Source organism: Monodon monoceros, unplaced genomic scaffold (genome assembly GCF_005190385.1).
Source record: "Monodon monoceros isolate NGI ecotype Baffin Bay Population unplaced genomic scaffold, NGI_Narwhal_1 Super_Scaffold_15, whole genome shotgun sequence".
In the NCBI taxonomy this organism is placed as follows: domain Eukaryota; kingdom Metazoa; phylum Chordata; class Mammalia; order Artiodactyla; family Monodontidae; genus Monodon; species Monodon monoceros.
The window spans coordinates 5,930,803-6,002,891 of NW_021703771.1; positions in this window are offsets into that span (position 1 = coordinate 5,930,803).

Consider the following 72,089-nt stretch of genomic DNA (forward strand, 5'->3'; position numbering starts at 1 on the left):
CTTACTGCCTCTTATTTTTCTGTTATGCACACTAGTCTGAGTATTCGTTGGAGAAATGGCAGGAAATGAATTCAGTACCATTAATTGCCTTACCACCAAAAACACCAACACTTTTCTCCTTTGACTAACAAATTGAAAATCGTCTTCATTTTATAAGATTCTTTCAGGAGATGATATTTTAAACAACAACAACAAAAAATTGGAACATGGGCAGTTACAATTCTGCAGGAGAAACGGCTATAGCTCCTCCTTGTGAAAATAATTGCAGATTTAAGTTGAAATCACTTATTAGTGAAGATAATGGGAGGATATTGATCAATACAAGATGTGACCATTATTTCACATTATTTAGTCTAAAAAAATAGTCCTTTTGGTGATGCAGCTTTCTTGAGATGATGTTATTTTGGGCGGGGGGAGCAAAGAGCAGAGGGCTGGAAATAAAGAGGTTGAAACAAACCACCCAGCAGGGTGTCTGGCACATAGCAACTTAGTGAGTGTTCATTGAATCAAAATCAGAATTGGGGGGTCCCGACCTGTCAATCACCACTTGTGATCTTGGAAGTTTTGCTCTCTAACACACAGGTTTCTCATTCACAGTGATGTATGCCTCTCAGAATAACATGTTACAGTGTATACGAACATTTGAATCGCTTAAAGGGAACATACATTTTACAATCTGCTTCACTTAGAAATTACTCTTATTCTGAGATATCAGAGACGGTGTTGGAACAAGCCCAGTGATCAGCTATTTGCTTAAATTTACGTGCTTGTGTGGACAAAACATTAATGTAATGGATAGGAGGATTCCACCATCACGTAGATAGACCAAAAATAAACTGAATTCTGCCATTTTCTGTTTGTTTCAACAGGATTCTCAAGCTCCAGGCAACAAAGGGCTTCCATGTGTCAGTTCAGCCCTCCTAGCACCTGAACAGACTGTTAGAAGTAGGATAGGAGCCAGGGTTTCTGCTAGGATCTAGCTGTCCCTGGGATGGGGTCTGTGCATCCCGTACACACAAGGGGTTCTCCCCATTCCGTGTGCATCCTCACCGTTTGCCTTGATTTTCAGAGTGTTTCCCAGATCCTACCCCCTGCTGCAATCAGTACCTCTTCTGAGCCCCAAGTTTTCTTGAATTGGGCCCAGATGCCCTGCCCCACTTCCTGCCTAGTTTCCTCCTAACAAAGTTCAGACTCCATTCTCTTACTCACTTCCCCCTACTCTCCATCCAGCCATGCCAAGGCACTGGACAAAGATGTGATTAACCCTGAACTAACCTGAGAGTGATACATCACCACTCACCTGACTACTCATTAATTGACCCAATAATCATCTCGAACTCACGGGCAGCTGTTACCCTTGAGTCCTCTTTCACTGATAAAATCGAAGCAACTAGAAGAAAACTTCCAGACCCCTACCTGCATCTCCACCTACATGCTCTGCCTTCCTATCTGTAACTAAGAGTGAACTACCCCTGCATCTATCTGAAACCAGGCCATCCACATAAACATAGGACCCCATCTCTTCTTTCTTCCGTAAAGGCATCGTTCTAGCAATTCTCTTCTATCTCTCCCACATCAACACATTTATTTTCTCTGCTAGTCTTTTACCACGAAAATTCACTGTTATTTCTCCGGTACTATAAAAAAAAAAAAAAAAAAAAAAACTTTCCTTTGTCTCTCTGCTGCCAGGTAGCACTATATTGCTTTGCTTTCCTAGAGCAAAATTCCTCGAAAGCACTATCTACACTGTCTCCAACTGCCCTCCCATTCTCTCTTAATACATTCCAATGTGTCTTTTATGCCCAGCTTCACCAAAACCACTCTTGCCTCGGTCACCTATAACAACCACATTACCAGTTTTCACTTCTCAATCCTCTCTCTCCTGTCTATGGGCTGCATTTGATGTGGGTGAGTGCGCCCCCTCCTGGATACACTTGGCAACTCCACTCTCCAGTGGAAGAGTCATCTGTCATCTGGGATGAGAAAACCCAGGAAACCCCTAGGCATTCTTTCAGAATACAACCAGGATCTGACTGTTCTTCCCACCTCCACTGCTGACACCCAACTGGAGCCACCATCACCTCCCTCTTGGTTGTTTGTGATGACCTCCTAACTGGTCGTTCTGTTTCCACCCCTGCAGCGTTACAATCTCTTTTCAACATCAGCCAGAGCACTCCCTTTAAACCGAAGTCAGACGATGTCTCTCTGTTCAAACTCTTCCAGTTGTTTCCAATCTCGCTCAGTGTAAAACCAAAGGCTTTAAAATCTCTTACAAGGACCTGCAGGATGTGATCGCCAATTCTGTTCCCTGAGACACTCCCCTCAGCTGTTCTGTTCCAGCATATGAGCCTTAGAGTTTTTCTCAAACGTATTCCCGGAAGAACCCCTCTCTCTTTGTGGTGCCACCCCCTTCTGATCGCTCATTTCTGCCTCCAGTTTTCTGTGGATGTATCTGCTTGGAGGAACCCAAAGACGTGCAGAACCCCAGCTGCAAGGGAGTCCCCAGGTGTGATTTGTAGCCAGCTAGTTTCTGTAGTATAGCAGGGGATGGAATGGTACTGAGTGTGCCAATATGGTTACTATGCCACAGGAACGGAATTATAACTAGGGGTTAGTGGAGAGAAAAGGTAGTGGAAATTAGTCATAATTTAGGCTACATCAGTGCAAGAAAATAGAGAGGTTGCCTTTGAGCACAAAATCAATAAAGTAGCATACTTACATTAAAAACAATAACATTAATTACACATGATAATTTGAATAGTATCATAGATAAATCTTACATGAACTATGCAAGACTAGAATGATAGAATGCTAGAAGAATGCTAGACTTAACAGGTCCTTTATAAAATATATGTGCTGTCTCACCATTTACAGAAGTGATATATAAAATTTCCATTTCAAAATCTCACAGAATTTTAAGAACCTTTGCTGGTGAGATTTTTTAATGGGCTTACTTCCAGGTGTGAAACAAAGATTCATAATGACTGGCTCAATGTCATGTGCCCAGCCAGAGATAAATTCCAAGAACTTGGTGTCTCTATTCATAAGACTATATTTGACCGTGCTTTAAGTGAAGAGATTGTGATTGTTCAAAATAAAGCACAAGGAGAGCTTATTAAATGAAAGTGGGCAATATATATTAGTCATTTCTTCATGGCAAGCTTAATAGTTCAGTAATTCTAGGATCTAACAGTAACATCAAAGTACTGACTTGCTAATACTTTCTGCTATGGCTGCATTTCTTCCACACCACCACACAGGTCCTTTCAGATTCCACTCAGTCACTGATGGAACTGCCAACCCAGCTCAAAAATGTCTTACTACTGGATTATTTCCAGGATTCTCGTGGCACTTTCCTTGGAAGTAGGTTTGTGGCTCTGTTCAATATTTTCTACACATTCCAAACCATCATCAATCACAATGCTCTATCTCAAATTTATTTCATACATTCTATTTCCTGGGACCAGCAAAAATAATTTAACTAAAATTTCTCCATTGATTTCTATGGGATAGGATGGCAGCCACTTCTGCTGTACTTTCTTCCTAAAAAGCTATTTTATTTTTATAAGACTTATGATTTCTTCTGCATAGTTGAATGAATACATATTGGTGTTAATAATGGGGAAATTGAAGAAATTTGCTTTGATGGCTTCACTGAAGAAGATAGATGAAAGTGATAAGTTCTCAGCCTAACAAGTAATGCTTCAAGGAGCTTTTGCTACATTGTCACCTGTTGACAACAGCTGCTGCTGATTGTTTTAAAAAAGCAATTGATAAACATTTATTATGAATTTACTAAATAAGAAGAACATTTTGGATAAGGAAATGCAAATAACAGTAATATTTTAAATTTTAAATATAAAGAAGATAACATTGTACCTTAATATCTTAGTGCTAACTAACCACTAGGGGATAGGGATCAATCCTGGCTGGGGCAGTGATTTGGGATATAGGAAGCATTCCTGCCTTTGGAAGATCTGAAAAGTATAGATCTGGAAGAAGAGGATTCTAAGTCAGTGGAATGTGGTGACCAGAGACTTGTCTGGAAGTTAGGGTAAAAGTTGTTCGGGAGTTCATAAGCAGAGAGGCCATTTTTTTAATATAAATTTATTTAATTATTTATTTTATTTATTTATTTGGTTGCGTTGGGTCTTCGTTGCTGTGTGTGGGTTTTCTCTAGCTGCGGAGAGCAAGGACTTCTCTTCCTGGGAAACACAGGCTCTAGGCTCACGGGCTTCAGTAGTTGTGGCACAAGGGCTCAGTAGTTGTGGCTCGTGGGCTCTAGAGTGCAGGCTCAGTAGTTGTGGCACATGGGCTTAGTTGCTCCACGGCATGTGGGATCTTCCCGGACCAGGGCTCGAACCTGTGTCCCATGCATTGGCAGGTGGATTCTTTTTTTTTTTTAACATCTTTATTGGAGTATAATTGCTTTACAATGGTGTGTTAGTTTCTGCTTTAAAACAAAGTGAATCAGTTATACATATACATATGTCCCCATATCTCTTCCCTCTTGCATCTCTGTCCCTCCCGCCCTCCCTATCCAACCCCTCTAGGTGGTCACAAAGCACCGAGCTGATCTCCCTGTGCTATGCGGCTGCTTCGCACTAGTTATCTATTTTACATTTGGTAGTGTATATATGTCTATGCCACTCTCTCACTTCGTCCCATATTACCCTTCCCCCTCCCTGTGTCCTCAAGTCCATTCTCTACGTCTGCGTCTTTATTCCTATCTTGCCACTAGGTTCTTCATGACATTTTTTTTTCTGGATTATATATATATGTGTTGGCATACGGTATTTGTTTTTCTCTTTCTGACTTCCTTCACAATGTATGACAGACTCTAGGTCCATCCACCTCATTACAAATAACTCAATTTCGTTTCTCTATATGGCTGAGTAATATTCCATTGTATATATGTGCCACATCTTCTTTATCCATTCATCTGTTGATGGACACTTAGGTTGCTTCCATGTCCTGCCTATTGTAAATAGAGCTGCAATGAACATTTTGGTACATGACTCTTTTTGAATTATGGTTTTCTCAGGGTATATGCCCAGTAGTGAGATTGCTGGGTCATAAGGTAGTTCTATTTTTAGTTTTTTAAGGAACCTCCATACTGTTCTCCATAGTGGCTGTATCAATTTACATTCTCACCAACAGTGCAGGAGGGTTCCCTTTTCTCCACACCCTCTCCAGCATTTATGTCTGTAGATTTTTTGATGATGAACATTCTGACCAGTGTGAGATGATATCTCATTGTAGTGTTTTTGTTTGTTTGTTTTGGTTTTTTTGCGGTATGTGGGCCTCTCACTGCTGTGGCCTCTCCCATTGAGGAGCACAGGCTCGGGACGCACAGGCTCAGAGGCCACGGCTTACGGGCCCAGCTGCTCCACGGCATGTGAGATCTTCCCGGACCCGGGCACGAACCCGTGTCCCCTGCATCGGCAGGCAGACTCTAAACCACAGCGCCACCAGGGAAGCCCTCATTGTAGTTTTGATTTGCTTTTCTTTAATGATTAGTGATGTTGAGCATCCTTTCATGTGTTTGTTGGCAATCTATATACCTTCTTTGGTGAAATGTCTTTAGGTCTTCCACCCATTTTTTAATTCGGTTGTTTGTTGTTTTGATATTGAGCTGCATGAGCTGCTTGTAAATTTTAGAGATTAACCCTTTGTCAGTTGCTTCATTTGCAAATATTTTCTCCCATTCTAAGGGTTGTCTTTTCATCTTGTTTATGGTTTCCTTTGCTGTGCAAAAGCTTTGAAGTTTCATTAGGTCCCATTTGTTTATTTTTATTTCCATTGCTCTAGGAGGTGGGTCAAAAAGGATCTTGCTGTGATTTATGTCATAGAATGTTCTGCCTATGTTTTCCTCTAAGAGTTTGATAGTTTCTGGCCTTACATTTAGGTCTTTAATCCATTTTGAGCTTATTTTTGTGTATGTTGTTGGGGAGTGTTCTAATGTCATTCTTTTGCATGTAGCTGTCCAGTTTTCCCAGCACCACTATTGAAGAGGCTGTCTTTTCTCCACTGTATATTCATACCTCCTTTATCAAAGATAAGGTGACCATATGTGTGTGGGTTTATCTCTGGGCTTTCTATCCTGTTCCATTTATCTATATTTCTGTTTTTGTGCCAGTACCATACTGTCTTGCTTACTGGAGCTTTGTAGTATAGTCTGAGGTCAGGGAGCCTGGTTCCTCCAGCTCCGTTTTTCGTTCTCAAGATTGCTTTGACTATTCGGGGTCTTTTGTGTTTCCATACAAATTGTGAAATTCTTTATTCTAGTTCTGTGAAAAATGCCAGTGGTAGTTTGTTAGGGATTGCATTGAAACTGTAGACTGCTTTGGGTAGTATAGTCATTTTCACAATGTTGATTCTTCCAATCCAAGAACATGGTATATCTCTCCATCTATTTGTATAATCTTTCATTTCTTTCATCAGTGTCTTATAATTTTGTGCATACAGGTCTTTTTTCTCCTTAGGTAGGTTTATTCCTAGATATTTTATTCTTTTTGTTCCAATGGTAAGTGGGAGCGTTTTCTTAATTTCACTTTCATATTTTTCATCATTAGTGTATACAAATGCAAGAGATTTCTGTGCATTAATTTTGTATCCTGCTACTTTACCAAATTCATTGATTAGCTCTAGTAGTTTTCTGGTAGCATCTTTAGGATGCTCTATGTATGCTATCATGTCATCTGCAAACAGTGACAGCTTTACTTCTTCTTTTCCAATTTGGATTCCTATTATTTCTTTTTCTTCTCTGACTGCAGTGGCTAAAACTTCCAAAACTATGTTGAATAATAGTGGTGAGAGTGGGCCACATTGTCTTGTTCCTGATCTTAGTGGAAATGGTTTCAGTTTTCACCATTGAGAACAATGTTGGCTGTGGGTTTGTCATATATGGCCTTTATTACGTTGATTAAAGTTCCCTCTATGCCTACTTTCTGGAGGGTTTTTATCATAAATGTTGACTTTTGTCAAAAGCTTTCTCTGCATCTATTGAGATGATCATATGGTTTTTCTCCAATTTGTTAATATGGTTTATCACAGTGATTGATTTGCATATATTGAAGAATCCTTGCATTCCTGGAATAAACCCCACTTGATCATGGTGTATGATCCTTTTAATGTGCTGTTGGATTCTGTTTGCTAGTATTTTGTTGAGGATTTTTGCATCTATGTTCATCAGTGATATTGGCCTGTAGTTTTCTTTCTTTGTGACATCTTTTTCTGGTTTTGGAATCAGGGTGCTCGTGGCCTCATAGAATGAGTTTGGGAGTCTTCCTCCCTCTGCTATATTTTGGAAGAGTTTGAGAAGGATAGGTGTTGGCTCTTCTCTAAATGTTTGATATAATTTGCCTGTGAAACCATCTGGTCCCGGGCTTTTGTTTTTTGGAAGATTTTTAATCACAATTTCAATTTCAGTGCTTGTGATTGGTCTGTTCATATTTTCTATTTCTTCCTGGTTCAGTCTCGGAAGGTTGTGCATGTCTACGAATTTGTGCATTTCTTTCAGATTGTCCATTTTATTGGCATATAGTTGCTTGTAGTAATCTCTCATGATTCTTTGTATTTCTGCAATGTCTGTTGTTACTTCTCCTTTTTCTTTTCTAATTCTATTGATTTGAGTCTTCTCCCTTTTTTTCTTGATGAGTCTGACTAGTGGTTTATCAATTTTGTTTATCTTCTCAAAGAACCAGCTTTTAGTTTTATTGATATTTGCTATTGTTTCCTTCATTTCTTTTTCATTGAATTTCTGATCTTATTTTTATGATTTCTTTCCTTCTGCTAACTTTGGTGGGTTTTTTTATTCTTCTTTCTCTAATTGCTTTAGGTGTAAGGTTAGCTTGTTTATTTGAGATGTTTCTTGTTTCTTTAGGTGGGATTGTTTGCTATAAACTTCCCTCTTAGAACTGCTTTTGCTGCATCCTATAGGTTTTGGGTCATTGTGTTTTCATTGCCATTTGTTTCTAGGTATTTTTTGATTTCCTCTTTGATTTCTTCAGTGATCTCTTGGTTATTAAGTACCATATTGTTTAGTCTCCATGTGTTTGTGTTTTTTACGTTTCTTTCCCTGTAATTTATTTCTAATCTATAGCACTGTGGTTGGAAAAGATGCTTGATATGATTTCATTTTCCTTAAATTTACCAAGGCTTGATTTGTGACCCAAGATGTGACCTATCCTGGAGAATGTTCTATGAGCATGGGAGAAGAAAGTGTAATCTGCTCTTTTCAGATGGAATGTCCTGTAAATATCAATTAAATCTATATGGTCTATTTTGTCATTTAAAGCTTGTGTTTCCTTATTAATTTTCTCTCTGGATATCTGTCCGTTGGTGTAAATGCGGTGTTAAAGTCCCCCACTATTTTTGTGTTACTGCCGATTTCCTCTTTTATAGCTGTTAGCATTTGTTTTATGTATTGTGGTGCTCTGATGTTGGGTGCATATACATTTATAATGTTACATATTCTTCTGGATTGATTCCTTGATCATTATGTAGTGTCCTTCCTTGTCTCTTCTAACATTCTTTATTTTAATGTCTATTTTATCTGATATGAGTATTGCTACTCCAGTGTTCTTTTGATTTCCATTTGCATGGAATATCTTTGTCCATCCCCTCACTTTCAGTCTGTATGTGTCCCTAGGTCTGAAGTGGGTCTCTTGTAGACAGCATATATACGGGTCTTGTTTTTGTTTCCATTCAGCCGGTCTATGTCTTTTGGTTGGAGCATTTAATCTATTTACATTTAAGGTAGTTATCGATATGTATGTTCCTATTACCATTTTCTTAATTGTTTTGGGTTGTTATTGTAGGTCTTCTCCTTTTCTTGTGTATCCTGCCTACAGAAGTTCCTTTAGCATTTGTTGTAAAGCTGGTTTGGTGGTGCTGAATTCTCTTAGCTTTTGCTTGTCTGTAAAGGTTTTAATTTCTCCATCAAATCTGAATGAGATCCTTGCTGGGTAGAGTCATCTTGGTTGTAGGTTTTTCTCCTTCATCACTTTAAATATGTCCTGCCACTCCCTTCTGGCTTACAGAGTTTCTGCTGAAAGATTAGCTGTTAACTTTATGGGGCTTCCTTTTTGTGTTATTTGCTGCTTTTCCTTTGCTGATTTTAATATTTGTTCTTTGTATTTAATTTTTGATAGTTTGATTAATATTTGTCTTGGCATGTTTCTACTTGGATTTATCCTGTATGGGACTCTCTGTGCTTCCTGGACTTGATTAACTATTTCCTTTCCCATATTAGGGAATTTTTCAACTATAATCTCTTCAAATATTTTCTCAGTCCTTTTCTTTTTCTCTTCTTCTCCTGGAACCCCTATAATTTGAATCTTGTGGGTTTAATGTTGTCCCAGAGGTCTCTGAGACTGTCCTCAATTCTTTTCATTCTTTTTTCTTTATTCTTCTCTGCAGTAGTTATTTCCACTATTTTATCTTCCAGGTCACTTATCCATTCTTCTGCCTCAGTTATTTTGCTATTGATCCCTTCTAGAGAATTTTTAATTTCATTTATTTTGTTGTTCATCTCTGTTTGTTTGTTCTTTAGTTCTCCTAGGACCTTGTTAAACATTTCTTGTATTTTCTCCACTCTATTTCCAAGATTTTTGGTCATGTTTACTATCACTATTCTGAATTCTTTTTCAGGTAGACTGCCTATTTCCTCTTCATTTGTTAGGTCTGGTGGGTTTTTGCCTTGCTCCTTCATCTGCTGTGTGTTTCTCTGTCTTCACATTTTGCCTAACTTACTGTGTTTGAGGTCTCCTTTTTGGAGGCTGCAGGTTCGTGGTTCCCATTGTCTGTCCCCAGTGGCTAAGGTTGGTTCAGTGGGTTGTGTAGGCTTCCTCGTGGAGGGGACGAGTTCCTGTGTTCTGGTGAATGAGGCTGGATCTTGTCTTTCTGGTGGGCAGGTCCACGTCTGGTGGTGTGTTTTGGGGTGTCTGTGGCCTTTTTATGATTTTAGGCAGCCTCTCTGCTAATGGGTGGGGTTGTGTTCCTGTCTTTCTAGTTGTTTGGCATAGGGTGTCCAGCACTGTAGCTTGCTGGTCATTGAGTGAAGGTGGGACTTGGCTTTGAGCTGGAGATCTCCGGGAGATTTTCACCATTTGTTATTACATGGATCTGGGAGGTCTCTTGTGGACCAGTGTCCTGAACTTGGCTCACCCACCTCAGAGGCACAGCCCTGATGCCTGGGTGGAGCACCAAGAGCCTGTCATCCACATGGCTGGCACAAGGTGGCAATCCCTGGTTTCATATCAACATGGTCTCATGCACAATTCTCCTTGTTTTTCCATTTTGTCTTTAAGTTACTTGTTGAAACAACTGGCCCGTGGTCCCCAGGACTGTTGCAGCTTCAGCTGCTGGGGCCCCTCCAGAGCCAGCAGCCTCAGTGTGGCCACCCTCCCCTCGGGATCCGGGGCAGTTCAGTGACGTTGGACGGAAGAGACTGGAAGGTGGATTCTTAACCACTGCGCCACCAGGGAAGCCCAGAGAGGCCATTTTTGACTGAAACTGTGATTGATGTAACAGTAGAACAGATTAGAACTGGAAACTCAGGTTAAATCCAAATCTGAGTCCTGAGTACAAAGCTAAGGAATTTAGACATCATATTTAGATACTTATAAATCAGGGTCATATACTGGTGGTCCATGGGCTTTAACAGCAGCACATATTTTCCACTTGACCTCACCTGATGGCTTTTGGGTTTGACAATCCTGCTCTGAAGAGCGGAGCGTCATTTAAAGCATTTTCATAAAAGAGCAACATATGGGAATTAGTAGTTTCAAAAGAGGAGTCTGGCTGCGGTGTTCAATAAGAACTAGAACATAGATAAACTGGAATGAAGGAAATCTACTAGCAGGTGACAGTAGCAATTTAAGGATGGAATTATAAAGGCCTGAACCAGCATGGTAATGGTGATAAAGGACAGGGGAATTCCTGAGGGCAGTCAATTTAGTTACTTACAAATATTTTTGGAATATCTAATATGGTGGTCAAAAGTCTTTGCCCTAAGAGAGCTTATAATTTATTGTGGGAGACAGACTGTAATCAAATAATAACACGAATGATTACAAAATTATAAATACCAGAAGTACTTCAAAGGGTAGAACATGCTGAGAGCCTTGACAGAGTAAGACTAGTGAGAGAAATTTCAATTAAACCTTGAGCGTAGATCTGGAGGATCAGCTGGAATTAATCAGATAGACAGGGCTGGTAAGAGGGTTCTAGGTAGAAGATACAGGCAATGAAAAGTCCTGTGATGGGAAAAGCATAGCAAGCAGTAAACACTGAGGTGATGTCAGTGTGACTCAGTGCAGAGAGGGGGTGTGCACTTGGAGGAGCCAGACCACGCAAGCTCTTGTGAAGGAGATTGGGCTTAATCGTAAGAAAAACTGTAATATTATTTGACTTTTTGGATGCAGCTGGGTGATAGTTGCATTTTAAAAGAACATACTGGCTGTAGCAAGGGGAAATGAATTGCAGGAAGGCAGGGGGAAGGGTTTAAGCCCAAATACTGCTGGCAACGCTAAGCTTCAAACAGAAGGAACACGTGGGTGAAATAAGATATTTAAGCACTTCCTAAAATATATTTCATAAAACACCATGCAAAATGTCCTAAGGGGAAACTGTTCCATGATCCAGGAACTTTGGGAAGTGTTGCGTATTATATCCCCCCTTAGAAATCTGCAGTGAATGTATCATATTAAAGACTAGTACTGTGAAAGAATCCAGCTAGAAATAAAAACAAGGCATGTTTAACTTTGCAAAACCCAGAATATCACAATTGTATCTAACCTTGAAACTTATTGCACACAGAATACCTCTTGGGAAATAAAGATATGGGCTGATTTCTTGTAGACACAGAACTGGATTTTAGTTGATGGCTCTGACTAGTAGTTTAGTTGATGGCTCTGACATATTGCTGTTATAGAGAAATATGTTTCTACTTCAGTTTTTAAGAATAATATTGAAGAGAGAAAAAGAAGAAGAATATTTAGTCCATTAGGCTATTGCAATGACATAAAAATGAAATAATTGCAGAAGTATAAGAAAATTGAATAATAATGATGGGTTTGCTTCTAAGGAACAGTTGTTGGGTGGAAATAATAAAATCAATTATTACATATTTCTAAAAATAAGAAATGGAAGTTTGAGCAGCAGCAAGCCTCCAAGACCTCCTAAGGAGCCATGCCTTTTGCTATTTATGCTCCACTCAGCACCCTCCTATGATGAATCACACTACTGGTGACCAATAACACACAGTGGGAGTGGCTGTAAATTTCAAAGTGAGGTTATAACAAACACTGCAACTTCCACCTTGGGCGTTTGGGTTCTCAGATGGTTGCTTACTCTGGGGGAAGCCAGCGGCTGTGCGATGAGGACACTCAAGCTACCCACTGGAGAGACCTGGGTGCCAGGAGCCAGCATTCAACTGCCAGCTAAGTGAGCCACCTTACAGCAGGGGCCCCAGCCCCAGGCATACTTTGATGATACTGCAGCTTCTGCTGACATCTGACTGCAACTGCTTGAGACCCTCAAGAGAGGACCTGCCCCAGCAAGCCCTTCCCAAACCCCTGACCTACAAAAACAATGAAAGATAAACAATTACATAATAGGGAAGAATCTTTGTGTTCTATCACAAGTTAATCACTGAAGGAAAGTTGCCTATAACCTTAAAGTGTACACAATGGCCCATCTCTGAGAACCCTGCCTCACAGGTGATGAGCATTCAGCTAAAATACCTTTGTTTAGCCCACAGGAAACATCCTGACCAGGCCCACCTGTGAATGGCTGCAGGAAGGAAGATATTAACACGTCCCCTCTGGAGTATGATGGGAACCAAGAAATGTTTGACTTTACTCCCTCCCCTTTCAGTATAAAAGAAACCCGAATTCTAACTCAGGCAAGATGTTTCTTTGGGGCACGGGTCCACCATCTTCTCCGTTTGCTGGCTTTCTGAATAAAGTCTCTATTCCTTGTCCCAACAACTCGTCTCTTGATTTATTGGCCTGTCGTGAGGTGGGCAGTATGAACTTGGGCTTGGTAACAATTATCGTCATTTTATGTCACTACATTTTGGGGTGTTTTTGAAAGCAGCAATAAGAAACTAACATCTAAATACAAGTCATAGGGCTATACTTTGCCAATTAAGCGTTAATGCTTGTAGAAGCATTTTATTTGCCTTCCAACATAGTTTATACTATGCTCTTCAGAAATAAAGCTCCAAGGATGTCACCTGATCATCTGCAGTAAAAAATTTAAAGACCTCATGATATAACTCATAGGAACTGACAGATCACATTGCAAATGCTAATGTATAACCCTTCTTCTTTGGTGGAGGCATACTGTCACAGAAGTGGGTCTTTAGAATACTATCAAATCTTGAATAGGATAACCTTCTCTGATGATGAAAATGATTTAAAAGCTTTGAAAACTCTGCTAGCCACTGTGAACGGAGTGAAAAAATTTACAAGGTGAAGAGGATGGATCTCATACTTTGCAAGGTCTTCCCTTAATAACGTTCACCAAACTCTTTCCAATCCTATATTCTATATTATCTACTCAATTAAGTATAATAATGCAGGCCTGGGGTAGAGTCTAACTCATTTCCACGATCCTGACACTTCACTTTATCTATTAGTCTCAACCTCGTCCCTCACTTCTTACCCTGATGTTTCTAACAGAGAAAAAATGGTCTTGGATTTTGTCCTTCCTCTTTTTTCCCCACTCCCAACCACTTTAGGAAGTCTTATTTGAGTAAGAGCATTGCTCCAAATCAGAGACGCTTGGGTGAAATGTGAGAAGGCATAGCTACCGACAATCTATAAGTACAACCAGCCTTTGGATAACTGAGATTTGACTACTTAAATTTTAAGTATATTCAATTTTATTTATTTTAAAATTATCTTAACTGAGCTTCCCTGGTGGCGCAGTGGTTGAGAGTCTGCCTGCCAATGCAGGGGACACGGGTTCGTGCCCCGGTCTGGGAAGATCCCACATGCTGCGGAGTGGCTGGACCCGTAAGCCATGGCTGCTGAGCCTGCGCGTCTGGAGCCTGTGCTCCGCAACGGGAGAGGCCACAGCAGTGAGAGGCCCGCATACCAAAAAAAAAAAAAAAAACTTAAAATTATCTTAACTAAGAAACTGTGAAAATTTTATATTGGTCCTAAGGTTGAAAAAAATACAAAGTTTCATATATTTTTATTTATAAAAAAGATATTCAATTTCCAGTTTCAGCTCTGACATGTAAAGAGCTTGGAAGTTGTTGCTCTGATTCTTACAAGAAAAAAGTCAAACAAGCTGAAAATCTGACTTTTCTTGGACCCATTAGAGACTTGAGGTCACAGGGCAAACCACCACCTCAAGATCTGGAGAGATAAGGTGAATCCAGAGAATCACAGCTGAGACCAATTTACTTGGAGCAGAAGCAGCTGGAGCCATAAACTGGTAGAAGCAGTTAAACGGTAATTTTGATGAATTGCTGGAGGCTGAGTGTGGACTAACTTGAGAAGGAGAATACCTGACACATTCTCATGAATTTACTTCCAGGAACCCCACCAGGTTCTCACAGGGAAGATTCAAGGAAAAACCCCTTACATTTCTGGGAGGGGGAGGAGGGAAGTAACCATTCTGAAATACATTCTGAGTTTTTCCCTATAATGAAGGGCTACTCTCCAAGAAAAAGACTTTATAAGCTCCTTATCCTACTTGGGGGAAGGGCAACTACTCAATTCCAGCCTCCTCTACCCTTTGTCTAACTTAAGGGGAGAAAAAAAGGCTTAAGAACACTTGTGAAAGTCACAGTTCAGGGACGCGAGCCCAGTGAGAGACTGAGGTTTAATCACATTATAGACGCTCTCCCCTCCCCCACACCTACCACCACTGCAGAGCTCCAGCAAACAGTGGACCACAGCTGAAGGAGCTGCTAGCAACAGACTCTATTTAAGAGAATTTCTTAGGGAAACAGACAAAAGAGGGAGGGGGAGGGGAAAAACCAAGGACACTAGAGGAAACCGAATAATATTAAACAAAGCCCCAGGTAACATAAAACCTCACAGTAAATTACCTGATCCATCATGTTTGACTGTCAGCAAAAAATTACAAGGCATGCTAAAAGGCAAAAAAAAAAAAAAAAAAAAAAAAAAATCCACAGTCTGAAGAGACAAGATCAGAACCAAACTCAAACATGACAGATTTTGGGATATCAGATAAGGTATTTAAAGTCAGGATAATTACTATGTTAAGGGCTCTACTAGAAAAAAATAGAAAATATGCAAGAACACATAGGCAATATAAGCAGAGAGATGGAAACTCTAAGAAGTTATCAAAAGGAAATACCAAAAATCAGAAGCTCTGTAATAGAAATGAAGAATGCTTTTGGGGCTTCCCTGGTGGCGCAGTGGTTGGGGGTCTGCCTGCCAATGCAGGCAACGCGGGTTCGTGCCCCGGTCCTGGAGGATCCCACGTGCCGCGGAGCGGCTGGGCCCGTGGGCCATGGCCGCTGAGCCTGCGCGTCCGGAGCCTGTGCTTCGCGGCGGGAGAGGCCACAGCGGTGAGAGGCCCGCGTACCGCAAAAAAAAAAAAAAAAAAAGAATGCTTTTGATGGACTCATCAGTAGAGTGAATACGGCAGAGGAAAGAATCTGTGAGCTTGAAAGTATGTCAATAGAAACTTCCCAAACTGAAACGCAGAGATAAAAGAGAATGAAAAAAACAGAACAGAATGTTCAAGAACTGTGGGACAATTTCAAAAGGTGTAACATACACTAACTTGGGATACTAGAAGGAAAAGAAAGAAGCAGAGGAAATATTTAAGGTACTAATAGCTGAGAATTTTCCAAAATTAATAACAAACACCAAAGCACACATCCAGGAAGCTCAGAGAACATGAAACAAAGTAAAATGAAGAAACGTAGATTTATCATATTCAAACTGCCCAAAACCAAAGACAAAGAGAAAATCTTGAAACAAGTCAAAAGTCAGGATGTTGGGTGAAATACTTAAACATAGTGAAGCAAGGATATGAATTATATTGAACTTCTTATCAGAAAATATGCAAGCAAGAGGAAAGTAGAATGAAATATTTACAGGGTTGAAGGAAAAACACACTAACCTAGAATTGTGTACCAGTGAATTTATCCATAAAAAGTGAGAGAGAAATAAAGCCTTTCTGAAACAAATAAAAACCGCCTGTGAGAAATGTTAAAAGAAATTCTTCCTGGATGAAGAAAATGATATAGGTCAGAAATAGGGATCTACATAAAGAAAGGAAGAGCATCAAAGATGGTAAAAATCTTTTAGATTTTTTATTTTTCTTATTCTTAATTGATCTAATAGGTAACGGTTCAAAATAATAGTATGGGGTGATGATAGCATATGAGTAAGTGAAATGGACAACAATGCAATACGGGGTGGGAGCGAGAAGTTGGGAATATTCTGTTATAAGGTACCTGTGCTAATTGAGGTGATACAGTTTTATTTGAGAGTTGACTTAGATTAGTTGTATATGTATATTGCAAACTGTAAGGCAACCAATAATTTTTTTAAAAAAAGAAATGTAATTGATGTAGTGAGAGAGGAGAAAAATGGAATCATATAAAATGTTCAATCCAAACCAGATAAGGCAGAAAAGAAGGAAAGAAAGAAAGAAAGAAAGAAAACTAGTATAACAAATAGAAAACAGTTACAAATATGGTAAATATTGATTTAATTATACCAATAATCAAATTGTGATCTGTCTAAATATAAAATGTGAATAGTCTAAATATACCAATTAAAAGACAGAGACTGGCAGAGCAGACTTTTTAAAAATGACCCAACTACATGTTGTCTACAAGAAATCCACTTATATAAAGCAATAGGTTGAAAGTAAAGTAATAAAGATAAACCATGCTAACACTAGTCAAAAGAAAGCTTGAGTAGCTATATTAATTTCAGACTAAGCAAACCTCAGACAAGGAAAATTATCAGGAATATAGAGGGGCATAACATAATAATAAGGGGGTTAAGTTTTAAGAAGACCTAATGATCCTAAATGTGGATGAACTGAATAACAGAGCATCAAAATACATGAGAAAATACCTAATAGAATTTCAAGGTAAAATAGACAAATCAACTATTACAATTGGAGATTTCAACATCCTTCTTTCAGTAATCAATAGATCGAGCAGGCAAAAAATCAGTAAGGATATAGTTGAACTGAATAGCACTTTCTAGCTATAGATGTAATTGACATTTATAGAATACTCCATCCAACAAGAGAAGAATATACATTCTTCTCAAGCTGACATGAAATATGGCCCAAGACAGACAATGTTCTGGGCCATAAAAACACCTTAAGAAATTTAAAAGAATAGAAATCATACAGATATGGTCTCAGATCTCGAAGTAATTAAATTAGAAATCAATAATAGAAAGGTAGCTTAAAAATCCAAAAATGTTTGTAGATTAAATAATACACTTATAAATAACATATAGGTCAAAGAAAAGTCTCAAAAGAAATTTTAAAATATTTTGAAATTAAATGACAAAATACAACCTCAAAATTTGTGAAATGCAGCAAAAACAGTGTTTAGAGGAAAATTTATTGTATTAAATGTAAATATCAGAAAAGAAGAATGATCTAAAAATTTGTAATCTTAGGAAACTTGGGTGAGAGAGAGAGAGAAGAAGAAGAAGAATTTAAACCAAAAACATGCAGAAGAAAAGAAATAATTAGAGTAGAAATTGGTAAAACTGAAAGCAGAACAATTAGTTTTAAAAATCAAAATCAAAAGCTGGTTCTTTGGAAAGCTCAATAAAATTAATAAACCTCTAGCCAGGGTAGCCAAGAAGAGAAAGAGAAAAGACATAAATTACTAATAATATAAATAAAAAAGCCTCATCACTACTGATCTCATGGACATTAAAGTGATAATAAAATATTATGAACAACATCATGCCCCTAAATTTGATAATTCAGATGAAATAGACCAATTCCTTGAAAGATACAAATTAGCAGAACACATAAGGAGAAAGAGAGAAACCTCAATAGTTCCATATCTGTTAAAGAAGTTGAATCAAATACCAGGCCCAGATGGTTTCACCAATAAATTTTATAAACATTTAAGGAAGAAATAATTGTAATTCACCACAGTCTCTTCCAGAAAATAGAAGCAGAAGAAATGCTTCCTAAAAGGCCAGCATTACTCTAAAACCAAAACCAGATAGTCATTAAAAGAAAGGAAAACTGCAAACCAGTATCTTGCATGAACATAGATGCAAAAATCCTCAACAAAACGTTAGCAAATAACATCCAACAATGTATAAAAAGAAGTATACACTGTGGACCAAGTGAGATTTATTCCAGGCAGGCATGACTGGTTCAACATTCAAACATCAATCTATGTAATCTACCACATGAACAGGTTAAAGAAGAAAAAGCATAAGATCATATCAACTGAAGCAAAAATGCATATGACAAAATCCAACCCTCAGTCACAATAAAAACTCTCAGCAAACTAAGAATGGAGGGGAATTTCTTCAACTCAAATTAAAAACACCTACCAAAAAACCCTACAGGTAACATCATTACTTACAGCGAGAAACTGGATGCTGTCTCCCTAAACTGGGGAGAAGGAAAGGATGTCCTCTCTCACCATTCCTATTCAACACTGTGCTGAAAGTCCTAGCCAATGCCATAAGACAAGACAGGAAATACAATGTATACAGACCAGGAAGGGAGAAAAACACTGCCTTTTTTTCAAATGACATGAATTGTCTATGTAGAAAATACCAAAGAATTGAAAACAGAACCCTTGGAACTAATATATGTAATTATAGAAAGGTTGCTGGATACAAGGTTTATCAGTGAAAGTCGATTGCTTTCCTATATATCAGAAATGAACAATTGTAATTTGAAATTAAAAATATAATACTAGGGCTAAGTATTGATTAAGATGGGCTAATTTGGGCTTCCCTGCTGGCGCAGTGGTTGAGAGTCCGCCTGCCGATGCAGCGGACACGGGTTCATGCCCCGGTCCGGGTAGATCCCACATGCCGCGGAGCAGCTGGGCCCGTGAGCCATGGCGGCTGAGCCTGCGCATCCGGAACCTGTGCTCTGCAAAGGGAGAGGCCACAACAGTGAGAGGCCCGCGTACCGCAAAAAAAAAAAAAAAAAAAAATGAAATAATGCCATTTGCAGCAGTATGGTTGGACTCAGAGGTTTTCATACTAAGTGAAGTACGTCAAAGACAAATATCATATGATATCACTTATATTTGAAACCTAAAAAATGATACAAATAAACTTATGTACAAAACAGAAACAGACTCACAGACATAGAAAACTTATGATTACCAAAGAGGAAGGGGACAGGGGATAAATTTGGAATTTCAGATTAACAGATACATACTACTATATACAAAATAGATAGGGACTTCCCTGGTGGTCCAGTGGGTAAGGTTGCATGCTCCCAATGCAGGGGCCCGGGGTTTGATCCCTGGCTGGGGAACTTGATCCCACATGCATACCACAACTAAGAGTCCACATGCCACAGCTAAGAAGTCCGCATGCTGCAGCTAAAAATATCCCGCATGCGGCAATGAAGATATTGTGCGCTGCCACTAAGACCCAGCAAAACCAAAATAAATTTAAAAATTTAAAATAAAATAGACAAACCTACTGTACAGCAGAGGGAACTATATTCAATATCTTGTAATAACCTATAATGGAAAAGAATCTGAAAAAGAATATATATAACTTTTATATATAGATAGATATATAACTAAATTACTTTGCTATACACCTGAAACTAACACAACATTGTAAACCAACTATACTTCAATAAAAAAATAAAAAATAAATAAGAAAAATAAAAGGAATATCTAAATAAATGAAGAAGTATTTCATAGTCATTGATTGGACAGCTCAATATTGTTAAGTTGTTAGTTCTTCCCAACTTGACCTATAGATTCAAAGTAATCCTCATCAATATCCCAGCTAGCTATTTTATGTATAACTGATTTGATTCTAATGTTTATATGGAAATGCAAAAGACCTGGAGTAACCAATGCAGGGGACACGGGTTCATGCCCTGGTCCGGGAAGATCCCACATGCCGCGGAGCGGCTGGGCCCGTGAGCCATGGCCACTGAGCCTGTGCGTCCGGAGCCTGTGCTCTGCAACAGGAGAGGCCACAACAGTGAGAGGCCCGCGTACCGCAAAAAAAAAAAAAAAAAAAAGTGATATATCACTACTATTAGAATGGATAAAATCCAAAAACCTGACAATAGCAAATGCACAAAGTTACATATTTAGATTTAAGAAACTATAGACAAATTTCTTACAATTGCCCTGTTCAAATGAGTGAATCATTAAGAAGGGGCTGAAGAAAGTGCTTGGTGATAAAGTCCATTTTCCTCTGAAGGCTTTCGAAAATCCTTTGTATCTCGGGAACAAGAGCAGATATGGAATGTGCTTAGTTATAGTGTTGGGTAGAGAACACACATACACAGAGCTTCTGCATGTCTGAATGTCTGATGTGGAAAGTAGGGATTAGGTGATAATTTTTTGAGCCAAAAGTAGCAAATAGATACTGCTGAGCCACAAAGAAAGTCAAAATTCTCAGGCTTGCTGACACCAAAACTGTCAGACAGCAACAGCGCCAGCCATTCAGAGCATAAGATGTGACAACATGAATTACATGGTTGTGTGAAATGTACAAAATAGCAAAAATCATCTCCCCTGTTCCCTTCCCTCCTAAGGCATCATCTTTGTTCAGAATTCCCTGGTTCCTTTATTTCCCAAATTAGTACTAAGAGGCAGAGAAAATGGGAAGGTCATTAGCAGGTGGCTTTACATTTTAAAAAGACATAGAAAACTGGATAATAAAATTAAGACTTTCTGTTCATCAAAAAACACTAATAAGAGATTATAAAGGCAGCACATGGAGTGGAAAAAGATATTCATAACACGTATATCTGGATAAATCTATCCTGAATATACAAAGAACTCTTACAGGTCAATAGAGAAAGAACACACAAACCCAGTCGAAAATGGACAAAAATTCCCAAACAAATATTTTACAAAAGGGGATATCCAAAAAGCCAACGAGTGTATGAAAAGGTGTTCAACTTCTTCAGTCATCACAGAAACGCAAGTTAAAACCACAAATAGATTTCACCACACACCTACAATGATGGTGAAAAGGAAAATAAACAAGCAAACGATAATGGGAAATAAGCGTTGGTGGGGAACTAGAGAAACCGGAATGTTCAGACAATACTGTTGAGAGTGTAAATTTATATAACCACTTTGTCAATCTCGTTGGCATTCTCTATTAAAACTGCCCATGCTGAGAGGAGGGAGTTAAAGCAACTGGGTTTTGATCCATTCACTGCCCTTACCAAGGGGAGCTCTTGGGAGAAAGGCTCTTGGGGTCATCCAGTGTAATCTGCTCTATAACTAGACCTCCAGATAAATAGATGAATTATATTTGGGAGAAGGGACCTTCAATCTGAAATGCCCTTGGCAGGATGTCCTGGTTAAGGATTACCCATAGAAAAAGAACCCAGGATACGTGAGAAATGGTCCTCTGGAGAACCTCACCTAAACTACACAGCTCCATGGCTTCACAATTTAAATGCTCCTGACTTGTGAGGTGACCCCGCAAATGTAACATCTATTATTCTGGGGCAGCAGGACATGTTGGGCGAGGAAAGACAAGACTGGGGAAGCCACCCTTGATGCCCTGAACTCTCTCTCTTCTCTTTCTGAAATTGTCAATCGCCTTCAAATTGAAATTATTTAGTAAAGCTTGCTGAGGGATAAGATCTCTGTGGTGCATGTGAGTCTGATTTGATAATTCCTTCCTGTGTGTTAATTTATACAATCAGACATGATAATTACACTCATAGATGAATGCCAAACAGAAGTCATTCAGATGTTCAGCTAAGGCCCAGGAGTGTTATATTCATATTAGGACTATTCTTAATCCAAAATGCCTATAAAATATCCAAATGGGGGCTTCCCTGGTGACGCAGTGGTTGACGGTCCGCCTGCCGATGCAGGGAACGCGGGTTTGTGCCCCGGTCCGGGAAGATCCCACATGCCGCGGAGCGGCTGGGCCCGTGAGCCATGGCCGCTGAGCCTGCGCGTCTGGAGCCTGTGCTCCGCAACGGGAGAGGCCACAGCAGTGAGAGGCCCACATACCGCAAAAAAAAAAAAATAAAGTACCCAAATGCCTATACAGAAAAATGGACAAACTGTGGTATGTTCACACAATGAAATGCTATTCAGCAGCTAATAAATTCAACTACATGAGTTAGTATGGATGGATCTCAGGAAAGTGATGTTGACTGAATTAAACCAGGCTCAAAGAGTCCTGTGTGTTTCTAAAAGCACAACAGGCAAAATTAATCTAAGATGTTAAGGGTCAGGTCATGCTACCCTGTTGGAGGCTTGTAGTACCTAAGCAGAGCATGAGGGGATTTCCTGGTAAGGTTTTATGTCTTGACCCAGGTGCTGGTTAGTTCAGCTTGTAAGAATTTATTGAGCCGTATGCTTATGACATGTGAACCACACGAAGAAAGGATCGCTGGTAGGGAGCAACACCCGTAAATGGGTCTTGGAGGGTTAAGATGGTTAAGAAAAAATTTTAGGAAGTTTTACTGGATATCGGTCATAGAAGTCTCCCACTGCTGCCCCTTCGAGAAGCTTCTGTCCTCTTGGGACCAGTGAGTGAGTCCTGGTCTCAGGGCAACTTCCGGTTTTCCTAGATGGATTACTGTGTCTCAAAGGAACATGGAGCATCTAGTCTCCTCTTAGAAATACACAGTGTGAATTTCTAAGATAAATACACACTGTGCATTTATCTTAGACATAAATAATGGCTCACGATATTCAGATTAACTACTTTATCTGTAGCTATCTTATAAAAGAAGGTGGCAAAAAATGTATTGTGGAGTTTGAGTGATGAATTATATACTCAAAGTTTAGTGAACAAAGAGAAGGCTTCCTGTGGAGTAAAAATGGTTCTGGGAAAACAGTACATTCTCAGGCTGTGAGCTTTCAAGATAGGGATAAGTGCGTAGAGGAGTATGGCAAACTGTAAACCTCAGAGGGGAGAGTACACCTACTGATGAGGTGAGGTAGGAGTCTGTACCTCAGTGTTCTGATGATTTAATGCACATAAACCACGAAAAAATTGTAGTGTTGAACAAATACATCCCCCCCCAAAAAAAGAAACTTCTGAAGAGATTTATATGAATTTCAATGGTTTTTAAAGCCAAATTATTTATCTATTCAATGTGACAACATGTGGAAATGAGTGATGAGATGGGAAAAACATAGCATTATAGTGGAAAAGAAAGAAAATTTTTCCAACAGATATAAATGAAAAAAACTTTAGAGATAGCAAGGCACCTAATTATTGACATTTCTAAGCCTCTGAGTTTTGGTTTTAAGAAAATATCCAAATTGATGCTGTCATATTTCATTCCATATTGTTAGTGAATATTCAACTTTTAGTCTATTTTTAGTAACTCCTAAGAAGTTTCAAACATTATTGCTAAATTAATAATTCCAAATACATATTCCTGCCTTCTGAAATGATGACAATGGTGACAGTGATGATGGTGGTAGTAACTGTAACAACAACAAATATACCTTAAACCCCTAATCTATAAGATACTGTGCTAAAACCTTCTAATACAAGGGTTCTTGAGTAAAAATCCAGTAAAATCCAGGGATCTATAAATTTGAACAGGAAAAAATACATCTTAATTTTCCCTAGCTTTTAACATAAATTAGCACTTCTTTCAACAGAAATTTAGCATTTCTTTCAATAGAAATCACAAATATTTTCATCACACATTACACTTATGATACCTTGAAATACTTGTTTATGCTTATTACTACATTGAAATTATGAGTTATTTGACTTGTCCTCAGATCTTATTATTTCATGTGTAAAGAACCATGTATACTAGTGTGGCACACAATTTTTAATATTTTGATAACTGTATTTCAAAATGATTTGTTTTCTTTTAATTCTATGTATTTTATTTTATGAATTGAAAAATGTTATCTTCAATTACACCAAAGGGTTCCATGGCACCTAAAGGGTTAAGAACCCCTAAAATGTCTCATTTAATTCTTATAACCTTATGACATCGATAATATTATCATCTTCATTTTAGAACTAAGGAAAATGAAGCATGGAAAGTCGAATGACTTTCCCAAGTTCACAAGACTAATAAATCTCAGGGCTAAAATTAGAGCCTAAATTCATCTGTCTTCAGAACCTGTCCTCTTGACCACTGGTCTACGTAGGCTGTTAGAAATTTAAATCCTAGTACAGTGGCTTTCAAACCATGTCTACAGATCCCTAGGGTGAAGCGGTAGAGACCAAACTTCAGGCAGAACAGTGTTTTGCTGATAGCTTGAAGTTCCATTTAAATTTCTGCTTTTAAAACTTATGTCCTCTAATATTAAAAAAAAAGTTCTCAGCCATGGCCCTAAAAGTAACATAAAAATATACAAATATTAGTCACAAGTGAAGGTTTTAAAAAAATCCGTTTTTAGACAGGTATTTTTATTATCAACCAATTCGCTCAGCCAAGGCCCCAATTAAATCATTTTGCTGAATAAGTTGATCCCTCAAAATCTTAATCGGAGAACCAACTGTGTTTTTACAGTTCTGATGGAACATCTCCAGCCTTGACCCCTCAAAGCCAACAATAGAACAAGGGAAGAATCCTGTACTTCCCAGGATTGCACCCACTCCATCCAACCCCAAGCCCAAGACCCTAAGTTTATTGTATTTGTTTTGTTTTAAAAAACTTTCAGAGCTGGTAGACTTGGCCATGCTGAAAATATCTGATAATTGACAGCAGGCTAGACTTGGCTGTAGTATATGTTTAATATACAGTCACTCAACTGCATTTTTATTTTATTTTTGTTGTTAAATTAAGCTGTTTGGCTTGATTACTTCCTGTGAGATTTCTGAGAGTTCCATGGAACAATTTCAAGATTATAGATAAGGCAGAGTTAACTTTATGAAGACATGTTGTATATTTGGAAATGGTACCATGTTCAATTACGAGGGCTTACATTGAGGCAAGAAAGATACACATACATAAAAACATTGGATTTTTCCTTTTAGGATATTATTCAGGTTCAGAAGGAGTGGAGATTGATTAGGAAAAAAAAGAGAAGGCTTTTTGAGATTTATCCCTTTTTTGATGGGTCAGAAGGAAGTACAGGGGCTGACTAGGTCAGAATTGAGAAAAAATACTGACCCAGTATTATTGTCTCTGCCATTAAACATATCTGAGTGACCAACAGAGATGTCATTCAGCAGTATTAACTACCCCATTAAGTATTAAGTGTATCTTTCAACATTGTATCCCAGTGCTCTAGGGTATAAAGAAATGAATGAAAAATAACTTGGGAAACAGACGCTGCTGGATGAGGCAACGAATACGATGAGATCGGAGGATGATAGACCATAGTTTACCCAAAAATCTTGTGAGTAAAACAGAGCATCTCTGCACAGGCTTTTCGCTGATCCTGGGTTTCTTATAACTGCAACAAGAAGAAAAGTCCTCTTTAATCCTTGACTTGCCAGAAGCTTAAGTACATATCCGCTCTCAGATGAAGCTCTCATTACCTTGTAGTTTCTCCTTTCCACCCCCATTCCCTACAAAACAAAAGAATACAAATGATCTACATGTAGTCCTGGGCGTTTTACTGGGCACTTTATGCACAGATTAATCCTTATAAACTAGTCAGATGGCTATTATATAAACAAAAACAGCACAGAAAGTGGATTTGATTATCTTAGCCTCTCCTTTCTTTTATAGATTAATCAGTAATTACCAGCCTTAAGAATGGTGTCCTCTCTCTCTGTCCCACATGAAAATATCAGACAAATATCAGAGGAGAGACACAATTTAGCAAACATCTGAGTCAGTGAGAAGTCCAGCAAGTGCCATGTCATGAGAGAGGGACAGGGACCCAGGCAGGGGCTGGGGCGGAACTGTAGCAACAAGACAGGGAAGCAGAAACTGCACTGCAAAGGGAGCCTGGGGAGCAGTTATGACTCAGGAGGACGACCCTCAGGCATCCCTGCAACATCATCAACATCTCCACTTCCCATACGATCCATCTCAGCATCTTGTCACCAAACATTTTCCATCCGCCTCTTTCCACGTTCATATTTCACCAGCATGCTCTCAATCCCAAACTGCCACAGAGTGAGATACACAAAACCCCCTTCTTTGAAAGGGATCCCCTTTACGTGCTGTGGTAGCCCCAGAACCTGCAACAGTGCTAGCACGCAGTGGATTCCCAATATGTGTGTTAAAATAATGAATGATTTGCAAATCACTCAGAATAACTTGCTCTCCCTGAGCATTCATAGGGTATATGCACCCTGCAGTCAATCATATGCAAATATGGATTCAATGGAGGTATGTGTGGGTCAGTTTGTGTGCATGGCAATGTTAACATGAACCTTTTGGGTAGGGACTTACATCCTTGATGGGGGAAGGATAATCCAAAACAAGATAAGCCATGCAACTCAGCATGTGCTATTTGATGAAATGAATGAGATATATATTTATGTATGTGTGTGGATATGTGTATATATATGTATATATATATTTAATATATATTTTTAAAAGATATTTTTGATGTGGACCATTTTTAAAGTCTTTATTGAATTTGTTACAATATTGTTTCTGTTTTATGTTTTGGTTTTGTGGCCACGAGGCATGTGGGATCTTAGCTCCCCGACCAGGGATCGAAGCCACACCCCCTGCATTGGAAGGCAAAGTCCTAACCACTGGACTGCCAGGGAAGTCCCTATTTTCTATATTTACCTGAGGAAACCATCACAGGTAGGTAAATCCAAGAAGGAAAGCTTCATGACAAGAATGACAATAGCAATTCAGTTTTTAAGCAAGTGCTTTATGTATATTATTGATTCAAATAATTTCTCACTCCCTTATCAAGTATGTGCTCTTATTATCTCCATTATACAGGTGAGGAAGCTGAGGGTCAGGTGGCGGAGGAGCTTTCCTCTGAACACACAGCTAGCAAATGTGGACCCAGCTCTAGAGTCCGGACTCTTAACTACTGGGTTCATATAAAGGAGTGTAGACATAGATTTATTATTATTAATACTATTGTTGCTCACTAATGTAATAATTATTAATAATACTGTTGATGATAGATTCTAATATAGACTGAGTGTTTCCTGTGTGCCAGGTACTGCACTAAATACTTTACATATTTTATTTAGTCCATATGACAATTTTACCAGGTCGGTCAGTCATGAATCCCACTTGACAGAGGATAACACTGAGACCCAGCTTCAGCAATCTGCTCATGTTTCATGGGCAGTGATGATGTACAAGGCAGCTTCAGTGACTAAATCAAGCAGTGACAGAGAGAAGGGCACCATGTGAGCATTTCCATCCAACTGTATTTTCCACCCCTTCTAAAGCAATGTGAACTCTCTGAAGCTTCTATTTGAATGGAGACTGTCCCCTGCATTTGAGAAAAAGTGATTTGGGGCTGTTAAACAGAGCAGCTCTCTTCGATATGTAATTCATTGTTGTACAGAAATTTTTGCCGTCAAGGTCTGAAATCCGGGCCGGGTCAGTAACCAGAAATCCCTTCACAGAGCAGTATGGGTGGACTTGAAGCAGGTACTTGTCAGCTGAAGACACGGGTGTTCCTCTCATGACATGTACCTGTGCAGTCATGTCAAAAATAAGCTATTACAGTGAGGAGACTAAATGATGCTGTCCAGTCATCATGAAAAGATTTCTTTTCTTATGTTGTGTTTTGTGTCTTTTATTGTTGTTAAGATCACTAAATTTTTACAAAGTTTCTGTGTGCCTTGGTTGCTTCATCTGTCAAGGGAGATAATAGTACCCACTCCTCAGGGCTGATGTAAGGATTTAAATGAGATAATGAGATAACATTTCATAGGTGATTTGTACAGTGCCTCTCACAGAGTAAACACCTAGTAAATTGTATGTACATCTAGGTACACTTACTATAATCCAGCCCAATAATTAGTAATAATAATTACATCATCGATTATCATGTGCACCACAGAACCATGAGGACCTGCCAGTTGAGAGAAGGAAACCAGGAAGAAAATGATTTTGTGGGAGTGGAGGGAATCACAGGCAGTGTAAAGAAGTTAGAGAGTAAAAAGAATGGGATTCTGAAGAAAAACAATCACAAGTTAAAAACAAGTATGAATTTTGACCCATGGAGGGTAAATATCCTCCTTCTGAAAAATTATTAGCAAACAATGTTTAATGAAACACCTAGACACTAGCTGAAGTGTCTCATTGCCACTCCTGGAAGGAAGAGCAAAATCGAGGTAGTTAGAAGCTCTCTTGAGGGGTAACTATGAAGTGTGCCATCTTCCTGGGACATCATCTTGGAGGAAGCAAAGTGATTCCTGTTTACCTCAAATGGCTGTGTATGGACCAATGTCTTGACACCTTCTAGACTGTTATGGATGTGAATACTGGCAATATAAGAGGCTACTTGCAGTGAAAACTGTCCCCCTGATGCTCAACAACACCCATGGATGACAGTCTCCTTCACAGAATTGGGAAGATTCATTGGCTAATTGGAGACTCAAAGTTCAGTGGAAAACTTACCTGGCAGCGAGGGAGCACCCAGGGACCATCCATGAGGAACCTCACTGCTTAAGAGGGTGGCTGTCTTACTGTCCTTGGAGAGTGGCACATTTTTATATTTAAAAAAATATGAAATCAGGGAACTTCTGATGGGGGAGGCTGTGCATGTGTGGGGACAGGGGGCAATTTTGCTGTGAACTGAAAACTACTCAAAAAATAAATCTATTTTTTTTTAAAAAGGGCATGTGGAAATTATAATGAAGGTATTCAGATGTTATGCAAACTTTATTGGAGGATACACATAGATTTTTAAAAATCAAATGGTCAGGAGGTTCCATAAAATTCAAGGTGGAGAACAAAACATGAGTTAAAATCTTTCTGTTGTTCCTTTTCCTACCCACTATGTAGTCTAAAAATAATTTGTATCTTATTCTCTGTATTTTATGGAATTTTATGCCTTTCAGACTTTGCAAGTGTTCTTTTGAAGTCTATTCTTGTAGGTCTTCCCACCCACCTTGGTAACCTCACACACTGATGCTTCAACCTCTCAAAACAATAGGGACAAAGGATTGCTATGTTATACCACAGTAGCCTCAGCTCTCAGGGTCTCTCTCATTCCTTACATGGTTTTCTATGTAGGGTGGTCTGAGGTCCTAGAAAAGATTCTCCCAGATGCCTCTTCCCCCTATTAAAAGAATGATCCCAAACTGTCCTGGAGTTTGACAAAACTCATAAAGCTCATCTCTTGATTCATCAGCCTCATCTCTTTTCAGATTTCTGTATCAGCAAAGAATTTTTGGTTCCTTCAGACAATAAAATTGTACCTTCATGAATCAATAGAAATGGTTCATGATATGGGCTTCATGAGCCTTGTCAAACTCTCTGGGACAGCTTGGGTTCATTTCCATAATGAGGAAATGGGAAAATCTTGGAAGGGACATGGAACATAGTTCTCAAGACTTCAAAGACATGAGTGACAAACAACAATTGGGGGCACAAATAAGATTTTTCAAGTCTTCTTCCAGTTGATGGTGATGATAGTAAATGAGATGGTTAATTTTATGTGTCAACTTGTCTGGGCCATTGTGCCCAAATATTTGGCCAAATATTATACTGGATATTTCTGTGAGGATGTATTTTATGTAAGATTAACATTTAAATTGGTGGATGGACTTTGACTAAAAGAGATTGCCCTCCATAATGTAGGTGGAGTTTATCCAATCAGTTGAAGGCCTGAATACAACAAAAACTGACCTCCTCTGAGCAAAGAATTCTGCAAGCGTACAGCCTTTGGACTTGGACTGCAGCAATGGCTCTTCCTTGGGTCTCTAACCTGCCAGACTACTTTGCAGATTTTGGACTTACCAGGCTCCATAATCCTGTGAGTCAATTCCTTTAAAAAAAAAAATACCCTCTATATATTCAAATCCTATTCACTCTATTCCTCTGGGGAGAGCCCTGACTAATACAGTAAAAAAAAAAATTGTATTATAATGAAGTAAAAATAGAATACAGTTGACCCTCAAACAATGCAGGGGTTAGGGGTGCCAACCCTTCACATACAACTTTAGAGTCAGCCCTCTCTTTCCGTGGTTCCACATCCTTGGATTCAACCAACTGCAGATTATGTAGTACTGTGGCATGTAATTATTGAAAAAAATTCCATGGTTATGTGGACCTTGCACATTTCAAACCCCTGTTGTTCAAGGGTCAACTGTATGTGTGTCTTTGATAAAAATATATGACATCAGAATGATGGACTTTTGTCAAGGGATGGATTGTATCACATAAAGTACAGTTAATACATGATCCACAGGAAATTTATTGGCCTCAATTAGAGAACACTAAATGGATAAAATAGAAGAGGGAATATATATATATATATATATATAATATATATATATATATATATATATATACACACATTCACACAAATACATTTTTATTGGTTTTCTTAATTAGCACTTTATTGAATTTTCTAATGGCCCTGTCTGGTTTATGATTTTTATTAATAATCTGTAAGATACAGAAGGAAGGAAAGACAGGGTATTAATCCAGCTTTAACTGCTCATTTCATTCAAGCTCCTGATTTCAGCTTATAGATAGCTATTTTTCAATCCTCTCTACCCATATTCTTTTTCTTCTTTCTGTATTACCATTCTAGAGCTATCAATACCTTTTTTAATAAGCATATTGACACTGTGTGACACTTCAACTGTTCAATTTTTCATACATCATATCCCAAGTTCAGTGGCAGAATTACTGTGAAATTAATGATGCTTAACTTTCAGAGGCGCTCACTCCCATAGGTCACTTTCAAAGCCTTTGGAGGAGCCCTAGCACTGATTTTGTGAAATTTGGAAAACTAATGTATTTTAGCATTCTTTAAAAAGAATTCCTAGAATTATATTAAGGTTCAGGATCCCCAAACCAGGATGTGCTTCAGCCCCACATGCATGCTAGCTTAATAAATCCATAGATAAATTGAAACTGGGTAGGCTATTTAATTTACAGTATGATGGAATCAGGAATTTTTAAATCTTCAGTTTCTAAAAGAATGAGTCAACGTCCCAAGATTAATTTATCAGAATTAAGGTAATGTCCTGATATTAACTACAAATAATCAATTGCTTGGATGCAGAATGGAAAAGGAAAGAGATATGAAAACCTCTAAGATCGTGGCATAAACACAGTAGGAGTCCACAAGAATGACACAACTACTATAAACCTAATGCAAACTCATATTATAGAAATACTATGTCCTGATAAAAAAGGATTAAATAGCCTCACTCTTCTATGTGCTGGGCAGATACTAAAGGATCAGATTCAATTCTAGTTTCCTGACCTGAATAGCTTGGCTACCAAACAGGGATCCCAGGATAGTGGGCTGGACAACCCAAGGAAAATGCTGAGGAGAGGAGGTCTGTTTCTACTGGATGATACCCAGGAGAGGGAAAGACACAGACAGTGCATTTAACTCATTGAATTAAAGTTATACAGAATAGGGAGTAGGTGCATTCTTCATTGCAGAGGACAAGAGTAGAATCAACGGATGAAAACCAGATGAGTAGACACATTCAGCTGTTGAAATGGGCTGCCTCAAGAAATAGTAAGTCTCACTGGTTTTACATGGCTGCTTTAAGGACTGTAGACTGTCTTCTTTTTTCAAGTTTTTGCTTCCTGAAAGATTATTTGTCCCTGTCCACTGCCATGTGACCTGCAGTATCTTCCTGTGGGTGTGCACTTCCCTGATCCACGTTGAGGTTTTGTCAATGATTGTGAGGGGGTGTGATGTACTGCAGTATTTCTCACACTTTAATGTGTCTAAAAATAGGTGAAGATCCTGTCAAAATGAAGTTTCATATTCATTAAGTCTAGAGGGGGTCCGAGATACTGTATTTCTAACAAAATTCCCAAGTGATGTCACAGCTGCTGGTTGTCAGACCAAACTTTGAGTAGCAAGGCTTTATGCAGGACCTAAGCTTGAAGAGGCATTATGAGTTTCTTGTGTCTCTCTTGCTTTTTCCCCTTGGCCACAAAGCCAGCATGTCCTGAATTTGGGAACTTTTTCAGCCTCAGTCCTACAATGACAAGACATGTGCAGAGCTAGAGCCACCAGCATCAAAATGAATATGAAACAAATGTTTTGGGATTATCACTACAGAAACACTGACTAATGCAAGATTCATCTATGAAGGATCACACAGAGGGCATTCCTGAAAAGAGAGTGAGTCTGGACTTAATTCCATGTGTCTTTACAAATCTGTATTCTAATCATCCATAGACTACAGTTTGAACATGTTCATGTGCACCAGTAATCAGCAAATTAGTAAAATGCTAGGGTTGACTGACACTTCTTCTTCTCTCCTTGCTCCCATATCCAGGTGATGAATCTGACATTTGAAGGCCTCTAGGCCTTCAAGTCATAAAAGAGAAGTTCCCCGCCTGCACTGTTGGTGGAAATGTAAATTTGTGCAGCTACTATGGAGAATAGTATGAAGGTTCCTTAAAAAACTAAAAATAGAGCTACCATATGATCCAGCAATCCCACTCCTGGGCATATATCCAGAAAAGATGAAAACTCTAATTCAAAAAGATATATGTACCCCAATGTTCATAGCAGCACTATTTAAAATAGCCAAGACATGGAAGCAACCTAGGTGTCTATCAATGGATGAATGGATAAATAAGATGTGGTACATATATATATATATATATACATATATATGTAGTATATCTATGTTATTTGTTTATATATACACACACACACACACACACAACACAATGGAATACTAGTCAGCCATAAAAAAGAATGAAGTAATGTCATTTGCAGCAACATGAATGGACTTAGAGATTATCATACTAAGTGAAGTAAGTCAGACAGAGAATGACAAATATTATATGATATCACTTATATGAGGAATCTAAAAAATAATACAAATGAATCTATTTCTAAAACAGAAACAGACTCACAGTTATAGAAAACAAACATGGTTATCAAGGAGAAAGGGAAAGGAGGGGATAAATTAGGAGTTTGGGACTAACATATACACATTAGTATATATAAAATAGATAAACAACCAGGACCTGCTGTATAGCACAGGGAACTATATTCAATACCCTATAATGGAAAAGAATCTGAAAAAAAATTATATATATATACATATATATATAACTGAATCACAATTCTGTATACCTGAAACTAACACAATATTATAAATCAACTACATTTCCATTGTAAAAAATGAGAAGTTCTCCAACCTGTGGCAAAATCATGAAACGTTCATTGTCACATTGTCACGAGTCTAGATTTTAGATAAGCTTCATAGGTATGAGGTTGAGAGGGTGACTATGGGATTTTACTGGTCCCAAGAAGTTTAGAATTGCCTTGAGTAACCATGAAAATGTCCTGAAAAAGAGGAAAGTGCACTTTCCTCAAAGAGGTCTGAAAGGAAAACTCCCCACTTTCAGCTCTTCTGAACAAGCAGGCACACTCATGAGATTACAACATTGGCAGCACAGAGGAAAAGGTGTTGCCAACCTCATAGTCAAACCGTTGAATTAATGTTGGTTTATCTTAATTAAACTTATTATTATAACCCTGCACTAAGTGTTGCTGTCCTGTCTTTCCAGTATTCCCAGGAGTGCTGGGGGAACATGCCAGCCCAGCAATATTCCATGAAATCAATTATATAGGGAAATTTGCTAAAGTATGCTCTAATGTGAATGCTTTTCCTATACTTACTCTTTGGATTTTATGGTTAGTTTTTAAATTGGTTAGAGCAATAGTAATGCCTTTTTAAGAAAGCAAATTCCTGAATGAAGCCTCTAAACAGAATCTACTGATTTAATATTTAATACATTAATAAACAATTCATCTGGTTCATGACCATTAATGCAAGATCACCATTTGTCAGAGCCTTGTGGAATATCCCATCACCAACCAAAAATGTGTTGTTAATATTTCCCTTGTTCTGTATTACCAACTCTGGAATTTTGCAATGTATCAATTACATATCTGGCTAAGTAGCAACACTGCTGAGTGATTATTGACCATATATCATAGAACGTGAAAACAATTATCCTTTCATTCTGAAATATAATGATATGAATTTTTAAATGCTCTAGAAGATCATATCTTTCAAGTGTTTATGTAAATTGTTAAATTCCCTCATGAAGAATGGTTCTCACTTTACTGTGAACATAACTGTACACATGCTCTTAATGAGCAATTTATTTATATTGGTAGACATAATTACCTGTTTCATCACCTAAAATGAATGTCAAATTTCTAGAGCAAGTTTCCCCCCCAAAGCTAAAGATGTTTCTCATGTATCATGTCATAAACTGAGAATGCCTGTGAGGTACTTCACAGTAACCATCAACATCAAACTACACTCAGGGAAGTCAAAGCTAGAGGGATAGGACAATGGTGGTTAAACTACATCCTGGGTAATGACTCACCATTTGACTTTGAACTAAGGTTCATGCTAAGCAATCTTCTACTCTGTCAAGATTACTGCTCCATAGGAAAAATTATATTTATTTACTTCTCTAGAGAACTACAAATTTTAATTAATTCTTCTAAAGAGCATTTGACCTCCTTGAACATGTGCTAGCGTTTGTATAATGATCTCTATTTTTGGTTTGGTCATATTTTTAAAATTACTTTTAAAATTACTTCCCTGGCAGATAATACAATAAGATGTTAGGTAAGTTAAAATTAAAACAAGACTACTCCTTTCTAATGTTAGACTACATTACACTGCACATAAGTTAAGGGTGCTCCATGACCTTCAACAAAGATGTAATAGAAACCTAAAAGCTCCAACCACTTGAAAAGGGGCTATGACTGTCTCCTTGGCATTTCTGTAAAGCACTGCTCTCTATGACATGAATTTTATCATTACCAAACCAATAGCAGAAACAACTGCATTCCAAAATATTTTTAAATGCAAACAGCTACCACTGTTAAATAAAATCTGTCATGATTTTTACTCTGTAATTCAAATATTACTGATTCCCCATAAGGATTTAAGAACAGGAACAAATTTCTTATCCCCCAATGCATGATATGGGTATTGTTTATGAAGATAATGCCTCAAATTTAAACCCATAATTTTAAAAGTTTCGTTTCTCTGATATTATGCCTTATTCATCTTTTTTCATCACAAGGGCAATATCTGCCTCAAATAATTTTCTCTTTTATCTCTAGACCTCATTTTATCTTCTTCATGTTTGTTTTTAACAAGACTGCTTAAGTCGTTTTTCCCTTATCTTTTCCTAAATATTATAGAAAACAACTACAAACTGGTATTAACAATGAGACATACTTTCAGCTTTAATCCTGAATATTTATATAAATAATACAAAAATTACTAGAAAAATAATTCTCAGTTGCCTATTTCAACTAGATTATACCTGCAATATACCAGTCCCAATCTGCTGGTTATGTATGCCAATGGTTTTCATTATACACTCTACAAGTTATGTTTAATTATAAAATATATATTAAATATGCAGAAAATACAGGGTACAATAAGGGAGCTATATCATGTACTCATTTCCCAAGGCTAGAAAATATTAACATTCTACCATAATCTACAAATCTGATTTTATTACTCCCTTCTGAGAAGTAGCCACCATTGTGAAGTTGTTATGTAGCCTTCCTATCCATGCTTTCACATGCATACATTTCTGTAGACAATATAGAGCAGAGGTATGCAAACTATAGTCTGTGTATCAAATCCAGTCATGGCCTGTTCTGTATGGCCATGAGTTAGAATAGTTTTTATATCTTTAAAATGTTGAAAAGAAAATATGTGTATATGCAGCAGAGACTATGTGTGGCTCACGAAGCCTAAAATATTTACTATTTGGCCCTTTACAGAAAATTTTACTAGTCCCTGATATCAAGTATTAGTTTGTATTTTTAAAATGGATATACATGATGTCATGTTAAAGAGGTCTTCTGAAACTTCCTTTTTTAAACTCACATTGTTTTTGATAATTATCAATGTGGATATCTATAGATATATTTCATATTTTCAAATTGCTGCAGAGTTAAAATACCACTGAAAATGCCACAATTTATTGTGTAATACTCCTATGGACAGACATTTGTATTCTGCTCAATTTTTGGTCATTAAACATGTATCTGAAATATATACTGTCATACACATCTCCTTGTACACATATGGGAGGTCTCCTGTGTTGTGTGTTCCTGGAAGTAGCATTGCAGGTGATGAGGTCTGTACATCTTCAACTTTGCTCAAGATTGACAATTACTATTTAAACTGGCTTCATTGAAGGAAACAATCCCATTTACCATCACATCAAAGAGAATAAAATACTTAGCAATAAACCTACCTAAGGAGGTAAAAGACCTATACTCAGAAAACTATGAGATGCTGATGAAAGAAATTGAAGAGAATTCCCTGGTGATCCAGTGGTTAGGACTCCATGTTTCCACTGCCAGGGGCCCGGGTTTGATCCCTGGTTGGGGAACTAAGATCCTACAAGCCTTGTGGCACAGCCAAAAAAAAAGGAAATTGAAAATGACACAAATAGATGGAAAGATATACTGTGGTTTTGGATTGTAAGAACCAATATTGTTAAAATGACCATACTACCCAAGGCAATCTACAGTTTCAATGAAATCCCTATCAAATTACCAATGGCATTTTTCATAGAACTAGAACAAAAACATTTTAAATGTGTATGGAAACACACAAGACCTTGAATTACCGAAACAATCTTGAGAAAGAAGAACAGAGCTGGAGGAATCATACTCTCTGACTTCAGACTATACGACAAAGCTACAGTAATCAAAACAGTATGTACTGGCACAAAAACAGACACATAGATCAATAGAACAGGATAGAAAACCCAGAGATAAACCCAGACACTTATGGTCAATTAATCTATGACAAAGGAGGCAAGAATATACAATGGAGAAAAGATAATCTTTTTAATAAGTGCTGCTGGGAAAACTGGACAGTTGTATATAAAAGAATGAAATTAGAGCATTCTATAACACCATATATAAAGATAAACTCAATATGGTTTAAAGACTTAAATATAAGACCAGAAATCATAAAACTCCTAGAGGAAAACATAAGCAGAACACTCTTTGACATAAACTGCAGCAATATTTTCTTTTGCAGCCATCTTCTAAAACAAAGGAAACAGGGCTTCCCTGGTGGCAGTGGTTGAGAGTCCACCTGCCGATGCAGGGGACATGGGTTCGTGCCCCAGTCTGGGAAGATCCCACATGCTGCAGAGCGGCTAGGCCCGTGAGCCATGGCCACTGAGCCTGCGCATCCAGAGCCTGTGCTCCGCAACGGGGGAGGCCCACATACCGCAAAAATAAATAAATAAATAAATAAAATAAAGCAAAGGAAACAAAAGCAAAAATAAACAAATGAGACTTAATGAAAACTAAAAGCTTTTGCACAACAAAGGAAACCATTGACAAAATGAAAAGACAACCTACTGAATGGGAGAACATATTTGCAAATGATATGACTGATAAGGGGCTAATATCCAACATATATAAACAGTTCATACAACTCAACAACAAAAAATCAAACAAACAACCTGATTTAAAATTAGGCAGGAGAACTGAGTAGACATTTTTCCAAAGAGGAAATGCAGATGGCCAACAGGCACATCAAAAAATGCTCAACAGGGCTTCCCTGGTGGCGCAGTGGTTGAGAGTCCGCCTGCCGATGCAGGGGACACGGGTTCGTGCCCCGGTTTGGGAAGATCCCACATGCCGTGGAGTGGCTAGGCCCGTGAGCCATGGCTGCTGAGCCTGCGCGTCCGGAGTCTGTGCTCTGCAACGGAAGAGGCCACAACAGTGAGAGGCCCGCGTACCACAAAAAAAAAAAATCTCAACATCACTAATCATCAGGGGAATGCATATCAAAACCACAATGAGATAGCATCTCACCTCTGTCAGAATGGTTATCATCAAAAAGAACACAAATAAAAAATATTGATGAGAATGTGGAGAAAAGGGAACCCTCCTACACTGTTGGTGGGAAGTAAATTGGTTCAGCCACTGTAGAAAACAATATGGAGGTTTCTCAAAAAACTAAAAGAAGAACTGCCATGTGACCCAGCAATCCCACTCCTGGATATTTACCTGAAAAAGAACAAGAACACTAATTCAAAAAGATACATGCACCCCAGTGTTTGTAGCAGCATTATTTACAATTGACAAGGTGTGGAAGCAACCTAGGTGTTCATCAACAGTTGAATGGATAAAGAAAATATGGTATAGTATATATATATACACACACACACACACACACACACACACACACAAAATGTAATATTACTCAGCCATAAAAAAGAATGATATTTTGCCATTTGCAGCAACATGGATGGACTTGGAGGGTATTATGCAGACAGAGAAAGACAAATACTATATAATATTTATATGTGGAATCTAAAAAATACAACAAACTAGTGAATAAAACAAAAAAGAAGCAGGCTTACAGATATAAAGAACAAACTAGTGGTTACCAGTGGAGAGAGGAAAGAGGGGAGGGGCAATATAAGGGTATGAGATTATTTTTAAAGGGTTACTATGCGATTATATGAAATCATCTGTGAAACTTGAAAATTGTAAAGTACTACAGAATTTAAGGAATCTTTCCTTCAATAAAAAATAAATTTAAAACATCTTTGTTGATTACATTCTCAGCAGCAAGGTATGATTGCTGTCATTTCAATACTTGGTATTATCACACCTGTTTAAGTTTTGTCAGTGGTAACCTCTTGTTTTACATGCACTTTATTGATTACCAGTGCACCAGTTTTCAACTTACTGACTCTCAGCTTTAAACCCATCCTTTTTGTCCTGCTCTGTGATACTGGAGCTGTACCCTCTAAACTTTCATCCTTTTATTGCTCCATCAGTAGAGGTCACTGAAGGGAGTTTAAAGCCACAGCAAGAGGAAGGGGTGTCCCTCCCTCAATCCAGTGTGCTTTTCTAGTCTAGCACAGCAGCCAGCAAATTGGTACACAAGAGGCCTGGTGGTGTGTACCCACTTCAGTGGCCTGCATGGTCTGACTCCAGCCTACCCATGCCCTTAGGCAAGCTTCTCAGCCACCTGGCTAGCCCATGTCCTCCAGCAAGTTTCTTCCCATTGGCAGCTTTAGAGAGAAGAGAGACAGAGTCATCTAAGCTCGTAATTCCTTTCTTGTTCATTCTCCCTCAGCTTGGAGGTGGTAGCTGCTTTCCTCATTTGTAACTTCTGTACCCTTAGAGTCATTTTTAGCTTCTATTATCAGTTAACCACTTTTTGAGAGCTAGTTGTTTGTATTAAAATCTCCCTGTTCAAATGATTGGTATGATTAATGTCTCCTGAGTGGATCCTGACTGTACAATGAGTGAGGATGAACATATTTTCAACCCTCAGTTATTGGCCCTTCAATATTCTTCTCTGGATCATGGGTATGTAGATAGACAGACAGATAAATAGGTAGGAAGAAAGAAAGAAAGAAAGAAAGAAAGAAAGAAAGAAAGAAAGAAAGAAAGAAAGAAAGAAAGAAAGAAAGGAAGGAAGGAAGGAAGGAAGGAAGGAAGGAAGGAAGGAAGGAAGGAAGGAGAGAGGGAAGGAGAGAGGAAGGAAGGAAGGAAGGAGAGAGATGTGCTTCTTTTCTTGTGGGAAGGTAGATGTCCTTTATGTATTTGGAATACTAATCTTTTATCAGATCTATGGTTTACAAATATTTTCACCAAAGCTGTAACTTATCTTCACATTCAGTGATGTCTTTTGACATAGAGAAATTGATCAATATTTTCATTTATGATTTGTGCATATTGTGTTTTATTTAAAAAACTTCATTATCCTTATGTCATAAAGATTGTCTCCTACTTTTCTCATGGAAGTTTTAGAATTTACTTTTTTTATATTTAAGTCTTTAATATACCTGAAATTTGGGGGTAAGCAAAGTATAAGTTGAGAGTAGTATTTTACCTTTTTTCATAGAGATAGTGATTTTTGTCTCAGCTCCATATGGAGAAAGAACATATTGAATAGTTATTCTTTCTCTACTAAGGTATAGTGCAACCTCAGCATTTAACAAGTTATTATAAACATGAGCTTCTTCCTAAATTTCAAAATTCTGTTCATTTTGACCTATTTATCTAATCTAGTATCAATATCCAGTTTTAATTATGATGACTTTATAAGTTTTTTAATCTGATAGAATAAATAAGCACTCCTCCATTTCCTCTTCTTTCCTCTCCTTTAAAATTGTCTTGGCTAAAGATATGGAAGCAACCTAAATGTATATTGATAGATGAATATATAAAGAAGATGTGGTATGTTTACAATGGACTATTACTCAGCCACAAAGAGAGCAAAAGCTTGCCATTTGCTACAACATGGATGGACCTAGAGGTATTACACTAAGTGAAATAAGTCAGATAGATAAAGAATTACCGTAGGTCTTCACCTATATGTGGAACCTAAAAAACAAAACAAACAAACAAACAGAACAGAACAGAAACAGATTCATAGATACAGAGGACACTCTGATGGTCGCCAGAGGGGAAAGCAATGTGAGGAATGAGTGAAGTAGGTCAGGGAGATTCAGAGGTACAAACTTCCAGTTATACAAGAAATAAGTCACAGGGATGTCATGTACAGCATAAGGAATACAGTTATTATTATAATTACTGTATGGTGACAGATGGTAACTAGACTTATCACGATGATCATTTTGTATTGTACAAAAATATTGAATCACTTTGTTGTACACCTGAAACTAATATGATATTGTAAGTCAATTGTATTTCAATTTAAAAACACATTAATTAATCAGTTAAATTATCTTGGCTATTCTTTGCCCTTCAATCTTCCATCCAAATTTAGGATAATCTTATCAAGTTCCAAGAAAAGAATTTTGGGGATTTATATGAATAGTATTGAATTTATTAATTAATTCAGGCAAAATAGAAACAGTTACAATGTTGAGTCTTTCCACACACAACATGGTATTTCTCTCCACTTATTAAGGTCTACCTTCAGTAAAGGTTTAAGATTTTTTCCATAATAAACCTGAATGATTTGTGTTATATTTATTCCTAGATACAGTGAAAGTAATTAAACAAGGAGGCTGTTAGAATGCGGTAGCCCCAATGCCTTGGTAGTTACATAAGCAATCAAAACCTAAGAGTCAACACATTGGAATTTGAGAAAATGAAACTTAAGAACCATCAGTCACAAACAGCCAACCAGCCTTTCCCAAATAAGGTAACTGCTTACGCTATAGCCAATCAAACAATTTGCTGGCTTGGCTTCCATATCTTCTCTATAAAAATCTCTCCCCTAGCTCCTGGTGGTGGAACACTCCTAACCACTTCTGGTTTGGTGCCGCCTAGTTCAAATTGATGTATGCTCAAATAAACTCTTGAAAATTTTAATGTACTTCATTCAGTTCATCTTTCGATGATACCATACAGAGTTTGGGGGTTTTTTTTGTTTTTTTTGCTATATCAAAATAGTTTTTAAAATCACACATTCTAATTGGTTTTTATGGTATATAGAAGTAAGATTATTTTTTGGTGGTGATTTCTGTATTCAGCAAACTTGTTGGTCTCATTTCTCAGTTGTAATAGTTTGTCTGTAGATTCTCTTGGATTTTCAAGGCAGTTAATCACACCATCTGTAACATTTTGCTTTACATTTTATTTCACATGAAATAGTGGAACATTCCTAAAGACCAAAGTATTTAATCATCAAATGGGATTCACTAACTATTAAGCATCTTCTCTAAAAAGAAAAGTTTCCTCCAGAAATGAAGTTTAGCAGCATTGAGAGCCCTCGTGTGGACACAAGTCAAGTAAATCTCATTTATATTTTGTTTTTTAAACCAGATCAGTTCGGGTATTAACTGATTTAATCACCCTTGTCAGTTGTTAGTTAAGCTGAAAACTTCTGAAACTTAATTTACCTGTGCTTTAACAGAGTAGCAGGTTGCTGTGGCACTCTCTGTGTGCCCTTAATCAAAGATATAGAAAAAGAATTACTTCCTTTGTCTTTTCTTAGTTATCAGTCTCTCTAAATTTATGTCTAAAGGAAACTAAATAAAGCTTTCAAGGGTGACCATCCAGACCAAAATAATAATAATAATAACTAGAAATAATCAATAAACATAAAAATCAGCTTTGCTAGTAATAAAAATGGAAATTAAAATATTGTTTTTACCCATATAAAATTGTTACAGTTTTGGTTTTGGTGTTGGTTTGGATTTTTAAGGAGTAAGAAGGGTAAGAGGGTTTTTTCATACTGTTTGGTTTCAGGGAAAAGGAAGTCTCATGGATTTCCCATGGGGGTATATGCTGGTGAGCAACTGGGCAGAATTTAGAAAAAGAGTTTAAAATCGTAAATGCCATTGGATTCAAGAATTTCCCCTCTTTATCTTTATTTTAAAGAAAGAGTCAGATCTGTGGTAAAGATGGAGATAAAATGAGGCGGATTGTGGTGTTATCTATAACGACATAAATGACATATCTAACAAGAAAGAATTTGTTAAATTGTGGTACATTCGTATGACAAAATACTATATAGCCATTTTAAATCTTATCAGAAAAGGCTATTTCATGAACTAGAAGTAATTTTCCTAATATACTGCTAACGTTTTAAAAATCATATGTGTAATATAATATCAGTTTGAATCAAATTCTGTGTATGTAGGAATAATAGCTTTTACTTATAATGGGCCAGGCATATGTGTGTATAAATCTATTTAATCATCACAACAGTCTTATGAAAATGCTATTATTATCATCATTTTACAGATGCAGAAGCCAAAATACAGGGAGATTCAGTTATTTGCTTAAGATTAGACAGTAAGAGGCAAAGCTGGACACACACACGTGCGCACACACATGCACACACACACACACATGCGCGCCAGAACATAACACATAGTTCTCTCTAAGCAGTGGGAGTGTGCATCGTTTTTGTTTTCATATTTGTGCATGTTTTATATACTCCAAATTTCCCAAAATGAGCAGTTATTAGTAAATCCCATAAATTATATAACTAAAAAGATGAATATTAATGTTTCTTGTGAGAGTTGAAGGAAAAAAAGCCTCCTTAGTCATAGGTAATGCTAAAGCATATCCCTCTTCACATATATTTTTGGTACCAAATTCTGGAAACTTAGTGCAGCCTCTGTATTGATTTATATTTTCCTGTGCATATTGTTTCTATGAAAACAAAAACAAAAAATTGTAAGCCATTCCCATGCAGCAGCTTTATGCCCCTGTCAGTTACAGTTGATGTTGGGAGGGAATTTCCCACCCCTCACACCCTGAAAATAACTGAAGTCAGGCTACAGCTCTACCTGTGTTCACTCATTACCCTTAGCCAGAAAGCAATAAGTTCTGTAAGGAAAAATATTGCCCCATTAAACAAAGTGTCACCATTGAAGAGCAATCATTGTTTTTTATTTTTCCCATGAGGTTATCTTAATAACTCACTCATAACAGTTATCCCCCAGGAAACATCTGGTTCATAGAGTAGTACTGTTAAACAATATGAATCTGGTACAAATAGCACAGGATGAATGTTTCCAACCATAAAGGCTCCATACTTATTAAAAATATACACAAGGCAAAGACCACTGCAAGCTACTGCCAACTGTTGGTGGAAAATTAATTTATTCTTGCCTTTTCAGGACTTTTCACTCCTCCATATGTAACTTGTTATGTTACAAGCTATCTTTCATCACACCAAAGGAAACAAAGTAAACCTAATTGACAAACCCACATTTGATTTGTGAGACCAAAGATTTGTGTGAAATAATGACTAACTGGCATTTTATTCAATCATCATTTTAATATCACTGGACCATTATTCCCGAATGAAGGGAGTGAATTCATTTGACTGCTTTTCCTCCAACATGGGGTTGGCGGGAAAATTTCCAAAGAAAGTTACAATGAAATCTTTGCAAAATATAAATTCTTGTTGCTATGGGGACTCTACACTCATATACATGCATTGGTGCCCACAGGATGGATCATTTGCTCAAATGACCTAAGCCCCATACCACCTACATTCTTGTTCTTACATTTATTGCTTTCCCCTCAACTGGCATTTGTTTATGATACAGACTTACTGACAGAATTATCATTGAGGTCAAAATAAATTTGTATCATTCATTGTAAAGCAAAAAGAAAAGAAAGTGCTACTGAAAACTTTTACCAAAACTTGGCACCCGACAAAGTTTGAAATAACTCACACTGAAAACCAGTGCTTTTAAACTCAGTATATTTTGTTTCTTCAATCCATTACTAGTTTGTCACTGATGAACTTTTTTTAAGAAAGGAATGAAGGTCATGAAAAGGAAAATAAATATCTAGTTGCATACCAATCACCTGATTTGGGGTGATTATTATATTTTCCAAAGCAGGGTTGTATTTCATTTTCTTGTAGATGTTAGAATTAAGATTTGCTGTAGTCATCACAGTGTATTAATTATCTATTGTGGTGTAACTACTTACTCCAACATTTTGTGGCTTCGAACAACAAAATGTATTATCTCAGTTTCTGTAGATCAGGGAACTAGATGAACCTTAGCTACATCTCCTGCTTCAGGGTCTCTCACAGGCTATAATAAAGCTGGTGGCCAGGCTGCCCAACTAGGGAAGAATCCACCTGCGAGCTCATTCGTGTGGTTGATGCCAGGAATTAATTCCTTGTGGGTTTTGGACTGAGGGCCCTTCCGATAGCCAGAGGCCACCCTTGGCTTCTTGCCACATGAGCCTCCTCAACACAGTAGCTTGTTTCCTCAAAGCAAGAAACCTGAGAATGCAACAGAGAACCTTCTTGCAGGAAAGAGCATCTCACCAACATGGAAGGCAGAGTCTTTGGTCTCATAATCATGGAAGTGACATCCTATCACTTTAATGTGCTCTGCTTTTTAGAAACAAGTCACTAGGTCCAGTCCATACTCAAGAGAGGGAATTACACAAAGGCATGAACACTATCTTGGAAGTCTGCTCACCAGACACAATGATAAGTTGTGAATTAAAACATGCTCAGATTGAGAAGTATTACAAACAGGAGCGGAATATATGAGCCCAAAATATGCCACGTTGGCACGTGGGTTATTTTAAGCTGATGGCAATCAAGGCCTAACAAACTCGTGAAGAGTTGGGTTTTTTGTTTTTAACTTCTTCCTTAACTGCCTAGAAGAGTTTATACAGGGGGACTGGACCAGGAAGAGAGCTATAACCAGAGATAACTTTTTACATGAGAAAGACATCTGAGGGCAAACATTTGTCTAGCTGTTGTTTGCTCTTCCCCTTCCTGTGAGTTCTCTTCCTCCTTTTTGAAGCTGCAGACCCCTATCCCCTTCTCCTTAGCTCAGGATGTTGTATAAACCTCAATTAACTGTCTGAGCGCCTCATATCCTTGGAGCTCCCATATTTACAAAGTTAAATTTGCTTTCTTCTCCCATTAATCTGTCTTATGTCAATTTAATTTTTAGACCAACCAAAGAACCTAGAAGAGTAGAAGGGAAAAGTTTTCCTCACCTACAGTTACAGACACATCTCATTTTACTGCATCTCGCTTTATGGTGCTTTACAGATACTGCATTTTTCACAAGTTGAAGGTTTGTGGCAACTCTGCATAGAGTAAGTCTATTGGCACCATTCTTCCAACAGCATTTGCTCACTAGTGTCTCTGTCATATTTTTGTAATTTTGGAATATTTCAAACGTTTTCATTATTATTATATTTGCTATGGTGATGTGTGATCAGTGATCTTTGATGTTGCTACTATAATTGTTTTGGGACACCATGAACCGTGCCCATATGAGATGGCAAATGTAAACAATAAATGCTTTTTTGTGTTCTGACTGCTCTACCCCCCAGCCATTCTCCTATCTCTTTCCTCCTTGGGCCTCTCTATTCCCTGAGACACAACAATATTGAAATGAGGCCAATTTTAAAAACCCACAATGGCCTCCAAGTGTTCAAGTGAAAAGAAGAGTCACACATCTCTCACTTTAAGTCAAAAGCTAGAAATGATGAAGCTTAGTGAGGAAGGCACGTCCAAAGCCAAGACAGACTGAAAGCTAGGCCTCTTGTGCCAAACAGGCAGCTGAGTTGTGGATGCAAATGAAAAGTTCTTGAAGGAAATTAAAAATGCTACCCCAGTGAACACACAAATGATAAGAAAGTGAAACAGCCTTATTGCTGATATGGAGATAGCAAACTCCTAGTGTCTGGATAGAAGATCAAACAAGCCACAACATTTCCTTAAGCCAAAGCCAATCCAGAGCCAGATCCTAACTCCCTTCAATTCTCTGAAGGCTGAGAGAGGTTAGGAAACTATAGAAGAAAACTTTGAAGTTGCAGAGGTTGGTTAATGAGGTTTAAAAAAAGTACAAGGTGAAGCAGCAAGTGCTGATATAGAAGCTTCAGCAAGTTACCCAAAAGATCTAGCTAAGATAATTAATAAAGGTGGCTACACAAACAACAGGTTTTCAATGTAGATGAAACAATCTTCTATTGGAAGAAGATGCCATCTAGGACTTTCATAGCTAGAGAGGAGACGTCAATGCTTGGCTTCAAAGGACAGGCTGACCCTCTTGTTAGAGGTTATTGCAGCTGGTGACTTAACTTGAGACCGGTGCTCATTCTCCATTCTGAAAATCCCAGGGCCCTTAAGAATTATTCTAATTCTACTCTGCCTGTGCTCTATAACCGGAACAACAAAGCCTGGATGACAGCACCTCTGCTTACAACATGGTTTACTGAATATTTTAAGCCCACTGTACCGCTCAGAAAAGAAGATTTCTTTCAAAATATTACTGTTCATTAACAATGCACCTGGTCACCCAAGAGCTCTGGTGGAAATGTACAATGAGATTCATGTTGTTTTTATGCCTGGTAATATAACATCCATTTGTCAGCCCATGGATCAAGGAGCGATTTTGACTTTCAAGTCTCATGATTTGAGAAATGTATTTTGTGAGGCTATAAGTGCCACAGAGAGTGATTCCTCTGATGGATGTGGGGAAAGTAAATTGAAAACCTTCTGGAAAGGATCCACCATTCTAGATGACATTAAGAACACTCATGATTAATGGGAAGAGGTCAAAATATCAACATTAACAGGAGTTTGGAAGAAGTTGATTCCAACCCTCAGGGATGACTTGAAGGGGTTCAGACTTCAGTGGGGGAAGGAACTGCAGATGTGGTGGAAACAGCAAGAGAACTAGAATTAGAAGTGGAGCCTGAAGGTGTGACTGAATTGCTGCAATCTCACGATAAAACTTGAATGGATGAGGCGTTACTTTCTATGGATGAGCACAGAAAACGTTTTCTGAGCACAGAAAACGTTTTCTTGAGATGGAATCTACTCCTGGTGAAGATGCTGTGAAGATTGTTGAAATGACAACACAGGATTTAGAATATGACATAAACTTAGTTGATAAAGCAGTGGCAGGGTTTGAAAGGATAGACTCCAATTTTGAAAGAAGTTCTCCTGCGGGTAAAATATTATCAAACAGCATTGCGTGCTACAGAGAAATCATTAATGAAAGAGTCAATCGATGTGTCAAACGTCACTGTTGTCCTGTTTTAAGAAATTGCCCCGGCTGCCCCAACCTTCAGAAGTGGCCACCCTGATAAGTCAGCAGCCACCAACATCGGGGTAAGTCCCTCCACCAGCAAAAAAATTCAGACTCTCTGAAGACTCAGATGATGGTTAGAGGTTTTTTGCAATAAAGTATTTTTTAATTAAGGTACGTTCATTGTTTTTTTAGACATAATGCTATTGCACACTTAATAGACTATAGTATAGTGTAAACATAACTTTTATATGCCCTGGGAAACCAAAAAATGCGTGTGAGTAACTTTATTGCAATATTCACTGTATTGTGGTGGTCTGGAAATGAACCTGCAATATCTCAGAGGTATGTTTGTACAAACCAAATCCTTATTTCTTTTTATTTCCATTATAAAGGTAAGTTTCATCAAAAGTATACAATCATTCCAAGGTATTAAACACACACATGCTTATGCACACACACACACAGAGGACAGAGAGAGATCAACGCGGAATTTAGAGTTCCAAGATAGGAGAAAATAAAGCATGGTGTTTCTTAAAAATATTTTTTAAGTGATGCTTAGGACAGAGAGAGAAGCCACCTGACTTTCATAACTGCTTCCCTCTGCCCAGCTATGTGGATTTATCACCTGGTTCAGGGCGTGTAATCACATTGGGCTTGATCCCCACCATTCCTCCATCATAATTGTTCCCGAATTCTGCAACAATTTACACCCCCAAGTACAGGAGACAACTGCACGATGAGGCTGAGGTGAGAGAGAGTTTGTGGGCCAGTCTCTTTACCACTTCTTTAGGTTTTGCTTAAAGCATAAGCCTCATTTCTTTATTTAGACAGAATTTATGGCACAAACCCTTCTCTACTCACCTTCCAATGTGTACTTCCTGAATCACCTAGATGTCCAGCATTCCACCAAGCCTTGTGAGTGGTTAAAAACTATAGATATGGCCCTTGCCCTTTAAACTAGTTTGGGGAATAAGCCATGTACACCTGCGACCAGGGGAAAATAATTTAAGACCAATTTAAAATTAAATCCAGAACACTGGATTATAAATCAGCGGATCCTCTACAAAAATGTGGTTAAAATACTAGAGCATTGCAGTCCATTCATTCACAGTAAACGCCATTGTGACGGGTTGTATATTCCAAAGAAGACTGCAACAATACCTCCTACACCACATCCTCTTCTAGACCCTTTCTACTCTCTGTCAAGAGGCTGCATTTATGCTCTCTTCCTTTGGACCTAAGTAGGCTTCTGAGACTGCCTCAACCAACAGAGAAGGGAAGATAGACATCAGTGACTTCTGAGGCAAGGTCATAGCAGTGCCCTGTGCTCGTTTCCTTGGGATGTTTGCTCTTGGAAATCAGTTATCGCTTGTGAGAAAGCCCAAGCAGCCCACAGGGAGGCCTACATGGAAAGGAAGCCGGGCCTTGGTCTCCCTGCTCTGGCTGAGCTTCCCTCCAGCTGCCAGCACCAATTTCACATCCATGTTCCACCCATGAGCCATCTTGGACGTGACCCTCTGGCCCCTCACGGAGTCACCCCTAGTGACACAAAGTGGACCCATCCCACCATCCATGCCCGATTGTAGATTTGTGAGCAAAATTAATATTGTTGTTTTAAGCCACCAAATTTTGGCTGTTTTTTTTTCTCAGCAGTAGGCACATGGAATACCACATAGTACCAAACTTCACTTTCACTTGTATTTAGCTAGGCTTCCTTCAATAGAAAAAGGGATGGAGTTACATTAAAGCCCTGGAGAGTGAACATAAGTCACAATCTGTCTTGATTAGGCCCAATCACACAAATAACAACTGTTACCAGTGTGCCATTTATAGTTAGTCAATATATATTAAACCACTTTATAAATACTATGCAACAAAATTCATGTGCAGATCTAGGAAATACTCTTCTATAGTTTTGTCAAGACCAGTGTATGCCCAACGTGGGTAGGTCTTGAATGTTAACAACATCCATCTTCCTGAAAAAAGGGAATACATTTTTTGAGCTGTAAGAGTTTAGAGAAGGGGAAAATGAATCAGGGTTGGAATAGTCAGGGAATATATCCTAAAGGAAGTGGAACTTGGGCTTTGTGTTGAAGAGTGGGTCGCATTTGGACAGGCCACATGGAATGTGTACTGAGTAAGGGAAATACCATGCACAGATGCCACAGACTGGGATACAGGCCCAGGGTCTTTTCTAGACCAACTTGTCTAGAAGAGCAGAAAAACCTTAAGAAGGGGTGAATGAAAAAAAGGAGAGACCAGATTGCTTACAAAGCTGAAATGTAAACTCCTTTAGCACTGGTTTTAAATCTGGGTAACAGTTCCAGTAATTGCTGTCAATTTGCCTGTTGTATTTAGATGCATTAATTAGGAGTCCAAATAAATCTCTTTTTAATGGATTTTCTCCCTCTCTGCTTCTGAGACGTGCAACAGCATGCTTTTTACCAAAAGGGAGTTAACTCTTTTTTTTCTCAAGCAGCTCCTTAAAATTTAAAAAACGTATATTGGTTATGTTTCTGTCTCTAAAGTCAAGCCCATGTTTCGGTAACAGGAAGGGCTTAATGGTTTAAATTAAGTTCTCTGTTGTCCCAGGCTTTCTTATCAGTCCTAATAGCTTGAGTCAAAACCACTGACAACTGCATGTATCGGCTGATGGGCAGTTTCAGAGCTGAAGGAAGATAACCCCAGTTTTGTTACAGTCAACTTACCTCTGGCCCCTACCCCCATTTCAGAATCCTATTCCTAGGATCAAAGTGGACCTTCCCACGCTTTCGTGTTTACACATCCAGTCACTTACCCATTAACTCTTATGTCCTAGGCACTAGCCCAGTCACCACTGACTGTGGCCAAATCTCTGAAGCAATGGTTTTTTTGGCCTCTGGGAACGCGTGCCAACTCCCAAGGTCTTTGAGGTCGCCTGATAAATAGCTCTCTCTTACTGTTCAAATTCTGAACCCAATAAGATCAATTCGTGGCAGGTCAGAATGTCACTCAGGTAAACCTGGATGGGAGGATGCAGTTTATATCTGAGGACGAAAGAATTTCTCGGAAATAAACAGAGGTACCTTGCCTTGACCAGAGAAGTTTCGCTCATTATGTCTTGTATTACATCCCCAACTGATGGGAGCAGAATGGAGGGTAGCTCTAGCTTCCAAGACCAAAGGGAACAGAAGGGCTAGAGCTACACATGCCCAGTTTCTCTCCACAGACTTCCAAAAAGAGATGGTTGGGAAAGAAGAGAAATCTAGGAATTGCTTGCACACAGGCTAGGAGTCAGCAAATGATGGCCCATGGGCCCATCACATGTTTTTGTACAGCTTGCAAGCTGAAAATAGGTTGTACATTTTTTTAATGATTGAAGAAAATCAAAAGAAGGATAATATTTTGTGACCCTTGAACACTACAGGAAGCTTACATTTCAGTGTCCATAAATAAAATTTTATCGGAACACAACCATGCCCCTTTGCTTACATGTTGTCTGTGGCTGCTGTCACCATACAGTGGCAAAGTTGAGTGTTTGTGACAGACCGTGTGGCACATAAAGCCTAAGATGCTTGCTCTTTGGCCCTTCACAGAAAAAGTTTGCTGACCCTTGACAAAGAAGGAAAAATCTGAGTGGAGAAGAATCATTCTCCCTGGAATTTTTACTGAAGTTGTATCCCCTTCTATGTTTCTGTCTGTGATGTGGGATCAACATTCTCTCAGCCCCACTGCTCAAAACCTTCCAGGCATTTTACGACTTTCCTTAACTGCCTTATCTATCTAATCACCACTTGTTTTCTGTTTGTTTTCCTTTTAAATTGTCTTTGAAATTTTCTTTCCATTTTTCCTGCTAGTTCCCTAGCTTCACCATTTCACACCAGGATCCCTGCAACAGTTTTCCAATTAGACATCTTAAGTCCACCATCTCCACAGTCTTTTTGAATTGAAAATAACATTAGAGACTTTCTATTCAATCCCCTCATTAGGAAAATGAGGACACTGTTACTCTGTGAGGCAAAATGACTTCCTCAAATTTGCAAATCTAACTTGTGATAGACCAGGACGGGGCCTCAGGTCTCCAAACAACAGTTCAGTGTTCCTTCTACCACGGCATGCTCAGTCCTCACATTGCCCTGCACACGAAATTTCCAAGTTAAGTTTATAATCTAGACCAGGAATCAAAAATTATAGTCTGTGGGCCAAATTGTGCTCTCCACCTGCTTTTTGGAAATTAGGTTTTATTGGAGCACAGCCATGATCATTTGTTTGCTTATTGTCAATGGCTGCTTTTTCACTGCTGTCTGTGGTGGAGTTGAGTAAGTTATACCAAAGACTGTATAGCTCACAAAGCCTAAAATATTTACTATCTAGTCCTTCAGAGAAAACATTTGCAGAGTCCTGATCTAGACTCTCTAAGTGTTCCACCTTATTTCTCATCACTCTCTGTGGCACTGATGTCTTTCTGTTCCCTATATTTATTCTTACTTTCTCTCGTTTTGTTAAGCTAAGAACATGACAGCCTGAAATGAAGAATACACTTCTCAGCTTCCTTTGTGTCTTGTGGCCAATGAAATTCGTGAGAATTCAGTGGACTTGTGCATGCAATTTCCAGGAATTGTCCTCCAAGGAAGGACGTGACTTTAAAGGATGAAAGTGTGCCCTTTTCTTCTAGCTGGAATGATGCCCAGATGACTGGAAAAGCCAGCATGCACAATCAAATGATTTTGACAGGGAGCTAATATATGGCAGAGCCACACGATGGAAAGATCCTGGGTTCTTGACATCAGAGTCCTCAGATCACATAGCTCTGGGGTTTTATTTTTCTTTTTTTTCTTTTTTGCAGTACGCGGGCCTCTCACTGCTGTGGCCTCTCCCGTTGCGGAGCACAGGCTCCGGACGCGCAGGCGCAGCGGCCATGGCTCACGGGCCCAGCCGCTCTGCGGCATGTGGGATCCTCCCGGACCGGGGCACGAACCCGTGTCCCCTGTATCAGCAGGCGGACTCTCAACCACTGCGCCACCAGGGAAGCCCAGCTCTGGGTTTTTACATGAGTGGGAAATGCAATTCTATGTTAAACAAAATCCTCCACTAATTAAGATTTCTCTGCACTTGTAACTCATCCCAAGTGACACATTTTCCTATAGGAAATTTCTCTTGCAGACAAGCTGATATTTTTAGAACTTGTTGAATCAGTTATGCTTATTCCCACACCTCTATGCTTTTGCTCATGCTGGACTGGCCCCTTGTCCTCTCCATCTGACCACATTTTATGAACTAGTCAAAGCAGTTGATGCTGTATCTACATCCTGAAGTATTTTTCTTCTCTTTTCCTATTTAAAAGTAAGTGCAATGGATTTGGACAACTGAGATTACACACTGCATTACATTCTTTGAGGCATGTGTTTGATCTTTTATGCTCAGTGAGAATGTAGACTTTTAAAGGACTGGGGTATAATTTCTTTTGTTTTATCTTTATTTCCAGGGTCTCCATACTATAGGTAACCTCAAATATTTGATGGATTTATTCGAATAAATTTTGGCAAAAGTGAGCCATACGTACTCATGAGCTCACAAGCTCATTCTTTAAACACAGAATGTCTTCCAACACCTGAGTCATAATGTACAAACCAGCCAAAGGAAGATCTGTCCTATCATAGGTAATTCGAAAATGCATATGATGGACATTTAGGCAAAGAGTTACATGCTGCCTAGTAAAGGCATCTTGAGACAATGCACATCACCTTTAGGTATGATAGATTGGACAGATGTGCCACGCTCTCACAGAAGTGAGCGGGTCAATTCTTTGTTCAAATCCTTCCTTTATGATTTATGAGATGCTCTGAGGCCCTGGAAGCTACACAGCCATACCTTCTGCCTAAGTGACAGCACGTTAGACAAATACATTTAAACACTGGAACAAAAAGCTACTCAGATACTGTTTATACTTGTCCCAGTTCAGGAAGCAAACAGGAATGCACTGGCTTGTCAAGGACTCAAACGTCAGAGCTCAAACATTTCCTGAGCCAACATGCAGGCAGTTTTCCCCCTGTGGAGCTGCAGAAGGTAGATTTACCCTTGTTTATCTACAAGGTATAGGGCCATTTATGCAAACCCAGCCTGCAGTTCATACATGGTGATGTACAGTCTGTATTTCACTCTAGTTGGCAGCAGAGCTCCTAGAACATTCTTACAAATGAATCGATTCCAGTACCCGTCAAAAGCCTATCTACAGGGCTTGCCTGGTGGCGCAGTGGTTGAGAGTCCGCCTGCCGATGCAGGGGACACAGGTTCGTGCCCCGGTCCGGGAGGATCCCACGTGCCGCGTAGCGGCTGGGCCCGTGAGCCATGGCCGCTGAGCCTTCGCATCCGGAGCCTGTGCTCCGCAACGGGAGAGGCCACAACAGTGAGAGGCCCGTGTGCTGCAAAAAAAAAAAAAAAATTCTATCTACAGATAAGTGCCAGGAGCCACTGAAGGGAGAAGTGAGTGAAAACCATCTCTGCACTCACCATTTACGGCCAGGCTCCCCTGGGGAGGCAGACAGTTGCCTATCTGCAGAGGGAGTTAGACTATGGAAGAAGCAAAAGCTTGTCAGGAGGCATGGCAACAGAGGGGCTCGCAAGTCTTTTGTTAGTTGTAGTAAATTTGTTCCTGTCCAGATCCCCGAAGGCTTATTCCCCCAGTTTCACAGAACATTTTGTTCAAATCTTCTTGATTTCTTCATTAGTCATTGTTACTTATTTGAAGTTCTTGTCAGAAAATTTCTTTTTCTTAACGAGAAGATGTCATTAAGTTATGACTGTTTGTATCATTTCCACCAACCTTGGTTTGAGAAAGAAACCTTATTCCTTCACCTGGCTTCTCACCTTCAGCCCAGACCTGCCTGCCTTAGAAAATTAGAAAATCCAAAGCCCACAGATCATTCTGAGACCTCAGCCCCAATGGTAAGAGGAACAAAAGGGACTCATTGCCTTTTATTTTAAGGTAGCAGTTCTTCTTAGATGTCTTAGGTCACCTGTACATTTCTGCCCCATCTACTCCTAGATACCCTATTACAGTCCAGTCCGCATATTTATCCTCATCTTCATCAGGGACTTCTCCAGCAGTTAAATTTATCTTATTCACTGTAAACACTCTTCCTTCCTTCATAAGCCTTCCCTTCACTGATTATGTTAGAAAAATATAATTAAAAACAAAATATTCCCTGGTGGCGCAGTGGTTAAGAATCCGCCTGCCAATGTGGGGGACACAGGTCTGATCCCTGGTCTGGGAAGATCCCATGTGCCGTGGAGCAACTAAGCCCGTGCACCATAGCTACTGAGCCTGCGCTCTAGAGCCCACATGCCACAATTACTGAAGCCTGCGTGCTCTAGAGTCCACGTACCACAATTATTGAGTCCATGTGCTGCAACTACTGAAGCCAATGCACCTAGATCCCGTGCTCTGCAACGAGAGAGCCCACGGCAATAAGAAGCCCATGCACTGCAATGAAGAGTAGCCCCCTCTTGCCTCAACTAGAGGAAGCCCACACACAACAACGAAGACCCAACACAGCAAAAAAAAAAAAAAAAAATCTTCTCCCAACCCAGAAAACCTTCCCACAAAGGGAGAGGAGAAAGAAAACAGTTTCATTATGGAATAAGCATTAAACCAGAATGTGATGTACATCACAGGCAGTCCACTAATAGATACAAAGACAGAGAAATCTCACCCTTTATACAGCCGAGCAGATACAGCCCATTCCATATGTTTGCAAGATAATAACTAGTGCTTACATAAGAGGACTCGACAGCACCATTTGTTACACAGAGTTCATCCTGACTGTACCTGGTTATTGGGGTGATCATCTGTGTTAGATAATTGGCTTTTTCCAGGGGAAAACAATCTCATCTTTTTGTGACAGGAGGCTGTTTTGCAACTTGTAGCCTGGCACCCCCAAAGTTAGGCTCTAGCCCTCCCACAGAGATGGAGAGACTGGGCAGTATTGTTCTTGATATTTACATTCCAAAGGATGGTTCCCAGGTCCTTGAGAAAGTCATTCCTGGGTCATAAAGATAACAAAAGGCCTATCTAGTACTCAAACGTATTTATAAAATTTTAAAGAAAGAAGAAAGAGCTCACTAAAGTAAATGCTCTAAAAACTAGAAGGGGGAAAGTTTCTTCCCTTATTTTCTAGAGGGAACTGGGTCTCTTATTTTAAATTTGTATTTGTCCTCACAATTATACCTTAACTTTAATCTCCTTGTTCTAACTAATGCAATCATGTGTGATGAGGGAGGAAAGATTTGAAGGCCAGTGATGGAAAAGCTCCAAAAAGGAGATTGTAGAGAGAACCAGGGAGAAAACAGGCATAGACCTTACTCTGAGGCAGAAAGAAAATATGGTACTTGAACGCGGTTCAGAAACACTCACTGGCTGTCCCTCATAGGTGAAGTGTTAGGTGGGATTCTTGGGTCCTACCCTAGACATTTGCATTCAGCAAGTTTTGGGAACTTAAGTTTAGGCTCCAAAACATAGAATTAAAGAAAGAAAAAACTTTCCCAGAGAGATCACAATGGCAGAGTAGGAGGACATGGAACTCACCTCCCTCCACAAACACATCAAAAATACATCTACATCTACATTTCTCACTGAAAATAATCTGGGGACTGGCAGAAAGAGTCCTGTACTACCAAGGCTGTAAGAAAGATTCACACAGAATCAGGTAGGAAGGGAGGAGAAGCCATCAGGTCAGGACCTGGGCCCCTGGGAGGGGACTCAGAGGAAAAGGGAGATTCACAGCTGGAGAATCACCCTGGGGAGTGAGTGGCTTGAGCCACACATTGGGCACCCAGCCCTGGGGTCCATCACCAGAAAAGAGGAGTCCACATAGCTGGCTAGAAAACCAGTGGGACTGACATGGGGCTGTAAGAAACCTACATTCCTCTCATGAAGAAAACACTCAAGTAGCAAAATGGCAAGAAGTACATACCTATCAATATCATTTTAAGTGTCAGTGGAGTAAATGCTCCAAACAAAAGACATAGGGTGGATGATTAGTTTTAAAAAGAGAAATCTATATGCTGCTTACAAGAGACTCACCTCAGAGCTCAAGACACACACAGACTGAATTTGAGGGGAAGGAAAAAGATATTTCATGCAAATGGAAATGACAATAAAGCAGGGATAGCAATACTCATATCTGACCAAGTAGACTTTAAAAGAAAGTCTATAACAAAAGACAAAGAAGGGTATTATACAATGATAAAAGGATCAATACAAGAAGAGGCTATTACACTCAACATATATGCACCCAATACTGGAGCACCTAAATATATAAAGCAAATAATAACAGACACAAAGAGAAAAATGTACAATATATACCATAATAGTCTGGGACTTTAACACCCACTGACATCAATGGACAGATCATCCAGACAGAAAATCACAGAAAAGAACATAGGCAGATGCTCTTTGATATAAATCATAGCAATATTTTTTTCGATCTCCTAAGGCAGATGAAACAAAAGCAAAAATAAATAAATGGGACCTAATTAAACTTAAAAGCTTTTGCACAGCAAAGGAAAGCTTTGAAGAAACAAAAAGACAATCTCTGAATGGGAGAAAACATTTACAAATAATAAGGGGTTAATATCCAAAATATAAAAAACAGCTCATATAACTCAACATCAAAAAAATAAACAACCTGATTAAAAAATGGGCAGAAGATCTTTAATAGACATTTTTCCAAAGAAGATATACAGGTGACCAACAGGCATACGAAAAGATGCTCAACATCCCTAATCATAAGGGAAATACAAATCAAAACCACAATGAAATATCACCTCACACTTGTCAGAATGGCCATCATCAAAAAGAACACAAATAACCAATGTTGGTGAGGGTGTGGAGAAAAGGGAACCCTCCTACACTCTTGGTGGGAATGTAAATTGCTGCAGCCACTGTGGAAAACTGTATGGAGGTTTCTCAAAAAACTAAAAATAGAAGTACCGTATAACCCAGCAAGCTCACTGCTGGGTATTTATCTGAAAAACAAAAACAAAAAAAAAAATCACTAATTTGAAAAGATACATGCACCCCAACATTCATAGCAGCATAATTTACAATAGCCAAGATACAGAAGCAACCTAAGCGTCCATCAACAGAGGAATGAATAAAAAAAGGTGTGTTATATATTTGCACAATGTAATATTACTCAGGATAAAAAGAAATAAAATTTTGCCATTTGCAACAGCATGTATGGACCTAGAGGGTATCATGCTTAGTGAAATAAGTCAGACAGAGAAAAAAAAACAATGCATGTTATCACTTATATGTAGAAGCTAAGAAATAAAATAAATGAATGAATATAATAAAAGAGGAACAGACTCAGATATAGAGAACAAACTAGTGGTTACCAGTTGGGAGAGGGAAAGGGACTGGGGCAAGACAGCTGTAGGAGATTAAGAGATACTAACTACTATAGACAAAGTAAATAAGTAACAATTATATATTGTACAGCACAGGGAAATATAGCCATTAATTTGTAATAACTTTTTTTTTGCGGTATGCAGGCCTCTCACTGCTGTGGCCGCTCCCATCATGGAGCACAGGCTCCGGATGCACAGGCCCAGCGGCCATGGCTCACGGGCCTAGCCACTCTGCGGCATGTGGGACCCTCCCGGACCAGGGCAAGAACCCGTGTCCCCTGCATCGGCAGGCGGACTCTCAACCACTGCGCCACCAGGGAAGCCCTGTAATAACTTTATATGGAGTGTAATCATTAAAATATTGAATCATTACGTCTCACACCTGAAACTAATATTATAAATCAACTATACGTCTATAAAAAATAATTAATTAATTAAAGAGAAAAAGGTTTTCCAAATGATTTTGATGTACAGCCAGATATAAAAACAACTGACTAGGGGTATAATAACGTGAGCATTGCTCTCATTTTTCCCTTGGGTCAGTCTTACAGAGTTTGCCCTAAGATCTTGGAGAAATGGAGATAGAAATAAATAAAATACGTAATACTAGTAGTGTGTTAAAAAATAAATAAATAAGCAAAGGCCATTCCATTTGAAAATTTTGAAAATGGAATTAAAAAAATCATTTTTCCCACCACAGAAAATACAGCCTTATTTTTAGATTCCACATACAAGTGACATCATACTGTATTTGTAGAAATAGAGAGCAAAATGGTGGTTACCAGGGACTTGGGATGGAGGAATTGGGGAAATATTGGTCAAAGGGCATAAACTTGAGGTCAGAAGATGAATACATTCTGGAGACCTAGTGCCCAGCACTGTGATTGTAGCTAACAATACTGTATTATATACTTCAAAGTTGCTAAGAAACTAAATCTTAAGTGTTCTTATCACAAAAAAGAAATGACAATGGTGGGACATGTTGGAGGTGTTAGCTAATGCTACAGTGGTAATTATATTGTGATAAACAAATGTATCAATTCCACACATTGTACACCATAAACTTATACAATGTTATATATCAATTATATCTCAATAAAAAATTATAAAAAGAGAGCTGCTCTTGCAGATGGTTTCTACTTCCCTCCCATCTATGTCACGGGGTTTGAGGGCCCCAGGGCTTCAGAGGAGGCTGGCAGAGATAACAACCACAGAGGTCTGTAAGAGTCACATGGAAAGGACACTTCCAGGAGACGGGAAAGACTTGAGTGGGAAGGGGACGTCCTGGGATCTCTAGGTGGAGGCTCAGATCAGCTACCATTAACTTTACCCTCATCCTCTTGATTGTTTTCATCCAGACTTTTTCTTTTTTAATGTAGATCATTTTTTAACTTTTATTTTTATTTATTTTTAATTATTTTTTGGCCTCGCAGCATGCGGTATCTTAGTTCTCCAACCAGGGATTGAACCCACACCCCCTGCTGTGGAAGCCCAGAGTCCCAACCACTGGACCACCAGGGCAGTCTCCAGACTTTTGATTTATGGTGAAAAGCTAAAGGTGAAGGCACCATTTCTGCTAACAAATGACTGACAGCAACAATTAATCACAAAGCTCAGTTGAAGGCTGCACTTTCTGAGTACCATTTGGACCCTAGGAGGTTGATAAAATATGAATTTCCTAGCGTCTGTAGATAGACTATAAAGCCTACAAAAGATGTTTGCAAGATTTCCTGGTAGGGCGGCCAGCAGCACTGTTCATTACTATGTTCTGTCTAAAAAATAGATGGTCTAAAAGTAGTGTCTTGATCACAGTGGGATGGGTGGAGAGGTGCAAGGGCAAGACAAGAGTGCACGGGGATACTATCATAAAGCAATATGATTTATCAGACATAAAACACCAATGGTTTTCGGAGCCTACTATAGGTAATATGAATCTTTTATAACCCTATCCACCAACCAGAAATATATCCATCCAAAATCACAAAATTGCAGTAAATACTAGTTCACATCAGTGTAGTAATGAAAATAAAACAAAAGAAAGGGTAGTGACTCCTATTCTCAAATGAAATTCAGCCTCTTCTGGTAATTAGTAGGATATCCAGTTTCTCCAGCAATAACATCACACTGAGCAAACGGGCTACTGAACATGTACCTGTAAAGATGCTGTGAGAAAAACTGCCGTAGGTTGAGCACCTGTAGTGTGCCAGGCGGGAGGCTAAGTATCCTACACAGGTTATCTCAGAAACGCTCAGAGTAATTCTAAGAATTAGGTGTTATTTACAGTTTACACATACCGAGTCTAAATTTCTGAGAAATAAATTGCCCAGAATGATACAACTAGGGATAGTGGAAGCGGAATTGAAGGTGAGGGCTTCTGGACACAAAGCCCTTTGCATTTTCACCCTGCTTTCTAGTATCGATTCTGTGGATTATGGATCCTCTAGGCTTCTACTCTATGATTTGATTCTAAATGGTCATGAGATAGAGGAACTGTCTGATTAGTCCTTTTCTCATTGGACATGCAATCCCTAATGACTTCAATTACCCAATATCTTAAAAAGGGCAACCTTACATTTTTATTTCCAGTGGTCTCTGACTTAATGTTCCCCTATCTGTATAAGTTTTTGAAGGACTAATATATTAATATATTGCATATATTATAACACTTGTGCAAAGATAAAATCATTTTACAATGAGATTAAATATTTTCAATATAACACTTGCAGTATTTTTAAGTTTTATTTATCCACTCTGCCCAAATATACTGAGTACAATGAGATGAAAGATGTTGCCTTATTTTTGAAAACCTTGGTTTAGTATTTTGTTATATATTAATTAGATTCCAGGTCAGTTTTGAAATTCAGTTTATTTTGATATTTACGTGAGACATTTTTTATTTGGCCATGGCAGTCACTAAAAGCAAATATTCAACTGGTAAATATGCTTTTTCTCTGATTTCATCCTACTGTCCTTGAAAACTCATTAGACAGTGTTACTTTATATTTTTCACAAGTGGTTTCAAATACCCAATAACATGAAATATTTTTAAATTATCTAGAAAATTCTGTTTCCAATTTTCTTAAATGTGTGTAGAGGGGGTGTGTGTGTGTATAAGTGTGTATATATATTTATATCAATGGCACGTATTGCTAAATGGTGAAAAGATATACAGATGTTTATTTTCAATATATTTTCTCTAGTACAAAAGGCAGTTATTTTCTCACTTACTGTTATTATAAAACTTACATGTGGATAATGCAAAAGTATCTGGTGGACCCTGTTAGATCTAAGCAGATGGTCGCTGTTTCTAACCATGGAGTGAGGCTGACAAAGAGCTCCTACTGCGAGTGTCACTCTGACAGTTTCTTGTGTGCACAGGTGCTTATATTATTGATATCATTTTCAAGTTTAACATCCATATTAATATTTAAACCTCTTTTCCATTTTTGAGGTATATTTATTAAAACTCAATAATAAGGTCTGTGTTACTGTGTGGCAGGGCCCTGATTAGACATGTGAGGGACCTCTGTCAGCCCAATTCTCAGTGCAAAACTAAATTCTCTGTGCAGGAAATCTTACTTACTGTGTATAACCCATCCTGGTGAAAAATATAGGGACCACTCAGGGCAGCCAGTGCCCATCCATAGGTGACACTTCGTAAAGCTCAATTCCTTATAAAAAATTAAAAATAAACACAAGTAAATGTTCCAATATTTTCTCCATACAGCATAAGTGGTGCCCATACACCTTCCCAGAGACTGCTGTGTGGTCAACTCCCACTTAGATGCCCAATCAACACCCCAAAACAACTTATCCAAAACAGAATGTCTCCTTTTTATATTCTACCACAAATCAAAACGTACCACTTTCCTGTGTTCCTACCTTTAAATATTAAAGGAAAAATGCCCCAAATCAAGAAACATTGGTCAGCACTTACTAGGTGCCAGCATTGCGCCAGACAACACAATGCAAATTCAACCCAAATTGTCAATATCCTTAATCTGCAATGTACTTTTATAAACTGATAAGAAAAACTGATAATTTCCAAGAAATGTATGAAAAAGATTGGATTTCATTAGTAATCAAAAAAACACATCTTCTTAAAAAAGAGAGGCCACTTTTATCAATCAAGTTACACAAGATATTTTAAATGGCAGTACTCTATATTAGTGATGAAGAGAATGTTCTTTGTATAATACCATTTGACAAAATTTGTCAAGGATTTACGAAATGTTTGTGCCATTTTAAACTATGATTAACAATGTCATTTTCATAAATTTATTTTAAAGACATACTCATAAAAGTATGGAAAGATTGATTTAAAAATTAGTCTAGCAAAACATTGGAGACAATTTAAATATCCAACAATTGGAGATTAGGTAAATCAACTGCAGTGGATCCAAAAGATGGACAAGTATGTGATAATTAAAATCAGATTCTGAAAGAATATTTAATGATATGACATAATTGTAAGTGAAAAAAGACAGGATATAAAGTAAATAAAGGAAGATCTCAATTTTGTAAAAAAAAAAAAAGTCTCAAAAAATAAGAATAGAAGGAAACACATTTTTTTTTTTTTGCAGTACACGGGCCTCTCACTGTTGTGGCCTCTCCCGCCGCGGAGCACAGGCTCCAGACGCGCAGGCTCAGCTGCCATGGCTCACGGGCCCAGCTGCTCCGCGGCATGTGGGATCTTCCCAGACCAGGGCACGAACCCGTGTCCCCTGCATTGGCAGGCGGACTCCCAACCACTGCGCTACCAGGGAAGCCCAGGAAACACATTTTTAACAATGTATGTCTCTGTGTAATAGAGTTACAAGTGGTTTCTACTTAAATTTTTTATGCTCTTTCATATTCTAACAAATTTCTACATTGAATATATATGTATGTACACATATGTATATATACACACATATATGTATATATATTATATTTTATATATATATACATACACACATTCTATTCACTATAGACATTTAAAATTTTTGAAATATTTTTGGATATTCTCTGATATGCACCCAAATCAAATCCTGTGTTATGTGTACATGTGCATATACAGGATTTAATTTTGCAGCATACCATAAAAAAATCCCAGTACATGGCCTAAGCAAGACAAAGATTTATTTCTCTCACTTGACTGAGGTCTGGAGGAAGGGAATCTGGAGGCTGGCAGGTCCAGGGTTACCAGTGGCTGAGGTTTCTCATACCTTTCGGTTCCACCACTAGAACATGGCTTCCTTGCTCAGGGTCACCTTACCATCCATTCCATCTGCATTCCTGGAAGGAAGAGGGATGAAAGGGGGTAACAAAGGTCACACCTCCTACCAAGTCAGGCCCTGTGAGAAGTCTTTTGGGAATCCCTACCCAGTAACATCTCATGGCCACCATATCTGCAAGCTGTGACCTGGAGACTTTACGTAGACATACGTCACTGCTTGGAGTAAATTCTGGGCTTTCTTCTAAGAAAGTAGGAAAGAATGGCATTTGCATAGGCAATCTGTGGGCTGTACTACACTGATGATAATAAAACTGCCTTTTAAATTTTTCTGTAAAACGTGATGGTGGTAGAACAACAAAAGGAATCTATGTGAGGAAAAAAAGAATGGAGGAGAAAAGAGGAGATGCAGATAAAAATAAAGAGTCGCAGAAATGAAGGATTATTCTGATGCTCATTAGTGGGGAAAGAGAGGGCTCAACAATGGCTTAACTCCCAACCATGCTAAATTTCTAATACACCCTATACCACTTTCCAAAAATAAATTCAAAGGAAATGAATTGAAAAGGAGAGAAAAGTCTGAAAGGCAATGGCATTCAGTCTTCCTTGTCTCTTTCCAGGATTCCCAGGAATTAAAGTAAATCTTGGGAACACAGTACATATGGCTAAATTAGACTCTGATTCTTCTGTTTCTCCCTGTGTAAAATAGAGAAGGCTAGAATTCCTGTATCGTGTAATTTGTATCTTAAAAAATATCAGTGCAATCCAGTCTCCTACTCCATGGGATTAATATCTCTATACAATACTTGCTATTCAACATATTTCTTGCTTTTCATATGAGTTTGTTATATAAATATGAATAATATTTAAATGTATATGCAATTTTAGATGGATATATATTTATATAGAAATATATAGAAAATTACATATAAAGATATATATTATAAATATATATATATGTATTTTTCTAGCCATTTTTAAAAATAATCTCAAGGGCATATTATGAGTTATCAAAGAAAAGTATTTTGAATTCATTTTGAAGTTAAAAGTTAAACTTTAAATCAGGCACATGATTCTAGAAAAGTTGAAGCACAGAGAGTAACAGAAAGCCTTAAAACTAAATAAAAACAAAGGATTACCCCAGTTTATCCAGTTATATAGCTGAAGAAGTGACAAGAAAATTAAAGAAATTCCTATATAAATTTTAGATTAGCTAATTGAAAGACATTAGCATTTCTGAGTAAACAAGATGGTCAAAATATCCAAAGAGAATTTGATGCCTGGGTCTAAAATGCAACCACAATGATTATTCTAGAGAGAACAATTAGAAGATGCTCAAAATTAAAACATGGAGGTCTTCTATTTCTTCAGAAATGAAGTTGAGCATATGATGGTGACATTCCCTTCCATGCCATCCCACTATTCTGTGTTGTTATTTTCCTTTTTTTTTTTTAATTTGATAAGTGTGAGATTGTGTATATATTGGCAGAGAGCCTAGTTTGCAGAGGAAACATAGGAATAAAAATATCTATGAACACCTGCTAACATTTCCACGATCAACAGAACATTTTCATGATGCTCCCCTAAAAGTGACTGTCCTCCCTGTTCTAAGGTTTAAGGTCTACGATCAGAAACCCACTCCTACCAAACAGAGAGCTCTCCTTTTGATACTAAGCAATAGGATGTTGATAATCACAGGAATTTAATTTCCCCACTTAATGTCAGTAGTAAATTTGATTAAGGCAGGACAACACCATTATCAAAGAACAGCTAGCAGATCATTGAAAAGCTACTAAATTATGCCATGGAATCTTTGAATTTATTATCACTTTACATTCTACTGACTCATTTATCTAAAGCACCAGAAAGCTCCTAAATTCTGAATCATTCTTACCTGATCATTCAGAATCAAGCAATCAAACAGCATTTATCAGAAGCCTTCTGGCACGTTGTGCAATATTGGGAATTTTACCAAGAGACTTCTCTAGAAATACGATCCCTGATCTCTGAAAACTTGCCTCGTGAAAATGTTAAAAAGAATTTTAACAGCTGTCTGGTGCTGTATATCGTTCCTTGTCACACATTGTCATAAATGTGTCACAATAACCCAACAAAGTCGGCACAATTATCATCTTCATTAGGTAAAGTGACGGGCCCAAGATTACAAAACTGATAATAAGTGATACCAGTTTCAAATACAACTCAAATAACAACACTGCCCTGGACCCACATAGAGCATAAAGGACCAAAGTATCTAAATTGTGTATCAATGTAGCACAACCACTGTACATTTGTTCTAAAACATGATGTTTATGTGTATTTGTAACATAAATATGAATATATATTTTATAAATACAATATATGCAAAAACCAAACAAAAGCACAAAAAACCTTAAACTGAAACAAGAAGTCCACACTGATTAACTTCATTTAATCAACTAGGTTAAGGCAAAATTTTCCTAGTCAGTGCTCAATAAATAGCTTCCATTATTATTATTAATAATAATAATATTATTATTATTAGTGTGCTTTCAGGGGTTGAATAATATGAGGAGTGGGGGTTTCCTGACTGGATATCACCCAAGTCTCAGATCCAAAAGAAATGCCCTTTCCTTCCCAGCAGATACAACTAGACATCTAGAAGTAATCCAACTCAGAATACCACCCCAAAATGTGTAAAGCTTAAAATTAATTTTCTTTCTTTACTGTGAGACAGACAGATACTACAATGCCAGCTGATAATGCAAGAAGGCCTTTGCTTCCTTCAGTCTATCTAATAATGGACTAATTTTCCCAAACCTAGGAATATGTCCCCAGCCCAGCTAACTCTGGACCCCTGGGTCTCCCGGGCTGTCTCATCTGTAATGTACCAAGTCTGCATGGCTGAGGACTTAAGAGTAATCATAAATGAAGTGTCAAGGAGGAAACACAAGAGCATAGATGTCAGGTCAAATGAGATTAATTCTATTCTTCTGGATCTGAGAGCAGCTTTATCTAACATAACAATCTTCAGGATACAAAATAAAGCCACTAAACTATACTCTGTATTTTCAAGTCGTAAAATTCATCACTAATGTAAAAAGATTACTTTAAATATTGTCCATAAATCACCCTCAGTAACAATTTCCAAAACAGAAACAAAAGGTAAAATATACTCTCTAGTCTGAATTTATGGTTTGTCTGTATCATAAGACAAAAATGGATCCTGACGAGTTCTCTGAATTGTCAGTTTATTGTACTACTGAGTTTTCAAGTGATTTATCTTCTGGGTATAAGGCCAATATTTGCATCTCGACTCATTTTTATAGCTACGTTACACGATTGTTATGACCAAGAATTTAGCATTCTGGTATACGAACAATAAAATCCTGGAATCTTGTAAACATTTTATTTCTGTTCCTTCACAACAAATAAAAGGTGCTAATTCTACAACCTTTCTTTGTACAGTTGGGGTCACACATACGGAATTAGAAGTCAAAGTAGATGAAACATTTTGTTGTATAGGTATCAGAAATGGTAAAATACTATATTGAACAGGTTTACATAATTTGTTCATTATATTATTAGTTTTTAATGGGAAAAAATAATATTTATGTTTAGACAAACACAAAAAGTCAACTTGCAGTTGTCAGCCTGCACCAAAAGATGATTTAAGCTAAAGAAAAAAAGCTAATTTTATAATTTTTGGATTCAACAATTTCTATTTTAAAATATTTAATGGGGGGGACGACAGGAAGATGGCGTAAGAGTAAGACGCGGAGATCACCTTCCTCCCCACAGATACACCAGAAATACATCTACACGTGGAACAACTCCAACAGAACACCTACTGAATGCTGGCTGAAGACCTCAGACCTTCCAAAAGGCAAGAAACTCCCCACGTACCTGGGTAGGGCAAAAGAAAAAAGAATAAACAAAGACAAAAGGATAGGGCCGGGACCTGCACCAGTGGGAGGGAGCCGTGAAAGAGGAAAGGTTTCCACACACTAGGAGCCACTTCGCGGGCGGAGACTGCAGGTAGCGGAGGGGGAAAGCTTCGGAGCCACGCAGGAGAGTGCAGCAACAGGCGTGCGGGGGGCAAAGCAGAGAGATTCCCGCACAGAGGATTGGTGCCGACTGGCACTCACCAGCCCGAGGGGCTTGTCTGTTTCCCCGCCGGGGCGAGCAGGGCTGGGAGCTGAGGCTCAGGCTTCAGTCGGAGCGCAGGGAGAGGACGGGGGTTGGCGGCGTGAACACAACCTGCAGGGGGTTAGTGCACCACGGCTACCTGGGAGGGAGCCCGGGGAAAAGTGGACCTGCCGAAGAGGCAAGAGACTTTTGCTTCCCTCTTTGTTTCCTGGTGCGTGAGGAGAGGGGATTAAGAGCGCCGCTTAAAGGAGCTCCAGAGACGGGCAGAAGCCTGTGTGTGAGCACAGGTCACTATCCACACCCCCCTCCCGGGAGCCTGTGCAGCCCGCCACTGCCAGGGTGCCAGGATCCAGGGACAACTTCCCCGGGAGAACGCATGGCGCACCTCAGGCTGGTGCAACTTCACGCTGGGCCTCTGCCGCTGCAGGCCCGCCCCGCACTCCGTGCCCCTCCCTCCCCACAGCCTGAGTGAGCCAGAGCCCCCGAATCAGCGGCTCCTTTAACCCCGTCCTGTCTGAGCGAAGAACAGACGCCCTCTGGCGACCTACACGCAGAGGCGGGGCCAAATCCAAAGATGAGCCCCTGGGAGCTGTGCGAACAAAGAAGAGAAAAGGAAATCTCTCCCAGCAGCCTCAGGGGCAGTGGATTAAAGCTCCACAATCAACTTGATGTACCTGCAACTGTGGAATACCTGAATAGACAACAAATCATCCCAAATTGAGGAGGTGGTCTCTGAGAGCAAGATTTATGATTTTTTTTCCCCTTTTCCTCTTTTTGTGAGTGTGTATGCTTGTGTGAGATTTTGTTTGTATAGCTTTGCTTCCACCATTTGTCCTAGGGTTCTATCCGTCCATTTTATGTTGTTGTTGTTTGTTTTTAATTTTTTTCTTAATAATTATTTTTTATTTTAATAACTTTATTATATTTTATCTTACTTTATTTTATTTTACTTTATCATCTTTCTTTCTTTCTTATTTTCTTCCTTCCCTCCTTCCTTCCTTCCTTCCTTCCTCCCTCCCTCCCCCCTCCTTTCTTTCTTTCCTTCTTTCTTTCTTTCTTTCTACTTCTACTAATTCTTTCTTTCTACTTTTTCTCCCTTTTATTCTGAGCCGTATGGATGAAGGGCTCTTGGTGCTGCAGCCAGAAGTCAGTGCTGTGCCTCTGAGGTGGGAGAGCCAACTTCAGGACACTGGTCCACAAGAGACCTCCCAGCTCCACATAATATGAAACGGCAAATATCTCCCAGAGAGCTCCATCTCAAAACCAGCACCCAGCTTCACTCAATGACCAGCAAGCTACAGTGCTGGACACCCTATGCCAAACAACTAGCAAGACAGGAACACAACCCCACCCATTAGCAGAGAGGCTGCCTAAAAGCATAATAAGTCCACAGACACGCTAAAACACAACACCAGACATGGACCTGCCCACCAGAAAGACAAGCTCCAGCCTCATCCACCAGAACACAGGCACTAGACCCTTCCACCAGGAAGCCTACACAACCCACTGAACCAAACTTAGCCACTGGGGACAGACACCAAAAACAATGGGAACTACGAACCTGCAGCCTTCCAAAAGGAGACCCCAAACACAGTAAGATAAGCAAAATGAGAAGACAGAAAAACACACAGCAGATGAAGGAACAAGATAAAAACCCACCAGATCTACCAAATGAAGAGGAAATAGGCAGTCTACCTGAAAAAGAATTCAGAATAATGATAGTAAAGATGATTCAAAATCTTGGAAACAATAGAATAGACAAAATGCAAGAAACATTTAACAAGGACCTAGAAGAACTAAAGATGAAACAAACAACAATGAGCAACACAATAAATGAAATTGAAAATACTCTAGATGGGATCAATAACAGAATAATTGAGGCAGAAGAACGGATAAGTGACCTGGAAGATAAAATAGTGGAAATAACTACTGCAGAGCAGAATAAAGAAAAAAGAATGAAAAGAATTGAGGACAGCCTCAGAGACCACTGGGACAACATTAAACACACCAACATTCAAATTATAGGGATTCCAGAAGAAGAAGAGAAAAAGAAAGGGACTGAGAGAATATTTGAAGAGATTATAGTTGAAAACTTCCCTAATATGGGAAAGGAAATAGTCAATCAAGTCCAGGAAGCACAGAGAGTCCCATACAGGATAAATCCAAGGAGAAATACACAAAGACACATATTAATCAAACTGTGAAAAATTAAATACAAAGAAAACATATTAAAAGCAGCAAGGGAAAAACAACAAACACACAAGGGAATCCCCATAAGGTTAACAGCTGATCTTTCAGCAGAAACTCTGCAAGCCAGAAGGGACAGGCAGGACATATTTAAAGTGATGAAGGAGAAAAACCTACAACCAAGATTATTCTACCCAGCAAGGATCTCATTCAGATTTGTTGGAGAAATTGAAACCTTTACAGACAAGCAAAAGCTGAGAGAGTTCAGCACCACCCAACCAGCTTTACAACAAATGTTAAAGGAACTTCTCTAGGCAAGAAACACAAGAGAAGGAAATGACCTACAATAATGAACCCAAAACAATTAAGAAAATGGGAATAGGAACATACATATCGATAATTACCTTAAATGTAAATGGACTAAATGCTCCCACCAAAAGACACAGATTGGCTGAATGGATAGAAAAACAAGACCCATATATATGCTGTCTACAAGAGACCCACTTTAGACCTAGAGACACATACGGACTGAAAGTAAGGGGATGGAAAAAATATTCCATGCAAATGGAACCAAAAGAAAGCTGGAGTAGCAATTCCCATATCAGACAAAATAGACTTTAAAATAAAGACTATTAGAAGAGACAAAGAAGGACACTACATAATGATCAAGGGATCGATCCAAGAAGAAGATATAACAGTTGTAAATATTTATGCACCCAACATAGGAGCGCCTCAATACATAAGGCAAATACTAACAGCCATAAAAGGGGAAATCGACAGTAACACATTCATAGTAGGGGACTTTAACACCCTACTTTCACCAACTGACAGATCATCCAAAATGAAAATAAATAAGGAAACACAAGCTTTAAATGATACATTAAACAAGATGGACTTCATTGATATTTATAGGACATTCCATCCAAAAACAGCAGAATACACATTTTTCTCAAGTGCTCATGGACCATTCTCCAGGATAGATCATATCTTGGGTCACAAATCAAGCTTTGGTAAATTTAAGAATATTTAAATTGTATCAAGTATCTTTTCTGACCACAACGCTATGAGACTAGATATCAATTACAGGGAAAGATCTGTAAAAAACACAAACACATGGAGGCTAAACAATACACTACTTAATAACGAAGTGATCACTGAAGAAATCAAAGAGGAAATTAAAAGGTACCTAGAAACAAATGACAATGGAGACACAACAACCCAAAACCTATGGGATGCAGAAAAAGCAGTTTTAAGAGGGAAGATTATAGCAATACAATCCTACCTTAAGAAACAGGAAACATCTCGAATAAACAACCTAACCTTGCACGTAAAGCAATTAGAGAAAGAAGAACAAAAACACCCCAAAGTTAGCAGAAGGAAAGAAATCATAAAAGTCAGATCAGAAAAAAATGAAAAAGAAATAAAGGACACAATAGCAAAGATCAATAAAACTATAAGCTGGTTCTTTGAGAAGATAAACAAAATTGATAAACCATTAGCCAGACTCATCAAGAAAAAAAGGGAGAAGACTCAAATCAATAGAATTAGAAATGAAAAAGGAGAAGTTACAACTGACACTGCAGAATTACAAAAGATCATGAGAGATTACTACAAGCAACTCTATGCCAATAAAATGGACAACTTGGAAGAAATGGACAAATTCTTAGAAATGCACAACCTGCCAACACTGAATCAGGAAGAAATAGAAAATATGAACAGACAAATCACAAGCACTGATATTGAAACTGTGCTTAAAGATCTTCCAACAAACAAAAGCCCAGGACCAGATGGCTTCACAGGTGAATTCTATCAAACATTTAGAGGAGAGCTAAGACCTATCCTTCTCAAACTCTTCCAAAATATAGCAGAGGGAGGAACACTCCCAAACTCATTCTATGAGGCCACCATCACCTTGATACCAAAACCAGACAAGGATGTCACAAAGAAAGAAAACTACAGACCAATATCACTGATGAACATAGATGCAAAAATCCTCAACAAAATACTAGCAAACAGAATCCAACAGCACATTAAAAGGATCATACACCATGATCAAGTGGGGTTTATCCCAGGAATGCAAGGATTCTTCAATATATGCAAATCAATCAATGTGATAAACCATATTAACAAATTGAAGGAGAAAAACCATATGATCATCTCAATAGATGCAGAGAAAGCTTTCGACAAAATTCAACACCAATTTATGATAAAAGCCCTGCACAAAGTAGGCATAGAGGGAACTTTCCTCAACATATTGAAGGCCATATACGACAAACCCACAGCCAACATCGTCCTCAATGGTGAAAAACTGAAAGCATTTCCACTAAGATCAGGAACAAGACAAGGTTGCCCACTTTCACCACTCTTATTCAACATAGATTTGTAAGTTTTAGCCACAGCAATC